The 71,900-nt window shown below is 50.4% G+C and overlaps 1 protein-coding gene and 2 pseudogenes across 3 annotated transcripts; 1 reads left to right on the top strand and 2 right to left on the bottom strand.

The window, feature by feature from the left end:
* Positions 1–55,150: 55,150 nt before the first annotated feature.
* LOC125538215 (cytosolic sulfotransferase 8 pseudogene) lies at positions 55,151–56,593 on the top strand (annotated as a pseudogene).
* A 1,486-nt stretch (positions 56,594–58,079) lies between these two features.
* Positions 58,080–62,039, bottom strand: LOC125538212 (G-type lectin S-receptor-like serine/threonine-protein kinase At2g19130 pseudogene; annotated as a pseudogene). Of its 2 annotated transcripts, XR_015616783.1 has the most exons (2): positions 61,858–61,998; positions 58,080–60,732 (listed from the first exon to the last, which is right to left on the bottom strand). The product of XR_015616783.1 is annotated as a G-type lectin S-receptor-like serine/threonine-protein kinase At2g19130 pseudogene, transcript variant X2 (transcript). The 2 variants fall into 2 exon arrangements; XR_015616782.1 differs by having other exon boundaries at positions 58,080–62,039.
* A 337-nt stretch (positions 62,040–62,376) lies between these two features.
* Positions 62,377–63,056, bottom strand: LOC125538216 (histone H3.2). The gene has a single exon (XM_048701493.2). The coding sequence runs from the start codon at positions 62,970–62,972 to the stop codon at positions 62,562–62,564; it is 411 nt and encodes a 136-aa protein (XP_048557450.1). The 5' UTR covers positions 62,973–63,056; the 3' UTR covers positions 62,377–62,561.
* Between the last annotated feature and the right edge of the window lie 8,844 nt (positions 63,057–71,900).

Genomic DNA, 71,900 nt, shown 5'->3' with positions numbered 1-71,900 from the left:
TCGCAAAATGTTTTTGACAAGTTCAAGGTGTTGACTACGATGAGATTTTCTCACTCGTATCGATGCTTCAAATTCTGTCCGAATCATGTTAGCAGTTGCCGCATTTTATGAAATCTGGCAAATGGATGTCAAAATTGTATTCCTTCATGGATTTCTTAAAAGAAGAGTTGTATATGATGCAACCAGAAGGTTTTGTCGATCCTAAAGGTGCTAACAAAGTGAGCAAGCTCCAGCGATGCATCTATGGACTGGTGCAAGCATCTCGGGGTTGGGATATATGCTTTGATAAAGTGATCAAAGCATATGGTTTTATACAGACTTGCGGTGAAGCCTGTTTTTACAAGAAAGTGAGTGGGAGCAGTACAGCATTTCTGATAAGTATATGTGAATGACATATTGTTGATCGGAAAGAATTTGCTGGAAAGCATAAAGGAGTATTTGAAAGGAGTTTTTTCAAAGAAAGACCTCGATGAAGCTGCTTACACATTGAGCATCAAGATCTATAGAGATAGATCAAGACGCTTGATAAGTTTTTTCAATGAGTACATACCTTGACAAGATTTTGAAGTAGTTCAAAATGGAACAGTCAAAGAAGGAGTTCTTGCCTGTGTTGCAAGGTGTGAAGTTGAGTAAAGACTCAAAACCCGACCACAGCAGAAAATGGAAAGAGAATGAAAAGTTATTCCCTATGCCTCAGTCATAGGTTCTATAAAGTATGCTATGTTGTTTACCAGTCCTATTGTATGCCTTAGCATGATTCTGGCAAGGGAGTACAATAGTGGTCTAGGAGTAGATCACTGGACAGCGGTCAAAATTATCCTTAGAGGACTAAGGAAATATTTCTCAGTTATGGAGGTGATAAAAGAGTTCTACGTAAAGAGTTACGTCGATGCAAGCTTTTTACATCGATCTAGATGACTCTAAGTCTCAATCTGGATACATATTGAGAGTGGGAGCAATTAGCTAGAGTAGCTCCGTGCAGAGCATTGTAGACAAAGAAATTTGTGAAATACATACGGATCTGAATGTTGCAGACCCGTAGACTAAACTTCTCTCACAAGCAAAACATGATCACTCTTTGGGTGTTAATCACATAGCGATGTGAACTAGATTATTGACTCTAGTAAATCCTTTGGGTATTAGTCACATGGAGATATGAACTAATCACATAAAGATGTGAACTAGATTATTGACTCTAGTGCAAGTGGGAGACTGAAGGAAATATGCCATAGAGGCAATAATAAAGTTGTTATTTATATTTCCTTATATCATGATAAATGTTTATTATTCATGCTAGAATTGTATTAACCGGAAACTTAGTACATGTGTGAATACATAGACAAAACAGAGTGTCCCTAGTATGCATCTACTTGACTAGCTCGTTAATCAAAGATGGTTATCTTTCTTGACCATAGACATGTGTTGTCATTTGATGAACGGGATCACATCATTATAGAATGATGTGATGGACAAGACCCATCCGTTAGCTTAGCATTATGATCATTGAGTTAATTTGCTATTGCTTTCTTCATGACTTATACATGTTCCTCTTACTATGAGATTATGCAACTCCCGAATACCGGAGGAACACCTTGTGTGCTATCAAACGTCACAACGTAACTGGGTGATTATAAAGATGCTTTGCAGGTGTCTCCGAGGGTGTTTGTTGGGTTGGCATAGATCGAGATTAGGATTTGTCACTCTGAGTATCGGAGAGGTATCTCTGGGCCCTCTCGGTAATGCACATCACTATAAGACTTGCAAGCATTGTGACTAATGAGTTAGTTGCGGGATGATGCATTATGAAACGAGTAAAGAGACTTGCCGGTAACGAGATTGAACTAGGTATGAGTATACCGACGATCGAATCTTGGGCAAGTAACATACGGATGACAAAGGGAACAACGTATGTTGTTATGCGGTTTGACCGATAAAGATCTTTGTAGAATATGTAGGAGCCAATATGAGCATCCAGGTTCTGATATTGGTTATTGACCCAAGACGAGTCTCAGTCATGTCTACATAGTTCTCGAACCCGTAGGGTCCGCACGCTTAACGTTCGGTGATGATCGATAATATGAGTTTAAGTGTTTTGATGTACCGATGGTAGTTCGGAGTCCCGGATGAGATCGGGGACAGGACGAGGAGTCTCTAAATGGTCGAGACGTAAAGATCAATATATTGGATGACTCTATTCGGACATCGGAAAGGTTCCGAGTGATTCGGGTATTTTTCGGAGTACCGAAGAGTTACGGGAATTCGCCGGGGAGTATATGGGCCTTATTGGGCTTTAGGGGAGAGGGAGAGGGGAGGCTGCGCCCCCCCCCCCCAAGGCTTAGTCCAAATTGGACTAGGCGGAGGGGCTGTGCCTGCTCCTTCCTTCTCTTCTCTTTTCCCTTTCCTTCTCTCCTACTCCTGCTACATGGAAGGGGGCAAATCCTAATCCCTGTGGGAGTAGGACTCCCCAGGGCGCGCCATAGTAGAGGGCCGGCCCTCCCCCTCCTCCACTCCTTTATATATGGGGGAGGGGCACCCTAGGACACACAAGTTGATTGTTCTAGGCCGTGTGCGGTGCCCCCCTCCACCATAATCCACCTCGATCATATCGTAGCGGTGCTTAGGCGAAGCCTTGCGTTGGTAGCCACATCATCACCGTCATCACGCCGTCGTGCTGCTGGAACTCTCCCGTGAAGCTCTGCTGGATCATTGTTCGTGGGACATCATCGAGCTGAACATGTGCTGAACTCGGAGGTGTCGTGCATTCGGTACTTGGATCGGTCGGATCGTGAAGACGTTCGACTACATCAACCGCGTTCTCATAACGCTTCCGCTTATGGTCTATGAGGGTACGTGGATGATACTCTTCCCTCTCATTGTTATGCATCACCATGATCTTGCATGTGCGTAGGGAAATTTTTGAAATTACTACGTTCCCCAACACACGCATCCAACGCGGGTCGTGGGGAAGCGCAACGAGCGAGGGAGTTATTGCAGTAAAAACTCCGCCGCGTGCGCGCCCGCGCACCATTCTGTGCCTGGCCCAATAACGCACTGCGCTTATATGTGGCCCAGGACCGGGGGCTCCTGTCGGTGTACAAAAGTAGGGGTCCCTTTTTGTACCCCTTTACTTGTGCGCGGGTAGTCGCAGCCCCACGCCCGTGGCCACACTTGGCGGGGCAGAAGAAGCCAAGGTTACCAGAGCCATGATCAAGACCAGAAGCATGAAGAACTGACAGGCGAGGTGAAACTCCCCCGGCAAGGTCCTTGCCGAGCGCGGCCTTCACGACCCCGGCAAGAACCTTGCTGGGGAAACTTGCCCAATGCCAGCAAGGCCGCCACCCTTGAGCCTAAGAGTTCCGACACCCTCAACCACATTAGAACCAAGGCTCGGGAGGCGCCTCCATGGTGGCATGCAGACCTTTGTGAAGGCCAAGAACATACAAGACTAGATGAGAATCAGAAGATGAAGATCCTCGGCAAGATCCTTGCCGAAGATACCCACGATACCCCCCGGCAAGACCCTTGCCGGGGACGCCCACGACGCCGTGGCAAGACCCTTGACGGGGACCCGGCAAGACCCTTGCCGAAGACATCCGCGGGGCCGCAGCCAGGCCCACACCTGCCAAGACTCCACCGCCGTTCCCACACAGCTGCCAGCCCACCAACTAGGCGAGCACCTGCGTGGCGACGTGCAGCCTCCAGGCCAACTCAGCAAGCACCTGCATGGTGGCATGCAGATCTTCATGAAGACTCTGCCACCGCACCAACTCAGCAGCCAGCCAGCGTGGCACTACACGCTCGTCAGTTCGGACGCGCGTCAAAGCCAAGTGAGGCGGCGACAGCTAGGACGAGCTTCCTTGTCGTCCCCGATAAAGCAAGAAGGGCACGTCGGCAGCGCATTAAATGTGTTTGTCCTACGGTGCCACGAGATAGACTCGACTACTATATAACTTTCCACCTCCTGTGTGCCACTGTGGCAGCCCCTTTTGACTATAAAAGAAGGCCCGCAGCATACTGAGAGGGGATTCGGACTTTTTGGACCCTACATGCTTTGTCGCTAGTCCAAGAACACCAGATAAACATAAACTAGCAGGAGTAGGGTATTATGCATCACTTGCGTCCCGAACCTGGATAATCCCCCCGTGTTGATCCCTCAACCCCACTCTTTCCACAGCCCCGCGCCCGCCAACCATAGCAAAAGGGATTCTTCGTGATCCCGTAGGTGTCTTTTCCCCCGACAATGTGGGAGCCAATATGAGCATCCAGGTTCCGCTATTGGTTATTGAGCGGAGAGGTGTCTCGGTAATGTCTCCATAGTTCTCGGACCCGTAGGGTCCGCATGCTTAACGTTCGATAACGATATGTATTATATGAGTTATGTGATTTGGTGACCGAATGTTGTTTGGAGTCCCGGATGTGATCACGGACATGAAGAGGAGTCTCGAAATGGTCGAGAGGTGAAGATTCATATAAAGGACGATAGTATTTTGACACCGGAAGTGTTTCGGGGGTACCGAGTACGTATAGGGTCACCGGAAGGGGTTCCGGGCTACCCCCGGCAAACTATATGGGCCTATTGGGCCAAGAGGGCAAACACAGCAGCCAGCATGGGATGCTGCGCCCCCCTTTCTAGCTGAATAGGAAGGGGAAGAGAGAAGGAAGGGGAGGCAATTCGGCCTCCCCCCTTCCTTCCCTCCTCTCTCACCTTTCCTTCCCTCTCTAGAAAAGATGGTAAGGGGGCGAATTGGACAAGGCCCTCAAGTAGGATTCCTCCTACTTGTGGCGCCCCATGGCTGTCCTCCTCCCCCTCCCACCTATATATATGTGGGGAGGGGGCGCCTAGAACACACAACAAACATTGTTAGTCGTGTGCGGCGCCCCCCTCCTTAGTTTATGCCTCCATTCATATTCACGTAGTGCTTAGGCGAAGCCCTACGCGGATGACTTCACCATCACCGTCACCATGCCGTCGTGCTGACGGAACTCTCCCTCGACGATTTGCTGGATCAAGAGTTTGAGGGAAGTCATCAAGCTGAATGTGTGCAGAACTTGGAGGTGTCGTACGTTTGGTGCTTGATCGGTCGGAACGAGAAGAAGTTCGACTACATCAACCGCGTTGTCAAACGCCTCCGCGTTCGGTCTACGAGGGTACGTAGACACACTCTCCCCCTCTCTTTCATGTGCATATCCTAGATAGATCTTGCGTGAGCGTAGGATTTTTTTTGAAATTGCATGTTACGTTTCCCAATAGTGGCATCTGAGCCAGGTCTATGCGTAGATGTTATGCACGAGTAGAACACAAAGAGTTGTGGGCGGTGATAGTCATACTGCTTACCACCGACGTCTTATTTTGATTCGGTGGTATTGTTGGATGAAGCGGCTCGGACCAACCTTACATGACCATGTTCATGAGACCGGTTCCACCGACAGACATGCAACTAGTTTTGCACAAAGGTGGCTGGCTGGTGTCTGTTTCTTCAACTTTTTTTGAATCGAATTTGACTATGTCCGGTCCTTGTTGAAGTTTAAAACAACAAACTTGACAAAACACCGTTGTGGTTTTGATGCGTAGGTAAGAACGGTTCTGACTAGAAGCCCGTAGCAGCCACGTAAAACTTGCAACAACAAAGTAGAGGACGTCTAACTTGTTTTTGCAGGGCATGTTGTGATGTGATATATATATGTGGTCAAGACATGATGTGATATATGTTGTTGTATGAGATGATCATGTTTTTGTAAAAGTTATGGGCAACTAAAAGGAGGCTTATGGTTGTCGTTGTATTGTATGAAACGCAATTGCCATGTAATTGCTTTAATTTATCACTATGCGGTTGCGATAGTTGTAGAAGCAATAGTTGGCGAGACGACAATGACGCTACGATAGAGATCAAGGTGTCAAGCCGGTGACGATGGAAATCATGATGGTGCTTTGGAGATGGAGATAAAAGGCACAAGATGATGATGGCCTTATCATGTCACATATTTTGATTGCATGTGATGTTTATCTTTTATGCATCTTATTTTGCTTAGTATGGCGGTAGCATTATAAGAGGATCCCTCACTAAAATTTCAAGGTATAAGTGTTCTCCCTAAGTATGCACCATTGCGACAGTTCGTCGTGCTGAGACACCACGTGATGATCGGGTGTGATAAGCTCTACATTCACATACAACGGGTGCAAGACAGTTTTGCACATGCGGAATACTCAGGTTAAACTTGACGAGCCTAGCATGTAGTGACATGGCTCGAAACACTGGAGACCGAAAGGTTGAACGTGAATCATATAGTAGATATGATCAACATAGAGATGGATATGATCAACATAGAGATGTTCACCATTGAAAACTACTCCATCACAGTGATGATCGGACATGGTTTAGTTGATATGGATCACGTGATCATTTAGATGACTCGAGGGATGTCTATCTAAGTGTGTCGGCGTTCTGGGAAAGGGGGTCCCCAGACTTTCCTGCCTGCGGCCTGCGGCGTGGCTCAAGTGGGGGCCCAGCGCAGCCCATCTTCATCAGCTCAAGCTCAAGACCCTCGCGAGGGGCCAAGCCTCGCGGGGCGGACGACCGGAAGCTTCCTCAGAGGCAGCCTCATCAGGCAGGCTCGCGAGGAGGCGGAGAGATCAAGGCAGGGGTACCTCGCGAGGAGCCCATGATGCAAGCCATGACGATCGAGACCAGACGGGTGTCGGCCTGCGCAGTGTCCTTGTTTCCCCTTTGGTGCAAAGGGGGCAAGCACAGGCCAAGGCATCGGGCAAAGGTTACCATTCCAGTGCAACGAGACCAAGACCAACAGAGCGGCAGGACGGAGGTCACCGTGGACCCCAAGACGGCGTCATCACCAGTGCTTTTGGCAGCCGAAGACCACCTTTGGTCAGGATAACTTGTACTAGATGTTCCCCTTCAAAATGGCCAATTGTTGGCGCCCTTCCCGCTCATTATTTGGGGAGAGGCCCAGGGCCTCTATAAATAGAGCTAGCCACCACAGAGTAGAGGGACATCCAGACAATGATCGAGAGAGAGACAGCTAGAGATCTGGTAGAACCCCAGCAGAGAGAGAGAGAGAGGCGACTGAACTCACCCAAGCAGTTCATCGCACCAGCTCAAGAACACCTCTCGCGAGGCTGTTCTTCCCTTGTACTGTTCATCATCAGCCCCTGAGGCAATCCACCACACCACACACTGGAGTAGGGTATTACACCACAACGGTGGCCCGAACCAGTATAAACCTCGTGGCCCTTGTGTTGTTCGTTGTTTCTAGCTTAGATCACGCAAGGAGATTGGACGTAGATCGGTAGGGGAGAGATCTCCGCGCGCACCCCAGTGTTCGAACCTCAAGGGTCTGCCGGAACCCGAAATCCAACATTTGGCGCGCCAGATAGGGGTGCACCGGAATCTTTCTTCCGCTGTTCGCGTGCGATCTTCCGTTGAGTCCATGGCTGACGCTCGTCGGGCTCGCGCCGAGCGCCGGGCTGCTCTCGCCACCTGCGTCGCCCAGATGGCGCCCGTCGGCGGACGCCCTCGTCGTTCCCCGTCACCTGCCGCCAACGCCGCCACCAGCCCGGCGGGGAATGAGCAGCAGGCCTCATCCCAGCATCCTTCGGTGTGGCGGGAGGGCCGCACCGCCACACCGTCGCTGACTCCAGCCGCTTCGTCGTCCCACGCCCGTCGTGCCCCCATGGACGCGCACGCTGCGCTGCTCCTGGCAAGAGAGCTCTTGCACTACCGCCCCGTCGACGACCTCTACGAGGACTGGCTCGTCTGCATCACCGAGCTCGTCAGTGCCGCAGGGGGCTCCCCCTTGCCGTCCCTCTCACTACCTCGCCCACCATTCCGAGCAAGAGGCGGGGATCGGGAGCTGCCTCCACCACCTCCTCCCCAAGAAGGCGCCCTGGCTCCAAGGCGCGCAGCCCCAGAGCGAGACCCTCCATGTCCGGCGCCTGCGCAGCAAGAAAGGAGCTGCCAAGAGATCCCTCGTCCCCAAGAAGGTGCTCGCGCGCTCCCAGCGTTGGCGCGCCAAGATCGCGTCCCTGCACCTCCATGCCAAGACCCCGCGCTGCTCCAAGCGGTGGCGCGCGGTAATCCCCAGGAGCAAGCCCAGTACCAGCAAAAGGCACCGGTGGCCACAGCAGGCTGCCGTTCCCTCACCCCCGAGCTACGTGGCGTCGCATGTCCAGGCAAGTTCAAGCCTGACCTACCCCCTCGCTACGATGCCACGGCAGACCCCGCGGAGTTCCTGCAGCTCTACGAGCTATGCATCGAAGCCGCCAACGGAGATGAAAGGGTCATGGCGAACTGGTTCCCCATGGCGCTCAAGGACGGGTCCCGCACCTGGCTCCTGAACCTGGCTCCTGGCACAATCTCCTCCTGGGACGAGATGCGCACTCACTTCATCGCCAACTTCCAGGGCACCCGCGACCGGCCCCCGGCCGTGAGCGATCTGCGCCGCATCAAGCAGCAGCAAGGGGAAACCCTGCAGAAATACATCTAGCGCTTCAACAATGCTCGCCTCAAGATCCCCAAGGTGACTGAAGAAGCCATCATCTCGGCCTTCTCTGATGGCGTACGGGACATCAAGATGAAGGAGGAGCTAGCAATCCATGAAGACCTATGCACATCCCTGGAGCTGTTCAACTTGGCGACCAAGTGCACCAGGGCAGAGGAAGGGCGCCTTTCCCTCCTCGAACTCCCGGCTGCCGACCCAGAAGAGAAGAAGCCCAAGGCCAAGGACGTGAAGCGCAAGGGGGCTGCCGTGCTTGCAGCGGAGCCAGACACCAAGTGAGGCAGGGATCAGCCTGAGTCATCCAAGGGCAGTTGGTACTGCGTGTACCACGACCTCCACACCCACAACACCAACGAATGTCAAGAGCTCAGGGCCATGAGAGATGGACGTGTCGGCCGACGCCCCGAGCGCAATGACAGGGGCTATGGCCGAGGAGGAGGAAGAGGTGGCGGACAATGGGAAGACCGTGGCCCTCGCCAAGGGTGGCGTGACCAACCTCGCGAGGATCGCTGGCAGGACCAGCCTCGCAAGGGAGGCTGGAGAGATCAGCCTCGTGAGGATCACCCGCACGGCAACGCCGGCCTTCCTCCTCTGCCGCCACCGCCAAGGAGGAACGAAGGCCAACATCAAGACGAGGGGCTGGGGGCTTTTAGGATCCGCGCGCAATCGCTTGCAACTTGGGTGGCGCGCAGGCCCCAGCCTCATAGCGCATCTTCAAGCAGTTTGCTCGCGAGGTGAATGCAGTCCTCCCCAAGCTTGAGGCCACACGCCCTCTCAGGTGGTCTGCATGCACTATCACGTTCAGCTCAGCGGATCAGCTCAAGTGCGCAGCAATGGTCGGAGTCCTCCCGATGCTTTTCTCCCCGGTCATCAGCAACGTGCAGGTCACAAGGACCCTCTTTGACGGCGGAGCAGGACTCAACGTCCTATCCGGCGAGACATTTGAAAATCTCCAAGTGACGTACGGTCAGCTTCAGCCAACCAAGCCCTTCTCAGGAGTCACTGATGGTTCCACTATTCCAATAGGGCAGGTTCGCCTTCCAGTCACCTTCGGGCAGCGCAACAACTACCGCACCGAGCTCATCGACTTCGACATCGACCATATCCATCTGCCATACAACGCCATCCTCAGGTACCCAGCCCTGGCCAAGTTCATGGCAGTGACTCATCATGGATACAATGTCCTCAAGACGCCAGGAAGCGGTGGAGTCATCACCGTACCCTGTGAAGAAAGGGACGCAGTGTGTTCACTTGAGCGCACGTTCCAAGCCACAGCAATCGAAGACCCGGACCACAGGAACGGAAGACTTCCCGAGGCGACCCTTAAGAAGAAGAAGGTCTCGCCTGGCCCAAGCCATAAGGAGGCAGGCGCCTCCGGAGGTGTTGCGTCAGGATCTGCGCCCAATCAGGGAGCGCCACCCTCTCTCGCATAGGAAGGCGCGCCCGGCGCCCTCCTCAGGCAGGGCTCAGGGGCTCTTGCTTGGAGAGCCACCGACTTTGCCAAGGTCGCGAGGGAGGCGCTCGGGCACTACTTGGAGGGGTGCTTCCAGGCACGTTTCCCTCAGGAAGGTACAAGGCAAGGAAGACCAAACCCTCAAGAATTCATCGCAAGAAACACCCAGGAGCTACAGGAGTCGAGAGTCATGCGCGGCAGCCGCCGCTTGCCCACCGTAGCCCCACATCCAGGCGAGGATGGTGGGCTGCGCGTCTGCATTGACGTACCAGGGCTCAACCGAGCCACGTCTCAGGAGTGCCTCTGGCCTTCGCGTGTGGGGCGTTGCAAGGGTCCACCTCACAGCTACGTTCGCATGCCTTTCGGCCTGCCGAACACGGTCGCCGCTCATCAGCTCCTGCTAAGGAGCATTCTGGAGGCTCAGGAGGTCAGGCATTGTGCGGTCTTGGCGGAGATGGAGATGGCCCTTGGAGACCCGCCTGTGCCCCCGGAGCCTCCCGAGGCTCCTGGGCCTGGGGGTTTGTGAGGGTCGATGTCATCATCGCACATCGCCCACTTCTTCAACATCACTTCATCTTCAACGGCACCAGGTGACATCTTTCTAAGTTCCATTTTTAGCTGGGAGCGCCCATAGGGCCGCATCATTCCCAGGTCGCGTGGGCCCGTCCCTGCGGCATGTATCCGTTTTGCTTATACTCCTTACTTACCTTGTTGGGGCGCCCCTCGGGCTGCATCATCCTCAAGCTGCTCGGGCCTGGCCCAGCGGCGTTTGCTTTTCCCATGTCTACTTAAAATGAATTTCCTCCTACGTGCTTAACGTACCCGACCTAATCGCCTGCTCGATTGACGCATACCTATGGAGCCGCTCGCTCTGGCACGGCATTTGCACACGGGTCTGTCCCTGCAACGCCGGTAAATCTGAGTGGTCGAGCTCTGGCTGCAGCAGCCCCGCAAGGCACCACCTCACCAGGCCCTCAGTGCCCCAATCACTTCCCCGGAGCGACCAAAGGTTGGCTGGAAACCGTAAAGACAGGTCTTGTTTCTCTTCATGATTGGTGTGTAGGACCCACTCCAGGAGCAACGCTGGGGACGTCGCGAGCTGTATCTCCTTCTCTCCGGCACGGACCGCTTGCATGTTAAAAGGGGGGCGCCTGAGCATCGCGACTCATGGGCTCCTACTGGCTCTCCAGCCCTCACCCCCTGGCCTTGACCCACGGCATCGTGACCTGTCATACCAGCGGCGGCTGAGCTCGCTCGAGGGCCGGGACCTAAGGACGTAGAGCATTAAGGAAAGTGCGGGGGAGTGGGAATAAGCTCGCGAGGACCTAACCCAACAGCGCCTCAGCTGCCACCACTCGGGCCAGGCGCTTCATCGAGGAACTACACCAGACTCAAGAGATAAGTCACGCCCTTACAGGAGTTGGACCAACACAGCGCAAAACCCTCGCCCAGTGCGGCTCTGTCACGGCGACGTTGCCTTCCTTTCTCGCCCAACGAGGGCTGCTTGAGCGCTAAAGGGGACCTCCCGAGCATCGCGACTCGGGGGCTCTTACCGAACCTCGGGCCGCTCACCTCCTGGCCTTGACCACGGCAACGCGACCTGGCATACCAGCGACGGTTGAAGCCTGCCTGGGGACTGGGACCTGTCATCGTAGAGCGCCAAGTCCTCGTGAGGATAGAAAGGGGGAGCCGAGCTGAGACAGGACAAGCACCTCGCATTGATTCATATTAAGACATAATGTTCGCAAAAGACATGGCAGGCGCCTTACATACCCCCACGGGGTGTTGCTTCGATTCCTCGCAGGGAACAAAAGTACTAATTCTAAGGAACACTAATCGCCCGCACCTCCGCAAGGGACGCCATCATCAACAGTGGGCTGCCCAACGTCGGCGCCAACCCCATCCAGATCAGTGGCGTCGGCGGCTGGACGCAGCTGCCCCGCTCCGAGCACGGCGCAAGCTCGGGGGCTCGTAGCTGTCGTCGCTCGTCTCCGGAGTTGCGAGGAGCTCTGGGGAGCCGCTGGATTCCCCAGCTCCTCCGCTGCTGACTGAAGAGCTACTGGAGGACCGATGGGCGGGCCAAGTCCTCGCCAGTTCATTACATCTGCCGCTCTCCCTGGGGCAGCACTCCAGTCGGCGTCCTTCAGCATCGAAGACCTTGAAGAACATCAGGGAGGCGCCGTCGTATTCAAGATGAATCACGAGGGCACCTACCGTCCGGCAGACCCGGGAGATTTCGCCCCAGCCCTGGGTCATGAAGACCTTGCCCGGAGCGACGACCGCGACCTCCACTCCGGTCGCAAGGGTACTGCAGTCAGCGTGCTGCAGCCAGAGGTCCAGAGCCCCGCTCGGCGGCATCCCGAATGCGAAGGAAGGAGGAAGGCGAATCCAAGAGCTTGGAGGCATGGCGGCGTGGAGCACGAGCTCGCGAGAGGAGCGCTCGGCGTGGACTCCAGGAGGAACGACGCGCACCACTGTGACTCGCCAGCGTCGACGGCGGCACCGTCGATGTCGCTCGACGCCCTCTCCCCCAGGACCCACGACGCGGGCATACAAGGGTAGCGAAACCCAGGCGGCGGCCGCTCGTACCAGGGCCTCGATGCCTCCTGCTGAGCACCCTCATCTCGGTGGCAGAGGACCAGCCGCTTCTTCGGCGGAAGTGGGTCAGGACCCTCTCGGGGGGCCTTTCCCTTCTCTTCTGCAGAAAACCGGCGGATTGGTGCCATTGGCGTAAGGAGGAGCAAGAACAAGGAAGAAGAAGGAAAGGAGCAGCAGGAAGGGATGGACTGAAGGGGGCTCGTGCATCCCCGTACTTATAGCCGGAGGAGGCCAACCGCCGAGCACCACAATTGCAGGTAATCATGACTGGTTTCTCTACATGCAGGGACTTGTCAAGTCGTGCGGTCGCTGAGGCATCGTGGGGAAGCGCATATGCCCACGTCCAATCAATCGCCACACGGCGTCCAAGGCCGCAGGCTGTTGGGGCCCGCGGCACTTCGTGCTCGCCCCTTCTCTTCCCTGCTAGGCCAAGCCCGGGCATGCCTTGGACCCGGGGGCTACTATCGGCGTTCTGGGAATGGGGGCCCCCGGACTTGCCTGCCTGCGGCCTGTGGCGTGGCTCAAGTGGGGTCCCAGCGTGGCCCATCTTCATTAGCTCAAGCTCAAGACCCTCGCGAGGGGCCAAGCCTCGCGGGGCGGACGACCGGAAGCTTCCTCGAAGGCAGCCTCATCAGGCAGGCTCGCGAGGCGGCGGAGAGATCAAGGCAGGGGTACCTCGCGAGGAGCCCGTGACGCAAGCCATGATGATCGAGACCAGGCAGGCGCCGGCCTGCGCAGTGTCCTTGTTTCCCCTTTGGTGCAAAGGGGGCAAGCACAGGCCAAGGCATCAGGCAAAGGTTACCATTCCAGTGCAACGAGACCAAGACCAACAGAGCGGCAGGACGGAGGTCACCGTGGACCCCAAGACGGCGTCATCACCAGTGCTTTTGGCAGCCGAAGACCACCTTTGGTCAGGATAACTTGTACTAGATGTTCCCCTTCAAAATGGCCAATTGTTGGCGCCCTTCCCGCTCATTATTTGGGGAGAGGCCCAGGGCCTCTATAAATAGAGCTAGCCACCACAGAGTAGAGGGACATCCAGACAATGATCGAGAGAGAGACAGCTAGAGATCTGGTAGAACCCCAGCAGAGAGAGAGAGAGAGAGGCGACTGAACTCACCCAAGCAGTTCATCGCACCAGCTCAAGAACACCTCTCGCGAGGCTGTTCTTCCCTTGTACTGTTCATCATCAGCCCCTGAGGCAATCCACCACACCACACACTGGAGTAGGGTATTACACCACAACGGTGGCCCGAACCAGTATAAACCTCGTGTCCCTTGTGTTGTTCGTTGTTTCTAGCTTAGATCACGCGAGGAGATTGGACGTAGATCGGTAGGGAGAGATCTCCACGCGCACCCCAGTGTTCGAACCTCAAGGGTCTACCGGAACCCGAAATCCATACGGGCCCCGCTTGTAGAGCCACACCGTGGGCTGCAGGCAGGCAAGTCTGGGGACCCCCGTTCCCAGAATGCCGACAGTAGCCCCCGGGCCCAAGGCGCGCTCTAGCTTAGCTTTGAGGCGAAGCCAAGGGGCAAGTGCGGAGCGCCGCGGGCCCCAATAGCCTACGGCCTTGGTCGATGCATGGCGATTGATTGGACGTGGGCGTCTCCGCTGCCCCATGTTGCCTCAGCAACTACCCGACTTGACGAGTCCCTGCTGCATGCAAGGAAAAAACCATCATTACCTTAGATCGTGGAGGCCGGCGGTTGGCCTCCCCTTGGCTATAAATGGGAGGTGGGGGCGGAGCCCCCATCGCTCGTCTCTCCTCTGCCTCTACTGCTTCTTCTCCTTCCTTGCTCCACTCCTTGCTGGTGCAGTCATGGCACCGATTCGGAGGTTCTCGGCTGCGGAGAAGGGCAAGGCTCCCCTCAATGAGCCCGAGCTGCTCCCGCCAAAGAAGAGGAGGCCCCATCGTCGCGAGATGGCCGTGAGGCCGGTGGTGTCGCGGCCGTGGTACGAAAGGCCGCCTCCTGGGTACCCGTTGCCCTTGTATGCTCACGCCGATAAGTCCGGAGGGAGGAGTGATGAGCGCCGCCGCCCGTGCCAGGGCCGTGGCTGCCGTGCCATGGAGGCGCACGCTGTCGCCCCAGGGGTCCACGCTACGGACTCCTCGCGTGAGTTCATGTTGTGGGCGGCGATGCCCCCGAGCACTTGGATTTGCCTTCCGCAGTTCTTCACCGCCGAGATGCCGCCGAGAGGCCTGAGGGAGTCCTGGATTAGGGGGTCTCCGGACAACCGGACTATATCCTTTGGCCGGACTGTTAGACTATGAAGATACAAGATTGAAGACTTCGTCTCGTGTCCGAATGGGACTCTACTTGGCGTGGAAGGCAAGCTAGGCAATACGGATATGTATATCTCCTCCTTTGTAACCGACCTTGTGTAACCCTAGCCCTTTCCGGTGTCTATATAAACCGAAGGGTTTTAGTCCGTAGGACAACATACAATCATACCATAGGCTAGCTTCTAGGGTTTAGCCTCTCCGATCTCGTGGTAGATCAACTCTTGTAATACTCATATCATCAAGAATAAATCAAGCAGGACGTAGGGTTTTACCTCCATCAAGAGGGCCCGAACCTGGGTAAAACATTGTGTCCCCTGCCTCCTGTTACCATCCGCCTTAGACGCACAGTTCGGGACCCCCTACCCGAGATCCGCCGGTTTTGACACCGACATTGGTGCTTTCATTGAGAGTTCCTCTGTGTCATCGCCGTTAGGCTTGATGGCTCCTACGATCATCGATAGCGATGCAATCCAGGGTGAAAATTTTCTCCCCAGACAGATCTTTGTGTTCGGCGGCTTCGCACTGCGGGCCAACTCGCTTGGCCATCTAGAGCAGATCGAAAGTTACGCCCCTGGCCACCAGGTCAGGTTTGGAAGCTTAAACTACACGGCCGATATCCGTGGAGACTTGATCTTCGACGGATTCAAGCCTCTGCCTTGTGCGTCATGTGGTCACGATGAGTACGATTTAGCTCTACCATCAGACAGTGTTCAGGAAATCGCACCAGCAGCCGCTCCGACCCTCAATTCGGAGCCAGTTGCGCCGTCCATGGACGGGTGGATGGACCCCGCCAGGGAGGCCTTACCCTCAGCGGCGATCGAGCCGAACATCGACCTTACCCTGTACGAGAGCCGTGTTGTCAGACTGTCGGATCCTTCTCCGGCCACGGACTCCGAACCGCCTGCGCCCGTTCCTAGCGAATCCGATTGGGCGCCGATCATGGAGTTTACCTCCGCGGATATTTTTCAGCACTCGCCCTTTAGCGACATAGTGAACTCATTAAGGTCTCTCTCCTTGTCAGGAGGATCCTGGCCGAACTATGTCTGGCAGGATTGGGATGCGGATGACGAAGAAATTCGCTGCCCACCCACCACCCACTTAGTAGCCACTGTCGATGACTTAACCGACATGCTCGACTTCGACTCCGAAGACATCGACGGTATGGACGACGATGCGGGAGACGAAGAGGAACCACTGCCCATAGGGCACTGGACAGCCACCTCATCATACGATATATACATGGTGGACACACCCAAAGAACACAATGGCGACGAGACAGCAGAGGATGACCCCTCCAAGAAGCAACCCAAGCGCCGACGTCAGCGGCGCCACTCTAAGTCCCGCCAAAGCAAAAGTGGTGATACTGGCACACGAGATAATAACACTGCGGATAGTGCCGAAGATGGCAACAATCCCCTCCAGCATGATCTAGGACAGGAGGATGGAGAGGCCAGCCCTCCAGAGAGAGTGGCAGATGGAGAGGCGGAGGATGATAATTACATGCCCCCCTCCGAAGACGAGGCAAGCCTCGACGATGACGAATTCGTCGTGCCAGAGGATCCCGTCGAACAAGAGCGCTTCAAGCGCCGGCTTATAGCCACGGCAAATAGCCTTAAGAAAAAGCAGCAGCTTCAAGCTGATCAAGATCTGCTAGCTGACAGATGGACTGAAGTCCTTGCGGCCGAGGAATATAAACTCGAACGCCCCTCCAAGAGTTACCCAAAATGCAGGTTGCTACCCCGACTGGAGGAAGAAGCATATGACGTGGCTGATCGGCCACCTCGTGGCCGCGATAGAGGCATTCCAGCCAAAAGCTCAGCCTGCACCCCGACGCCATTCAAATAAAAAGGCATGGGGAAATATGCCAGACCTGCGAGAAGTATTGGAGGACAAAGCAAAACATGCAAGATCGATCTATGGATCACGAGGACGCGCCACTATGCGAGACGATAAACGTCACGCCGGATACAGTAAAAGTAAATCCGGCCGGGCCGAACATAGCGGGCAAGACTCATTGGAGCTGCATCGGGATATAGCCCAGTACAGAGGTGCCGCACACCCCTTATGCTTCACAGATGAAGTAATGGATCATCAAATCCCAGAGGGTTTCAAACCCGTAAACATAGAATCATACGACGGCACGATAGATCCTGCGGTATGGATCGAGGATTTCCTCCTGCACATCCACATGGCCCGCGGTGATGACCTACACGCAATCAAATACCTCCCACTCAAACTTAAAAGGACTAGCTCGGCATTGGCTCAACAGCTTGCCAGCAGATTCCATTGGCTGTTGGGAAGATTTGGAAGCTGCATTCCTCGACAATTTTCAAGGCACTTATGTGCGACCACCAGACGCCGATGACCTGAGCCATATAATTCAACAGCGAGAGGAATCGGCCAGGCAATTCTGGACACGGTTCCTAACTAAGAAAAATCAAATCGTCGACTGTCCGGATGCAGAGGCCCTAGCAGCTTTCAAGCATAACATCCGCGACGAGTGGCTTGCCCAGCACCTTGGACAGGAAAAGCCGAAATCTATGGCAGCCCTCACAACACTCATGACCCGCTTTTGCGCAGGAGAAGGCAGCTGGCTAGCTCGTAGCAATAACATGTCAAAGAGCCCTGGTAACTCGGATACCAAGGACAGCAATGGCAGGTCACGTCGCAACAAGCACAAGTGCCGCATTAACAGTGACAATACCGAGGATACGGCAGTCAATGCCAGATTCAAAGGCTCTAAACCCGGTCAGCGGAAAAAGCCATTTCAAAGAAGCACTCCGGGCCCGTCCAGTTTGGACCTCATACTCGATCGCTCGTGTCAAATACACGGCACCCCCGACAAGCAAGCCAACCACACCAATAGGGATTGTTGGGTATTCAAGCAGGCTGGCAAGTTAAATGCCGGAAACAAAGATAAGGGGCCACATAGCGATGACGAGGAAGAGCCCCGGCAGCCGAACACCGGAGGACAGAAGAGGTCCCCCCCACAAGTGCGGATGGTGAACATGATATACGCAACCCACATCCCCAAGAGGGAGCGGAAGCATGCGCTTAGGGACGTATATGCATTGGAGCCAGTCGCCCCAAAGTTCAACCCATGGTCCTCCTGTCCGAGCACCTTCGATCGTAGGGACCACCCCACTAGTATCCGTCATTGCGGATTTGCCGCACTGGTCCTAGACCCAATCATTGACGGATTTCACCTCACTCAAGTCCTTATGGATGGCGGCAGCAGCCTGAACCTGCTTTACCAGGACACAGAGCGCGAAATGGGTATAGACCCCTCAAGGATCAAACCCACAAAAACGACCTTTAAAGGCGTCATACCAGGTGTAGAGGCCCATTGCACGGGCTTAGTCACACTGGAAGTGGTCTTCGGATCCCCAGATAACTTCCGAAGCGAAGAGTTAATCTTCGATATAGTCCCATTCCGAAGTGGTTATCATGCACTGCTCGGGCGAACCGCATTTGCGATCTTCAATGCGGTACTGCATTATGCATACCTCAAGCTCAAGATGCCAGGACCTCAGGGGGTCATTACAGTTAACGAAAACACAGAGCGCTCTCTCTGAACGGAGGAGCACACTGCGGCCCTCGCAGCGGAAGCGCAAAGCAGCCTCTTAAGGCAATCCACTAGTTCGGCGTTTAAGGACCCAAACACCTTCAAGCGCGGCCAGAGTAATCAGCAACAGGACCTCCTGGCACGTTCCGAGCTCGCATAGCAATGCGGCCCCCACCCCGGCCCAAGCCAAACGGCTAAATTCGTGCCACGCATACATAATTACGCATTAAAAATACCATGGGCACAGGCGGGGAGGGGGCATGACTACGGCACGCCCCAAGACGCGGCTTAAACCGCACTAGGGGCTTCCCGTTTTGTTATTTTATTTTCAGGACTTTAATCTCTGGAAACCCGGTCCGGCAGCATGATTGCCGAACATATGATGTAGCAACCAAGAAGGCAGAAAGCTACGTCACACCACGGAACTCCCAGGTGGATTACGATAACGAGTGTAATACTTGCCTTAATACTATTCTTCAGCTCGCCCTTGGAGGGGACATAGTCCTACTTTTTGCTTATTGCACTGCACGTATCATTCTGCTTTAACGCACCTTTTTGAATAAACAATGCATAGCATTAAAACTATTATTGCATTCTTCTTTATATATATATATATATGTTCATTCATGACATCTAGCACCCGTACACTCTGGTACGGCCAATACGCTAGGGGCTTAAGCATACCCCACAATACGGCGTGAGAAGTCCGGACACTTTCAACAGTGCGGCACCCCGAACTTATAGCATTATATGCATCAGCTCTGAATCATGTCTTGGGTCAATAGTTGGGTTTGCCCGGCTCCCATGTTTTGGTACCTTACGTTCCTCTATATCGGCTAAGGTAGCACTGGGAGAACTACTGCGATTGTGCCTCGGTTCTGCTGGGCTAAGCACCTCAGTAGAGAAAGCTAAAACTGACTGCCATGATAAGGTGAGAGACTGGTCGCTGTTCGAGAGGTTTTCGAGTCCTTAAAGACTTATGCCGCTTAGAGCGAGGAGTCGGCCCTGTCCGGCTTAAGGCGTGTATCGCGCCCCAAGTTCGGCCTTCCGAACACTAGGGGCTTCGCCGAAATTTAAAATTATAGAATTCTATGGCTAAGTGAGAGTGATAACGCATTATAGTCCGATTGCCTTGTTCGTTGTGCTGAGCACCTCCCTCGAAGGACCCAAAAATGGGAACAAGAGTGCTCAGGTTTATCCCGAACACCCCAGCACTCGTGGCATGGGGGTAGAAGCCGACGACTAGCCATCTCTCAAATTTGATAAACAGCCGAACAGAAGGTAATATTTTAAATTCAAACAAGTGTTGCATAGCGCATATGAACAAGTTTTCATGAATACAGGATTACACGAGCGGGTTTACTCAAATATTGTATCTTTGGTACACTCGTCCGCTACCAGACGGGCACCCTTCAAGACACCCTCATAGTACATCTCGGGGTGGCGATGCTCCTTGCCCTCCAGTGGCCTTTCCTTGATCAGCTTCACGGCGTCTAGCTTGGCCCATTGCACCTTCACACGGGCGAAAGCCCGGCGTTCGATGCAGACGGACCGCTTGACGACTTCCAGCCATGGGCAGGCATCCACAAGCCGCCTCACCAGGCCGAAGTAGCTGTTCGGAAGGGCGTCGCCAGGCCACAGTCGGACTATAAAGCCCTTCATGGCCTGTTCGGCCGCCTTGTGTAGCTCGACCAGCTACTTTAGCTGGTCGCTCATAGGCACCGGGTGTTCGGTCCCAGTATATTGGGCCCAGAACAACTTCTCCGTTGAGCTTCCCTCCTCGGCCTGGTAAAATGTTGCGGCATCCGACACGCTGCGGGGAAAATCTGCGAATGCTCCTGGAGAGCTCCGGATTCGGGTAAGTAACAAGTAATTTACTTTCACATGCTTGCTTTGCATATAGAATGCCTTACCCGCCGCTATCTTCTTCATCGCATCAATCTCCTGGAGGGCCTTTTGGGCTTTGGCCTTGGCATTCTTTGCGCTCTCGAGGGCCGCGGCAAGCTCGGACTCTCGCGTCTTCAAGTCAAGCTCCAACGCCTCGTGCTTTGTCACGAGAGCGTGGAGCTCTTGCTGCACCTCGCCCACCCGAGCCCCCTGCCTTTCCCGCTCGGTGCACTCCTTGGCCGGTTTGTTTTCGGCCTCTAATAGCGCTTGCTTCAGGGTCGCCACCTCAGTCGTGGCCCCTGGCAAATTTACGATGATCCTGTCATTTTGCAATCGCATTCTTTTTATACATATCCATATACTAGGTACTACTTACCTTTGTTCTCCTCGAGCTTCCTCTTAGCAAGGCCGAGATCGTCCTTGGACCCTTTAAGGTCCTGCTTCAGTGCGGCGACCTCCGCAGTCAGTGCGGCAGAGGCCAGCAGCGAAGCCTGCATACGCATATTGACATACTTATATCAGACTCCTGCGATATTGTTTGATCCTCTGTTCGGCTTTTCTTTTTGAACACCAAACAGAGCATCAGGGGCTACTGTCTATGCAGTAATATTTTTCCTATATTTCAAAAACTTACCTCAAAGCCTGTTAGAAGGCTGGCACAGGCTTCAGTCAATCCGCTCTTGGTGGACTGAACCTTCTGGACCACCGCACTCATAATAGTGCGGTGCTCTTCGTCGATGGAAGCGCTACGAAGCGCTCCCAGCAGATTGTCCGGTGCCTCTGGTTGGACAGAGGTCACCGGCACAGGCATCTTGCCCCTTTTGGAAGGAGGCCGCCTACCTGAGTCTAGAACCATTGGAGGTTCCGGCGCGGTGTTCGGCTTATGGCCGAACTCGGAGCCCTCGGGAGCCTTGCTCCCTCTGCTCCCAGAGTCCGGAAGGTCGCCTTGAGGCGCCTCCGGGACTGTCTCCCCTCGACCCGGTGCCTCTTGAGACAATACCTCGGCGTTGTCTGTAGGGCAAGGGGAGGTGGCGGTCGGCAGTGGATCGTTATCCATATCCGACGAGCCCAAGGAGCCGTCCGACGATACGTCGATACGGGCTCGTGGCGGTCTGCATAATCATAATTCAGCGTTAGGAGAAGCGGTGCGACAAAGGTATGCTATGAACTACTCTGGCATCCGGATACTTACGACTTCGCCAGGGGCTTGGCCCTGAGCAGCCACTCGTCTTCGCCTTCGGCGGTGGTGGTGGAGTAGTCCGGAAGGAGGGTCCTTCCCTTCTTGGACCCTTCAGCCCCCCCGGTTGGGGCGGCCTTCCTTTTCTTGTCTCCCCCAACTGAAGGGGAGCATCTTCTTCTTCCTCCTCGTCTTCGGGGAAGGAGTGTGTTGCAGAGTTATCAGACGATGAGTCCGATAAAACCTGGCGTCGAGAACTCTTTCGGGTTCCCTTGTCCTTCTTGGTCTTCTCCGGCACCTTATAAGGGGCCGGAGTCAGCATCTCCGTAAGGAGAGCGTCCGCAGTATCTTCGGGCAGAGGGGCATCTTGCCCACCATGGCTCCGCCGCATTCTGCTTGTTGGCCGCCCACCACCTTCGGCTTGATATTGAAGGTCTTTAACCACAGGCCGAAGTGGGGCCGGATGCGGAGGAAAGCCTCACACACGATGATGAACACCGAAATGTTGAGGACGAAGTTCGGGGCCAGATCATGGAAGTCCAGCCTGTAGTAGAACATGAGACCACGGAGGAATGGATGGAGGGGAAACCCCAGTCCGCGGAGGAAGTGGTGGAGGAAGACTACCCTCTCGTGAGGTTCAGGGGTAGGAACGATCTGCCCCGCAGCGGGCAGCCGATGCGTGATATTCGCGGCCAAGTATCCGGCTCCGCGCAGCTTCTTGATGTGTCCCTCCGTAACGGAGGAAGCCATCCATTTGCCTCCAGCTCCGGACATGATTGGAGAAGGTTGAGGGGGAGGATGTAGGCTTGGGCGTTGGAGCTCGAGTCCGCAAGAGAGGATGATCAAGGAGGAAGAAGGCGTGGGTAGAAAAAGGTTAAACCTTGTTCCTTTATAAGGGCGGCCGAAACTATGCGCCCCCACTAGCCTGGTAAAACTCGCTTATTCCCCAAGCGCCGTAATCGATGGCGCGGTTGGGTTACCCACGCCCGTATTGAGGAGAATCCCGTAATAAGGGGGACACGATCTCTGCTTTGACAAGACGTGTCAAAAAACTGCCTCGTGTTATGTGCGGGGCTAGTTAAAGGAAACGGTTCGAATAATCACCGAGCCATGGCTTAATGTCATGTTGCCAAAACAAGTCAGCAGATTAGATTTGTGGAAATATTATTCTCTCTGCGGTGGTATGTGGAACTTATTTTGCAGGGTCGGACACTATCCTTGTATTCAAATTCTTCCGTGGTGTATTCGGAGGAGGAACCCGCCTTGCAATGCCGAAGACAATACTGCACACCGGACTCATCGTCATTGAAGCCTGGTTCAGGGGCTACTGAGGGAGTCCTGGATTAGGGGGTCTTCGGACAGCCGGACTGTTAGACTATGAAGATACAAGATTGAAGACTTCGTCTCGTGTTCGGATGGGACTCTACTTGGCGTGGAAGGCAAGCTAGGCAATACGGATATGTATATCTCCTCCTTTGTAATCGACCTTGTGTAACCCTAGCCCTTTCTGGTGTCTATATAAACCGGAGGGTTTTAGTCCGTAGGACAACATACAATCATACCATAGGCTAGCTTCTAGGGTTTAGCCTCTCCGATCTCGTGGTAGATCAACTCTTGTAATACTCATATCATCAAGAATAAATCAAGCAGGACGTAGGGTTTTACCTCCATCAAGAGGGCCCGAACCTGGGTAAAACATCGTGTCCCCTGCCTCCTGTTACCATCCGCCTTAGACGCACAGGTCGGGACCCCCTACCCGAGATCCGCCGGTTTTGACACCGACAAGGCCCTCTCGAGCTTTGGCTGCAGCACACCGACTGCAGTGCCCTGGCGGCTAGAGCGGAAGTTGAGGCCGTCGCCTCCGGGAGGATCTTCATAACTTGAGGCTGGGGCGAGATCGCCCGATCCTGCCATGCGAACGGCGCCCTCGCCATCCACTTTGAGTATGAAGGCGCTTCCACACTGTTCTTCAAGGTCTTCGACGAGGAAGGTCGTCGCTTGGAGTGCTGCCCTGAAGGAGGTCGCCAGGACGGCGCAGCGGCGGGCGTCGGGCCTGCCGCAGGCCTCGCCTGCAGCGCCTCCAGCGACAGTGGTGACTCCTAGTGGTCCAGCGACTCTCCTGAGCTCGTGGAGTCCTCAGAGACGAGCGACGACAGCTACGTGCCGCCGAGCTCTCGTCTGGCCCGGAGCAAGATCCCCGTGTCTGGCCGCCGCCTCCGTTGATCTGGATGGGGTTGGCGCCAGCCTTCCGCGGCCCACTGTTGATGATGGCGTCGGCGATGTCCGGCACGTGTAGATAGAGCTCATAGGAATCCCCTTCTTTTTGTTCCCTGTGAGGAATCGAAACAGACCCCGCGGGGGTGTGTAGAGCGTCTGTAAGGCCTTTTGTTAATACTATCCTTATTGTGAAAACTTGCGAGCACATGTCCTACTCAGGCTCTGTCTCCCCCTTTCCAATCCCGCAGCAGCTTGGTGCTCTACACTGACAGGTCCCGGTCCCCAGGCAGGCTGCAGTCGTCGCTGGTATGCCAGGTCACGATGCCGTGGTCAAGGCTAGGAGGTGAGCGGCCCAAGGTCCAGTAAGAGCTCCTGAGGCGCGATGCTCAAGAGGTCCCCTTTAGCGCGTAACCAGCTAGCTGAGGATGCAAAACGGAGGCGATGTTGCCACAGCAGGGCAGCGAAAAGTCAAGAATCTTATGTCGTAGTGCTAGGTTGGTTCACGTACGAGACTTATCTTGGCGTTCCGTAATCGGCTTCAGGTGCCACACCGGACTTGGGTGTTGGCCGCTGCTGGGTAGCTAGGTTAGGCCCGTGCGGGCCTCCCCCTCTTCTCCATGTTCTTCCAGGTGCTCTACGTCCTTAGGTCCCGGCCCCCGAGCGAGCTCAGCCGCCGCTGGTATGCCAGGTCACGATGCCGTGGTCAAGGCCAGGGGGTGAGGGCTGGAGAGCCAGTAAGAGCTCCTGAGTCACTATGCTCGGAGCCCCCTTTTAACGCGCAAGCTAATCGCATGGGAGAAGAGAGAGAGAGTCAGTGCTACCGCCTGCTGTAGTCCTCAGGGAGTTCCTGCAGGTTAGCGCGAGGAGGGGAACAAATCGCCGCGGTGATCGTCCGTTCGTTGCCAGCTTGTGGGAGGGGACTCCCTACTATAGAGAGCCCCCGGGGCGTGTACAGCCCCGCCCTGACACGTCGCTTGCACGGCAGGGCTGGAGGAGGTGTATCTGGGCACTCGTGAGCCAGTGCGGGACTCATGAGGCCCTACCTCAAGGCGGTTGCGCCTGGTCTTGATTCTTGTTTGCTGTAGTAGTCTTGCGAGGTGATTAGACAACATGCACTGGATGAATCTCCTAAGGTTATCGCGTGAGAAGGCCAAGCACCAACGGCCCCAGGAGGTGACGTGAATGGGACCGGCCCGCCAGATAGAGCTCATCCATTGGATTTATCGACGCTGTAGGGATGGGCCCGAGCATAGATGTCGTGCCTAACCTTCTCACGTGAAGGGTCCTGAAGAAAGACAGTCGGCGCGTGGCTCCCGTGGTAGGTGACAATCAAGCAGGTGATAACCATAGATAGATTATGCATGGAAAGCGAATGTGCCGGTCAGGCCCGAGCGGCTTGGGGATGATGCAGCCCGAGGGGCGCCCCCAGCAACGTAAGCTAAAGGCATAAACAAGAAGGGATACATGCCACAGGGACGGACCCATGTTGCCTGGGAATGATGCAGCCTTGAGGGCGCTCCCAGCTAAATAAACTTGGAAAATGTCACCTAATTTTGTTGATGAAGGGGTGTTGAGGCAGCTGAAGGTACGCGGCGAAGGGGTTGATCCTCACGAGCCACCGGGGCCCTAAGCCTTGGGAGGCTTTGGGGGTCCAGGCGGTTCCTTGAGGACCGTCGCCATCTCTGACAGGACTGCGTGATGCCTGGCCTCCTGAGCCGCTAGGACGCGCCGCAAGTTGCGTTGGTAGGCGGACGCCACGCTCGGCAGGCCGAATGGCATGCGAACGTAGTTGTGCGGTGGGCCCTCGCAGCGTCCCACGCGCGAAGGCCAGAAGAGCTCCTGAGACGCTGCCCTATTGAGCCCTGGGATATCGTTGCAGACGCGCAGCTCACCACCCTCACCTGGGTGGGGAGCAACGCCAGGTGGGCGGCGGTCGCCGCGAATCGCTCTTGCTTCCTGAAGCTCCTGAGTGGTCTTGGTGATGAACTCCTGAGCGCTGGGCGCTCCTCGCCCTGTGTCCTCCTGAGGCAAACGTGCCATGAAGAACGCCTCCAAATGGTGCTCGAGTGCCTCCCTCGTAATGTTGGCGAAGTCTGAGGCCCTCCAGAAGAGACCCCCGAGCCCTACCCGAGGAGGGCGCCGGGCGCGCCTTCCTATGCGACAGAGGGAGGCGCCCCAGGTGCGGGCGCTGATCCTGACGTGGCGCCACTTGTGGCACCACTCTCCTGAGGCCCAGTACGGAGTAGCTGCTTCTTCTTCTTGGGGATGGCCTCAGGAGGGTACTCGCCCTTGCTGCCGGGGTCGTCGATTGCTGCAGCTTGGAAGGCACGCTCGAGGGAGCACACCGCGTCTCTTTCTTCGCAGGGGACTGTAATGATTCCACCACTTCCTGGCATCTGGAGGACGTTGTAGCCGTGGTGGGTCACCGCCATGAACTTAGCCAGGGCTGGATACCCGAGGATGGCATTGTACGGCAGACGAATGTGGGTGACGTCGAAGTCGATGAGCTCGGTGCGGTAGTTGTCGCGCTGTCTGAAGGTGACTAGGAGGCGGACCTGACCTATCGGCTGGTGGAGTCGTCGATCACTCCTGAGAAAGGCTTGGTAGGCTGAAGCTGATCATAGGGCACTTGAAGGTTGTCAAACATCTCGACGGACAGGACGTTAAGCCCTGCGCTGCCGTCGATGAGAGTCTTGGTGACTTGCACGTTGTTGATGACGGGTGAACAGAGCATCGGGAGAGCGCCAGCGGTGGCCGCGCACTTGAGTTGGTCTGCTGAGCTGAAGGTAATAGCGCACTTGGACCACCTGAGCGGGTGTGTGGCCTCGAGCTTGGGAAGGGATGCATTCACCTCGCGAGCAAACTGCTTGAAGATACGATGTGAGGCTGGGGCTTGAGCTCCACCCAAGATGCAGGCCATAGCACGCGGCTCCTGGAAGCCCCCAGCCCCCTCGTCTTGGTGGTGGTCTTCGTTCCTTATTGGTGGTGGCGGCAGTGGAGGAAGCCCAGCATTGCCCTGAGGACGGTCCTCACGAGGCTCATCCCTCCAGGCACCTTCACGAGGCTGATCCTGCCAGCGGTCCTCACGAGGCCGGTCGCGCCACTCCTGGCGTGGGCCTCGGTCATCCCAGCGTCCTCCGCCACGTCCTCCTCCTTGGCCGTAGCCTCGGTCGTTGCGCTATGGGCGTCGACCGAAGAGTCCATCGCGAATGGCCATGAGCTCTTGACAATCGTTGGTGTTGTGGCTGTGCATGTTGTGGAAGGCGCAGAACGGTCGGCTGCTCTTGGATGACTCAGGCGGGTCCCTGCCACACTTCGTGTCCGGCTTTGCCGCGAGTATGGCCGCTCCCTTGCGCTTCACGTCCTTGGCCTTGGCTTTCTTCTCTTCCAGGTCGGCAGCTGGGAGCTCGAGAAGGGAAAGGCGCCCTTCCTTAGCCCTTGCACACTTGGTCGCCAGGTTGAACAGCTCCAGGGATGTGCACAGCTCCTCGTGGATGGCGAGCTCCTCCTTCATCTTAACATCACGGACGCCATCGGAGAACGTAGAGATGATGGCCTCGTCTGTCACCTTGGGGATCTTGAGATGAACATTGTTTAAGCGTTGGATGTAATTCTGGAGGGTTTCCCCTGGTTGTTGCTTGACGCGGCGCAGGTCACCCTGCGGCCGGTGGGCGGTCGCGAGTGCCCTGGGAGTTTGCGACGAAACTGTCGCGCATCTCGTTCCAGGAAGAGATGGAGCCTGGAGGCAGGTTCAGGAGCCACGAGCATGCGCCATCCTTGAGAGCCATGGGGAAATAGTTCGCCGTGACTTTCTCGTCGCCGTTGGCCGCCTCGATGCTCAGCTCGTAGAGCTGCAGGAACTCCACGGGGTCAGGGGTGCCATCGTAGTGCGGAGGCAGGATTGGCTTGAACTTGCGTGGCTAGGCGATGCTACGCAGCTCAGGGGTGAAAGCGCAGTGGCCACCGGGACCCTTTGCTGATGCGGAGCCTGACCTTGACGCCTTTGCGCCGCCATCACGGGCGGCGCACGGTCTTGTCGTAGTGGCGCCGGGAGCGCATGAGCGTTTTGTTGCGGACGAGGGACTTCTTGGCAGCTTCCTTCTTCGCGTACAGGCGCCCGACGTGGTGTGTCATGCCGGGGGGCTGCATGCCTTGGCACCAGGGCACCGTCTTGGGGCAGAGGTGGTGGAGGCGCTCCATGAGCCACATCGCCTGCAGCTGGCGGAGGGCGAGGCAGCGAGAGGGACGGCACGGGACGCGGAGCGACGGAAGGAAAGCTTCGGTGCACCCCTACCTGGCGCGCCAAATGTCGGATCACGGGTTCCGGTGAAACCCTCAAGGTTCGAACACTGGGGTGCGCGTGAAGATCTCCTCCTACCAACTCACGCCCTCAGCCTCGCCACGATCTCAAAGGCAAGCTCGACGAACTCGCAACACAAGGGACACAAGATTTATACCGGTTCGGGCCACCATTGTGGTGTAATACCCTACTCCAGTGTGGTGTGGTGGATTGCCTCTCGGGCTGAGGATGAACAATACAAGGGGAAGAACAGCCTCCCGAGGCGAGGTGTTCTTGTGCTTGGTGGGTGCGTGGATGGGATGGATCTAGTCCAAGATGAGATGGCTCAGGCTCCCTTGTTCGCCCTCATTTTTTTGTTGGTTCTTACTGTGATGGCTAATCCTATTTATAGAGGCTCTGGTCCTCTCCCCAAATATTGAGCAGGAAGGGAGCCAACAATGGCCAATTTGAAAGGGGAAAGCTAGTACAAGTTATCCTGACAAAAGCAGTCTTCGCCTGCCAAAGGCTCTGGTGGTGACGACGCTGTGGGTTCCATGGTGACCTCCGTCTTGCCGTCCTGCTGGTCTTGGTCTCGTTGCACCGATATGAAAACCTTTGCTTGACGCATCGGTACTCTTCGCCTGCACTTGCCTCCTTAGCACCAAAGAGGAAACAAGGACATTGTGCGCGCTGGCACCCGCCTAGTCTCGATCGTCATGGCTCACATCTTTGGAACCTCACGAGGTTTGCCTTGCCTTGATCTCTCCGCCCCTCGCGAGCCAGCCTGGTGAGGCCGCTCCCGAGGAGGTCTTGTGACGTCCGCCTCACGAGGGTCTTGTATGCTTGTTGGTGAAGATGGGCCGTACGGGTCCGCTTGCAGAGCCATGCCGTGGGCCACAGGCAGGCAAGTCTGGGGACCCCCGTTCCCAGAACACCGACATAACCCAAATCGGAGAAGTCCGTCTTCATATGATACCCAAAAGAAACTTTTGGTTACACCTTCTATCACAGATCCGAAGGCAAGATCTTCGTTGCTAAGAATGGATCCTTTCTAGAGAAGGAGTTTCTCTCGAAAGAAATGAGTGGGAGGAAAGTAGAACTTGATGAGGTAATTGTACCTTCTCTCGAATTGGAAAGTAGATCATCACAAAAAACTGTTCCCGTGATGCCTACACCAACTAGTGAGGAAGCTGATGATGATGATCATGAAACTTCGGATCAAGTTACTACCAAACCTCGTAGGTCAACCAGAGCATGTTCCACACCAGAGTGGTACTATAATCCTGTTCTGGAAGTCATGTTGCTAGACCATACGAATCTACGAACTATGAGGAAGCGATGATGACCCCAGATTCCGCGAAATAGCTTGAGGCCATGAAATTTGAGATGGGATCCATGTATGAAAACAAAGTATAGACTTTGGTTGACTTGCCTGATGATCGGCAAGCCATAGAGAATAAATGGATCTTCAAGAAGAAGACTGACGTTGATGGTAATGTTACTGTCTATAAAGCTCGACTTGTTGTGAAAGGTTTTGGAAAAGTTCAAGGAGTTGACTATGATGAGACCTTCTCACCCGTAGTGATGCTTATGTCTGTCCGAATCATGTTAGCAATTGCTGCATTTTATGATTAGAAATCTGGTAAATGGACGTCAAAACTGCATTCCTTAATGGATTTCTTAAAGAAGAGTTGTATATGATGCAAACAAAAGGTTTTGTCGATCCTAAAGGTGCTAACAAAGTGTGCAAGCTCCAGCGATCCATTTATGGACTGGTGCAAGCATCTCGGAGTTGGAATATACGCTTTGATGAGGTAATCAAAGCATATGGTTTTATACAGACTTTTGGAGAAGCATGTATTTACAAGAAAGTGAGTGGGAGGTCTGTAGCATTTCTAATATTATATGTGGATGACATATTGTTGATTTGAAATGATATAGAATTTCTGGGTAGCATAAAAGGATACTTGAATAAGAGTTTTTCAATGAAAGACCTCGGTGAAGCTGCTTATATATTGGGCATCAAGATCTATAGAGATAGATCAAGACGCTTAATTGGATTTTCACAAAGCACATACCTTGATAAAGTTTTGAAGAAGTTCAAAATGGATCGGCCAAAGAAATGGTTCTTGCTTGTGTTACAAGGTATGAAGTTGAGACAGAATCAATGCCCGACCACTGCAAAAGATAGAGAGAAAAGGAAAGTCATCTCGTATGCCTCAGCCATAGGTTCTATCATGTACGCAATGATGTGTACCAGACCTGATGTGTGCCTTGCTATAAGTCTAGCAGGGAGGTACCAAAGTAATCCAGGAGTGGATCACTGACAGCAGTCAAGAACATCCTGAAGTACCTGAAAAGGACTAAGGATATGTTTCTCGTTTATGGAGGTGACAAAGAGCTCGTCGTAAATGGTTACGTCGATGCTAGTTTTGACACTGATCCATATAACTCTAAGTCACAAACTGGATACGTATTTATATTGAATGGTGGAGCTGTCAGTTGGTGCAGTTCCAAGCAAAGCGACTTGGCGGGATCTATGTGTGAAGCGGAGTACATAGCTGCTTCGGAAGCAATAAATGAAGGAGTCTGGATGAAGGAGTTCATCTCCGATCTAGGTGTAATACCTAGTGCATCGGGTCCAATGAAAATCCTTTGTGACAATACTGGAGCAATTTCCTTGGCGAAGGAATCCAGATTTCACAAAAGAACCAAACACATCAAGAGACGCTTCAACTCCATCCGTGATCAAGTCAAGGAGGGATACATAGAGATTTGCAAAATACATACGAATCTGTATGTGGTAGACCCATTAACTAAGCCTCTTCCACGAGCAAAACATGATCAGCACCAAGACTCCATGGGTGTTAGAATCATTACAATGTAATCTAGATTATTGACTCTAGTGCAAGTGGGAGACTGCTACCTCTTGAGCATGCGTTGGTTTTCCCTTGAAGAGGAAAGGGTGATGCAGCAAAGTAGCGTAAGTATTTCCCTCAATTTTTGAGAACCAAGGTATCAATCCAGTAGGAGGTAACACGCAAGTCCCTAGTACCCGCACAAACAAACAAGAACCTCACAACCAACGCGATAAAAGGGGTTGTCAATCCCTTCACGGTAACTTACGAAAGTCAGATCTGATAGAGATAATAAGATAAATATTTTTGGTATTTTTATTGTATAGATTGGAAAATAAAGATTGCAAAACAAACAACGATAGAAATAGAAAGTAGATAGGAAAATAATATAATGGAAAATAGACCCAGGGGCCATAGGTTTCACTAGTGGCTTCTCTCAAGATAGCAAATTCTATGGTGGGTGAACAAATTACTATCGAGCAATTGATAGAAAAGCGCATAGTTATGAGAATACCTAGGCATGATCATGTATATAGGCATCACGTCCGCGACAAGTAGACCAAAACGATTCTGCATCTACTATTATTACTCCACACATCGACCTCTATCCAGCATGCATCTAGAGTATTAAGTTCATAAGAACAGAGTAACGCATTAGGCAAGATGACATGATGTAGAGGGATAAACTCAAGCAATATGATATAAACCCCATCTTTTTATCCTCGATGGCAACAATACAATACGTGCCTTGCCCCTGATGTCATTGGGAAAGGACGCCGCAAGATTGAACCCAAAGCTAAGCACTTCTCCCAATGAAAGAAAGATCAATCTAGTAGGCCAAACCAAACTGATAATTCGAAGAGACTTGCAAATATATTAAATCATACATAAAAGAATTCAGAGAAGAATCAAATATTGTTCATAGATAATCTTGATCATAAACCCACAATTCATCGGATCTCGACAAACACACCGCAAAAAGAATTACATCGAATAGATCTCCAAGAGAATCGAGGAGAACTTTGTATTGAGATCCAAAGAGAGGCCATCTAGCTAATAACTATGGACCTGAAGGTCTGTGGTAATCTACTCACACATCATCGGAGAGGCTATGGTGTTGATGTAGAAGCCCTCCGTGATCGATTCCCCCTCCAGCGGAGCGCCGGAAAAGGCCCCAAGATGGGATCTCACGGGTACAGAAGGTTGTGACGGTGGAAATAGGGTTTCGTGATGCTCTCAGATGTTTTCGGGGTATATGAGTATATATAGGCGAAAGAAGTAGGTCGGTGGAGCCGCGAGGGGCCCACAAGGGTGGGGGCGCCTACCCCCCTGGGCGCGCCCTCCTACCTCGTGGCCGCCTCGTTTCTTCCTTGACGTCCACTCCAAGTCTCCTGGATTACGTTTGTTCCAAAAAAATAACTCTCCCGAAGGTTTCATTCTGATTGGATTCCGTTTGATATTCCTTTTCTGCGAAACACTGAAATAGGCCAAAAAAACAGCAATTTGCACTGGGCCTTTGGTTAGTAGGTTAGTCCCAAAAATAATATAAAAAGGTATATTAAAGCCCACTAAACATCCAAAACAGATAATATAATAGCATGGAACAATCAAAAATTATAGATACGTTGGAGACATATCTGAGACTGAAGGAAATATGCCCTAGAGGCAATAATAAAATTGTTATTTATATTTCCTTATATCATGATAAATATTTACTATTCATGCTAGAATTGTATTAACTGGAAACTTGATACATGTTTGGATACATAGAGAAAACATTGTATCCCTAGTAAGCCTCTACTAGACTAGCTCGTTGATCCAAGATGGTTAAGTTTCCTAACCATAGAGATGTGTTGTCATTTGACTAACAGGATCACATCATTAGGAGAATGATGTGATGGACAAGACCCATCCGTTAGCTTAGCATAATGATCGTTAAGTTTTATTTCTATTGCTTTCTTCATGACTTATACATATTCCTTTGACTATGGGATTATGCAACTCCCGGATACCGGAGGAATACCTTGTGTGCTATCAAACATCACAACATAACAGGGTAATTATAAAGATGCTCTACAAGTATCTCCAAAGGTGTTTCTTGGGTTAGCATAGATCGAGATTAGGATTTGTCACTCCGAGTATCGGAGAGGTATCTCTGGGCCCTCTCGGTAATGCACATCATAATAAGCCTTGCAAGCAATGTGACTAATGAGTTAGTTGCGGGATGATGCATTACGGAATGAGTAAAGAGACTTGCCAGTAACGAGATTGAACTAGGTATGGAGATACCGACGTTCGAATCTTGGGCAAGTAACATACCGAAGACAAAGGGAATAACGTATGTTGTCATAACGGTTTGACCGATAAAGCTCTTCGTAGAACATGTGGGAGCCAATATGAGCATCCAGGTTCCGCTATTGGTTATTGACTGGAGAGGTGTCTCGGTCATGTCTGCATAGTTCTCGAACTCGTAGGGTCTGCACGCTTAACGTTCGATGATGATTTGTATTATATGAGTTATGTGATTTGGTGACCGAATGTTGTTCAGAGTCTTGGATGAGATCACGACCATGATGAGGAGTCTCGCAATGGTCAAGAGGTAAAGATTCATATATAGGACGATAGTATTTGGACACCAGAAGTGTTCCGGGGGTACCGGGTACGTATCGGGTCACCGGAAGGGGTTCCGGGCTACCCCCGGCAAACTATATGGGCCTATTGGGCCAAGAGGGGAAACACAGCAGCCTACATGGGCTGCTGTGCCCCCCTTGCTGGACGAATAGGAAGGGGAAGGGAAAAGGGGAAGAGAGAAGTAAGGGAAGGCAATTCGGTCTCCCCCTTCCTTCCCTCTCCGGAAAAGATGGTAAGGGGGGCAAATTGGACAAGGCCCCCAAGTAGGATTCCTCCTACTTGGGGCGCCCCATGGCTGTCCCCTCCCCCTCCCACCTATATATATGTGGGGAGGGGGCACCTAGAACACACAACAAACATTGTTAGCCGAGTGCGGCGCCCCCCTCCACAGTTTATGCCTACGGTCATATTCACGTAGTGCTTAGGCGAAGCCCTGCGCGGATCACTTCACCGTCACCGTCACCACACTGTTGTGCTGGTGGAACTCTCCCTCGACACTTTGCTGGATCAAGAGTTCGAGGGATGTCATCGAGATGGACGTGTGCAGAACTCGGAGGTGTCGTACATTGGGTGTCTGATCGGTCGGAACGAGAAGAAGTTCGACTACATCAACCGCGTTGTCAAACGCTTCCGCTTTCGATCTACGAGGGTATGTAGACACACTCTCCCCCTCTCATTTCTATGCATCTCCTAGATAGATCTTGCGTGAGCGCAGGAATTTTTTTGAAATTGCATGCTACGTTTCCCAACAAACATCATACTTAGCAAGCATTTTACGAAAAGCACCATGAATAAAATATGAACCACCATCAGTCATTAAATATCTAGGGACTCCAAACCTTGGAAAAATAACTTCTTTAAGCATCTTAATAGAAGTGTTATGATCAATACTACTAGTTGGAATAGCTTCTACCCACTTAGTAACGTAATCAACAGCAACTAAAATATGTGTATACCCATTAGAGGAAGGAAAAGGTCCCATATAATCAACGCCCCAAACATCAAATGGTTCAATAACAAGTGAATAATTCATAGGAATTTCCTGACGTCTACTAATATTGCCAATTCTTTGGCATTCATCACAAGACAAGACAAACTTACGAGCATCCTTGAAGAGAGTAGGCCAATAAAGACTAGATTGCAATACCTTCTGTGCAGTTCTATCTCCAGCATGGTGTCCTCCATAGGCCTCGGAGTGGCACTTGCATAGGATCTGTTCCTGTTCATGCTCAGGTACACAACGTCTAATAACACCAACTACTCCTTCTTTATAAAGATGTGGGTCATCCCAAAAGTAATGTCTTAAATCATAGAAAAACTTTTTCTTTTGCTGGTATGTGAAACTAGGTGGTATAAATTTAGCAACAATGTAATTAGCATAATTAGCATACCATGGAGTATTACAAGAAGCATTTATGACACCTAATTGTTCATCAGGAAAGCTAACATCAATAGGCAGTGGGTCATCAAGAACATTTTCTAATCTAAACAAGTTGTCAGCAACGGGGTTCTTAGCTCCCTTTCTATCAATAATATGCAAATCAAATTCTTGTAGCAAGAGAACCCATCTAATAAGTCTAGGTCTAACATCTTTCTTTTCCATAAGATATTTAATAGCAGCATGATCGGTGTGAATAGTTACTTTGGAATCAACAATATAAGATTTGAACTTATCACAAGCAAATACAACTGCTAAAAATTCCTTTTTAGTAGTAGCATAATTTCTCTGAGCATTGTCTAGAGTTTTGCTAGCATAATGAATAGCATTCAATTTCTTATCAACTCTTTGTCCTAGAACAACACCAATAGCATAATCACTAGCATCACACATAATTTCAAAGGGTAAATTCCAATCAGGCGGCTGAACAATAGGTGCAGAAATCAAGGCTTTCTTAAGTATTTCAAATGCTTCTACACAATCATCATCAAAAACAAAAGGAACATCTTTTTGTAAGAGATTAGTGAGAGGCCTAGAAATTTTAGAGAATTCTTTAACAAACCTCCTATAGAAACCAGCATGACCAAGGAAACTTCTTATACCTTTGATATCTTTAGGACACGACATCTTTTCATAGCATCTACTTTAGCTTTATCAACTTCAATACCTCTTTCAGAAATTTTATGCCCCAAGACAATACCTTCATTAACCATAAAGTGGCACTTCTCCCAATTCAAGACAAGATTATTTTCTTCACATCTCTGCAAAACTCGATCAAGGTTTCTTAAGCAATCATCAAAAGAAGTTCCATAAATGGAGAAATCATCCATGAAAACCTCGACAATCTTTTCACCAAAATCAGAGAATATAGCACTCGTACATCTTTGAAAGGTAGCAGGTGCATTGCATAAACCAAAATGCATACGTCTATAAGCAAAAGTACCGAAAGGGCGAGTAAAAGTGGTCTTTTCATGATCATCTTTTGACATGGGTATTTGAGAAACCAGAATAACCATCTAAAAAGCGAAAATGTGTATGTTTGGATAATCTTTCTAGCATTTGATCAATAAAAAGTATAGGGTAATGATCTTTCTTAGTAGTTTTATTCAGTTTGCGAAAATCAATTACCGTTCTATAACCTGTAACAATTCTTTGTGGGGTCAATTCATTCTTATCATTAGGAACAACAGTAACATCTCCCTTCTTAGGGACACAGTGAACAGGACTTACCCATTTACTATCAGCAGTAGGATAAATTATACTTGCCTCCAAAAGCTTTAGTATTTCATTTCTTACCACTTCTTTCATCTTAGGATTTAAGCGTCGTTGGTGATCAACCACTGGTTTAGCATCATGTTCCAATTAATTTTGTGCTGACATAGAGTGGGACTAATGCCCTTAAGATCATCAAGAGTATATCCAATAGCGGCACGCTGCTTATTTAGAGTTTTCAATAATTTCTTTTCTTCATGCTCTGAAAGGTTGGCACTAATAATAACAGGATATATCTTCTTTTCATCGATATACACATATTTCAAAGTATCGGGTAATTGTTTAAGCTCAAACACGGGGTCACCCTTGGGTGGAGGAGGATCCCCAAGGATTTCAACAGGCAAATTATGTTTCAAAATAGGCCCATGATTAAAGAATGTTTCATTTATTTCCCTTCTTTCATTCATAAACATATCATTTTCATGGTCTAGCAAATATTGTTCTAAAGGATCAGTAGGAGGCACAGCAATAGAAGCAAGACCAATAATTTCATCCTTACTAGGCAATTCTTAATCATGGGGTTTTCTATGAAATTTAGAGAAATTAAAATCATGAGACATATCCCCTAAACCAACAATAACAATATCTTTCTCGTAGTCTATCTTAGCATTAACAGTATTCAAGAAAGGTCTACCAAATATAATGGGAGAAAAATCATCTTGTGGAGAACCAAGAACAAGAAAATCAGTAGGGTATTTAATGTTCCCACACAAGACTTCAACATCTCAAACAATCCCAATTGGTGATATAGTATCTCTATTGGCAATTGTCGGTGTCAAAACCGGCGGATCTCGGGTAGGGGGTCCCGAACTGTGTGTCTAGGCCGGATGGTAACAGGAGGCAGGGGACACGATGTTTTACCAAGGTTCGGGCCCTCTTGATGGAGGTAAAACCCTACGTCATGCTTGATTGATATTGATAATATGGGTAGTACAAGAGTAGATCTACCACGAGATTAGAGAGGCTAAACCCTAGAAGCTAGCCTATGGTATGATTGTTGTTCATCCTACGGACTAAAACCCTCCGGTTTATATAGACACCGGAGAGGGTTAGGGTTACACAAAGTCGGTTACAATGGTAGGAGATATACATATCCGTATCGCCAAGCTTGCCTTCCACGCCAAGGAAAGTCCCTTCCGGACACGGGACGGAGTCTTCAATCTTGTATCTTCATAGTCCAGGAGTCCTGCCGAAGGTATAGTCCGGCTATCCGGACACCCCCTAATCCAGGACTCCCTCAGTAGCCCCTGAACCAGGCTTCAATGACGACGAGTCCGGTGTGCAGATTGTCTTCGGCATTGCAAGGCGGGTTCCTCCTCCAAGTACTTCATAGAAGATTTTGAACACAAAGGTAGTGTCCGGCTCTGCAAAATAAGTTTCCACATATTGCCATAGAGAGAATAATATTTACACAAATCTAATCTGCTGACGTATTCCATAGCGTGACATCACACCACGGCCAAGTCTTTATTCGAATCATTTTACCATCCCACCTCAGCGCGTTTAGCGAGACGGTTTCCTTGCCACGTCTTGTTAAAGCAGAGATTGTGTCCCCTTATTCCAGGATTCTCATCAATACGGGAGTGGGTAACCCAACCGTACCCGTTGGTATATTTTCTCGATCAAAGGCGAGTCCCAAACGGTCACGGGGAAGGCCCTTGGTATTCAACCTCTTATAAAGAGACCAAGGCCTTACTCCTTTCTTTCAATCTCAAACGAGTTCGCCCTTCGCCTCGAGTTCCAACACCCAAGGCTCCAGATTTCAGGCGCTTCGGACCTTCGACAATGTCCGGTTCCGACCTTCGAGGCCGATGGATGCCCTCCTCCGTCACGGAGGAGGACGTGCTGAAGTTGAGAGAGGCCAGGTTCTTGACCGACGAAATCTCGCATAGGCTGCCTGCTCAAGGGCAGGTCAATCCCACTCCCAAGCCCGGTGAGAGTGTGGTGTTTATGTCTCACTTCCTTCGGGGGCTATGATTCCCGACTGATCCCTTCGTGAGGGGGCTCATGTTTTATTATGGGCTGGAATTTCACGACTTAGCTCCGGAGTCCATCCTCCATATTTCCTCGTTCATCGTCGTGTGTGAAGCCTTCCTCCGTATTACTCCTCACTTCGGACTATGGCTCAAGACCTTCAAAGTAGAGCCGAAGATGATCGAGGGACGGCACGCGGAGTGCGGAGGTGCTTTTATAAGCAAGAATGTTGGTGCTCCATAGCCCGAGGGCTCTTTTCCAGGGGAGTCCAGCTTATGGCAACGAGAGTGGTTTTATATCACAGCTCCCAGGAGCACCAAGTGGGTGGCGCTGACTGCTTTCCGCTCGGGTCCCCCGCCACGACTGGCGTCATGGGTCAATACAGGGCTGGATTGGGGGCTGGCAAAGGACATGCCCCTATTGCAGGGCCGCATCCAAGATCTCCTAGAAAGAGACATCAGTCTGGTCGTGGTGAAGCAGGTTATGTTAATTTGCCGAGTTCTGCCATGCAAACGTCGCCCCCTCCGCCTGTGGGAGTTCAACCCAGAGGGACCACGAGTTCTCCAACATTTTCTTGGCATGACGCCCGTGGAGATGTACAAATTGTTCTTCGGACCACAAGTAGTGTGTCCGGATTCTACGGAGGACGCAGGTCTGAGCTGCAATCGTCCAGATACTCAAGTAAGTAGCCTTGTGCCCGGACTCGCTATCCGTATATTTATCATAAAATTGCCCCTAAAAGAGTTGTCCTTTAAACAGGAGTGGATAGCGAAAGCAAAGCTAATTAGGTGTCCGGCCCCCCTCCCCGAGATCACATCGGCTCCCGTGCTAGTCAGGATGTTGGAGGTTGTGCCTTCAAAGGGAAGCGAGGGAGGGGACAAGGAAGCTACAGCCTCCTCAAAGGAGGTTGTCCGGAAGGGAGGAATCGAACATTCCTCTCCTCAGGGGAAGAAGAGGACCGCCTCTGAAGACCCGGAGACCATGGCCTTAAAGCGGGGGAAGAAATCTTCGCCAGAGGGTCCTGTGCTGGGGGATACTTCGGCCGAATTATGCCCTCAAGGGGATCAGCCCTCCACCGAGCCGTAAGTAGAGAGGAGTTTTCTTTTTAAGAAACGAGAGAAATCCCTGCTTTATATCTGAGAAAAGTAATCAAAAATTTACCTTGTAGCTCGGACCTTAGCCCTTCTCAGCAGAGCTCGTCTTCGGGGGATCTTCTTCCAGAGATGATGGAGAGCGGAACGCCTCCCCCTGTCGTACCGCCTTGCGAGGCGGGCGACCCTAAGGTATCATCGCGGAGGGTTTCTCTGAATCAGGCGGGGCCGGAAGGTAGTCATATGGCCCCCCAAAGCCCTCCGCGTTCGGCCTTCGAAAAGGGCCATCGGACGAGTCTGACGCCGTCTGGTGCGCGGTCGGAGGAGCTGAAGGATCTGCTAGGGCGAGCATCTATCTCAGAGGAGTACCGTGCCTTGATGGGTACAGTGATTGAGAGGATTTCATCCGCGGAGAGCGGATTGCACGAGGCTGTCAGGAGTTTACTGACAGGTTTTGAGGTACGCGAAATAATGTACCCTTTTTGGACAGTTGCGCGTAAATAAGATGCGCCCTGTGTAGATAGTAGCCCTTGAGAATCTGTGCGTTGTTAAAAGTGACGGCGCGCAGAGGATCATAATCCCAGGTCTAACATGCCGCCTTCATACGTAGGTGGCGAAGTGTCCGGTGGCCAGCCGGACTGATGAATTTGCCGAGCTAAAGCGGCAACTTGACGTGGTAGATGCCGACATCGTGCTTGTCAACAAGCGGCTTGACGAGGCACAAGGTATGTAATTCCTCCGGTGGCACCTGGTAAGAGGAGCTTTATGCCAGTATCTTACAATGTGTGCGCTTGATGCAGATGGTGCTTCTGCCATGGAGAATCTTTGGGCGGAGCTTGCCCGAGCCAAGGAGCAAGCCAGGAAAACTGATGCGGCTGCCAGAAAGGCAATTGAAGAGCTGAAAGCCGAACAAGCTGCTCACTGCCGAAGCAAGAAGGAAATGGCTGAGATGGCCGTGAAGCTGAAGAACGCTGCTGACCGTTGCAAGCTTCTTGAAAAAGAAGATCGGGCGGAACAGACGGACCTGAAGAAGGCTGTTGCCGATGCCAAGGATGCTCGCTCTGTGATGAGAGCTATGAAGGAGGAGCTGCGTCAGGCCGGAGAGATCGCGGCTGGAAAGCCCTTTATGCTGCGGAGGAAGTTCTGTGATCCTAAACATGCTCCGTTAGACCAGATGTGGAGTACGGCGGACACATATCTGGATTTGGCAGCGAGTGCCGCAGATGCGGCCGAACACTTCCGAGATCAAGAAGATCGCGAAGTGGAAAAGCTCTTCTGGTCGCAGTTCCACAATCCAGAGCGTCCACTGTCATTAGCCGATCGTTTGGCCGAATGGGCCGAGCTAAATAGGTTGTCCGGACTCGCCATGAAGTATGTCATGAGTCATCTGTGGCCAGAGAGGCCAGAGCCGAAAAGTTATTTCAACTTGGTGCAGCAGTTCCTTGGTGCGGCGCCGCATATCAATGCGATGAAGAGGTCAGCGTGCATAGAGGGTGTGGATGGCTCTTGCCCGTGTCAAGACATACTGGGCGGAAATGGAAGCCACCGTTGTTGCATCCCCAGACTCGGATGGAAGCCGAGTACCTGCCGAGCACTATTTTCAGGAAGTTCTGCAAGGCGCTCGTTTGATAGAGACGCAGTGCTCGAAGGATGCTATATTCGAATAGCATATATTATTGTAAAACAATATTTTGATAAATTGTAGAAGCTTTTTATACTTGTGCCTGCAAGTATTATGATACCTCCTGTGCGGCCGTTTAACATATATGTATATATAATCTGAAAGATGGCGGTCATCGGCTTCAGCCCCCACGCACATAATGCGGGGGTGTTCGCAGAAGGCGCATTTTCACACTTGATCCAACGTCTTGGTCCTATAAAGGAGGTGATAGCACAGCGAACTAGGCAATCGGACTATGATGCTTTATCACTTTCACTTAGCCATAGGAGTTTGACAGTGAGGCTACTTATATAGCCCCGGGTGGCGTCTGCGCTCGCCCTAACTCGGGGCGCGTATGTGCCTGGCCGGGAAACGGCCCTTCGTTAATGCGGAGGAATCCTAAAGATTCCGGTAAGTCATCGAGTGGTTGACCAGTCTCACGCTATATCATGACAGTCAGTTTTTGGCTTTCTCTACTGAGGTGCTCGCCTGGCCGAACCGGGGCACAATCGCAGTAGTTCTCCTGGTGCCGCCTTAGCCGATAGAGCGGAACGTAAGGCAGCAAAACACAGGAGCCGGGCAAACCCAACATTTGACCAAAGACATGATTCGGAGCTGATGCATATAAGGCCAAACTCGCGACGCCGAACACTCCCTAAGGTATTCGGTCTTTATGAGGGCGGGCGGGATAACGCCCTTAGTAATAAGCCCCTAGTGTCTAGGTACGCGCAAAACTCTGACGTGGCCACATGCCAAAATGCCAGCCTCCTCCTTGGTTATACCAAGAAACCAGGGGATGTGTATCAACAAGAGACAGTAAAAAAGGTTTACGCAGGGTCTTAATCTGAAAAGAATCCTTGGAACGGGTCCCTGCTGCACGTCTGCGCCTGTGTCTCCGTTGTGCCGTATCCTGGACGGGCGTAGCACAGTGTTCATCTATAAAAAGAGAGGAACTTAGTTGAAGAAAAATCGTGCCGAACATAAGTTATACTAAATAAACAAAGTATAAATCGAAATGGGTAACATTGAGCTTTATTGTCTCTTGTTTTAAATGCACGGAGCCCCTAGTACAAGGGTATACGGCTATTAAGCCTTTATCAATTGTATGTTTATGCCGGACTCGTCTAGCCGTGTCCGTGGTCTTGACGACCTGTTTAGGTGCTTTGGCTGGTGAAGCCGCTTTATTGTGGGGTTGTCAAGGCAGCCGCACTGTCTTCCGCGCGAGAGGAACACTCAATGTTTTCCCTTTAATGAGATGATGCCTCATGGACCAGGCATCTTAAGCGTAAGAGATGCATAATGCGGTATTGCGTTAAAGCGGGCGAAAGCTTCGCGTCCCAGCAGTGCTTGATAGCTACTTGAGAATGGGGCGATGTGGAAAGTTAGCTATTCGCGACGGAAGTTATCGGGGGAGCCGAACATAACTTCTAGTCGGAGAGGACCCATACAGCGGGCATCCGGTCCTGGCGTTACCCCTTGAAAGGAGGTTTTGCTATGGCAAATTTTTGTTGGGTCTATCCCCATGTTGCGGATTGTGTCCTGGTATAACAGGTTTAGACCACAGTCGCCGTCCATCAGGACATTTGTAAAGTGGAGTCCGCCGATTATTGGATCTAATACCAAGGTAGTCCAGCCTGCGTTCCGGATACTTCTAGAGTAATCCTGATGGTCGAAGGTGATCGGTTTTAACAACCATCGGCGAGACTCCTTTGGGATAGGTCGTATGGCGCGTATCTCTGGTGGCGCCGTTCTGTTCATCACGTGAAGTAAGTTTACTGTTTTGACTTCTTGTGGGAAATCCTTTTGTTTCCTGGTGCTCTGCTTGTGGGGTTCGTCGTCGTCCTCACTTGGTGTGTCGAGCCCCTTGTGTTCGGCGTTGAGTTTGCCGGCTTGCTTGAAAACCCAACAATCTCTGTGGGTATGGTTCGCAGGCTTCCCGGGAGTACTGTGTATTTGACATATCTTGTCCAAGATTTTGTTTAAGTTCGATAGCTCGTCCCTGTTATCCTTGAGGGGCGGCTTTCTCTGATTCTGCCGCGAGCTTTTGAATTCGGCGTTGACTGTCGTGCTCTTTGGGTTGCTTCCCTTATTCCGGCGCTGGTCCTTGCTGCGTCGGGGTTTTCCGTTTCCATCCCTAACTTCAGATGTACTTGGGTTGTTGGTGCTACATCTGGCCAACCAGCTGTCCTCTCCTGCGCAAAAGCGGGTCATGAGGCTTGTTAATGCGGCCATTGTTCTTGGCTTTTCTTGGCCGAGGTGTCTGGTGAGCCATTCGTCTCGAACGTTATGCTTAAAAGCTGCTAGGGCTTCGGCGTCCGGACAGTCGACTATCTGATTCTTTTTAGTAAGAAATCTGTTCCAAAATTTCCAAGATGACTCTCCGGGCTGTTGAGTTATGTGACTGAGACCGTCTGCATCCGGAGGGTGGACATAGGTCCCTTGAAAATTTTCCCGGAAAGCATCCTCAAGCTCTTCCCAACTTCCAATGGTGTTTTCGGGAAGGCTTTTGAGCCAATGCCGGGCTGGCCCTTTAAGCTTGAGGGGTAAGTATTTTATGGCGTGGAGGTCATCTCCTCTGGCCATGTGTATGTGGAGGATATAATCCTCGATCCAGACCCCAGGGTCTGTTGTTCCGTCGTATGCCTCTATGTTTACGGGCTTGAATCCCGCTGGAAATTCATGGTCCAGCACCTCATCGGTGAAACATAGGGGGTGTGCGGCACCCCTGTATTTGGGTGTGCCATGATGTTCGGATATTTGTTGTGTTGCATTGCTTACTAGAGCTTGCTTTCTTGGCCCGTATATAGATCTGGCTGGGCCGTCTTTTTGATGCGGCACCTTTAGGAAGCTACTTGCACGCTAAGGGGGACCTCTTAAGCATCACGCCTCAGGAGCTCTTACCGGACCTCGGGCCGCTCACCTCCTGGCCTTGACCACTGCATCGCGACCTGGCATACCAGCAACGGCTGAAGCCTGCCTGGGGACTGGGACGTGTCGGCGTAGAGCACTAAGCTACCGCAAGGATGAAAAGGGGGACAGTGCCAAAGCGAGACATGCAATCACGGATTCCGCAGTGAAGATAATATTGATGCAAAGCATTACAGATTCTTTACACGCCCCCACAGGGTTCATCTTGATTCCTCGCAGGGAACAAAAGAAGGAAGTTCCTAGGAGCCCTATCTACCAGTATAGCCGCCCGCGCCATCATCAACAGTGGGCCACGAGGGACCGGCGCCAACCCCATCTAGATCAGCGGTGGCGACGGGCGGACGACACCGCCGCGCTCCGGGCACGGCGTGAGCTTGGGGGCACGTAGCTTTCGTTGCTCGTCTCCAGAGTCTCGTCAGGCTCGGGAGAGTCGCTGGACTCCCAGGCACCATCGCTGCTGCTGGAGGAGGAGTCGGCAGGACCATGGGCGGGCCTAGCGCCTGCCCCTGCGATGTCCTGGCTAGGGGTGGAAACGGATCGGATGCGGATCGGATAGTGCTCTTACCACTTCCATTTTCATATTTTCAAAACGAATACGAATCCGAATACGGATGTTCTCGGATACGGATGCGGCTCGGATATTATTCGAATACGGATACGTATCGGATATTTTCTTGATTCGGAACGGATACGAATTATATCAACATGTTGCTTAAGTAAATTAGTCAATAGCTATGTAACCTAACATAATCAACTTGTGACATACAATAAGTCAATGATAAATAGGTTTATGAATAAATATTATTGTAATGCATAATAATTTATAAGTTTAATCATATAAAGAGTAAAATTTGACCACTTATTTGGCTTTTATTTTGGATAATTGGAATATTGGGCCTAGAATTTTAAAAAATACCTCACATAATCTTATTCCGATACGGATATATCCACTTCCATATCCATATTTGTGTCAAAATCTCCTAGCATATTTTATTTTGTATCTGTTTAATAAATTCGGATACGGACAATTTCCATTTCCATTTTGGTTCGGATGCGGATGTTTCAGATACGAATAGGCATTTTCTCGAATACGAGTATCGGATATTTCGGATTATCCTCTACCACTTTCCACCCCTAGTCCTGGCGATCCCCTTCAGGACATCACTCCAGGCGGCGGCCTTCCTCGTCGAAGACTTTGAAGAACATGGTGGAGGCGCGGTCGTACTCGAAATGGATCACGAGGGCCCCCTCTGCGTGGCAGACGCGGGCGACCTCGCCCCATCCGCGGGTCATGAAGATCTTGCCCTAGGAGACGGCCTCAACCTCTTCTCCCGTCGCCGGGGTACCGCACTCGTCGTGCTGCAGCCACAACTCGAGCGGCCCCCTTGGTGGCATCACTTCGGCAAAGAACGATGGGAATCGAATCTACATGTGCAGTGGCATCGCCGCCCGCACCACGAGTTCTCACGAGGAGCCCTCGGCGTGTGTTCGCGGGGCGGCGGCGCACGCCACCACTGCACGGCCATCGCAGCCATGGCGCGAGAGGCGTCGGTCGCTGCCTCCTCCTCCGGAGCCTTCTGCCTGAGCGTACAAGGGCAGCGGGTAGCCCGGGGAAGGCCGCTCGCACCAAGGCCTCGTCACCTCCGGACTCACGAAGATGTCGTGGGAGCGGACCGGCCTCTTCTTCGGTGGGAGTGGCCCAAGTTCTTCATGATGGGTTTTTCCCTTCTCGGCGGCGAAGAATCTCCGAATCGGCGCCATGGATGTCGCAGCAAGGAGGAAGAAGAAGAAGCAAGCGAAACAGAGGAAGAAATGAGCAACAGGGGCTCCCCCCCCTTCCGCATTTATAGCCAGGAGAGGCCAACCGTCGGCCTCCACGATCTAAGGTAATGATGATTTTCTTCTGCATGCAGCAGGGTCTCGTCAAGTCAGGCAGTTGTCGAGGCAATGTGGGGAAGCGGAGACGCCCACGACCTATCAATCGCCACGCGTCAATTGAGGCCACAGGCTATTGGGGCCCGCGGCGCTCCGCACTTGACCTTTGGCTTCGCCTTGAAGCCAAGTCCGAGCGCGCCTTCGGCCCGGGGGCTACTGTCGGTGTCCTGGGAATGGGGGTACCCAGACTTGCCTGCCTGTGGCCCAGGGCATGGCTCATCCAACGGCCTGGTACAGCCCATCTTCATCAACAACCACTCAAGACCCTCGCGAGGGGCCGAGCCTCGCGAGACGAACGACGCCAAGACCTCCTGGGGGCAGCCTCCCTAGGCTGGCTCCCGAGGAGTGGAGATATCTATGCAGGGGGCACCTCACGAGGTTCACGTGACATGAGCCATGACGACCAAGGCCAGGCGGGCGCCAGCGGGCACAGAGTACTTGTTTCCTCTTTGGTGCTAAAGGGGCAAGCGCAGGCGACGTGTCTCGAGGCATCAGGCAAAGGTTTCCATATCGGTGCAACAAGACCAAGACCAGCTGGACGGCAGGACGGAGGTCACCATGGAGCCCATAGCGGCGTCACCACCAGAGCCTTTGGCAGGCGAAGACCACCTTTTGTCAGGATAACTTGTACTGGTTGTCCCCCTTCGAAATTGGTCGTTGTGGTATCCCTTCCCGCCTAAACATTTGGGAAGAGGACCCGGGCCTCTATAAATAGGACTAGCCACCACCTTAGCAAGGGACAGATCATTGAGACCATCCTCACACACACAAGCTCACTGAGCTCAAGAACACCTCTCCTCAGGAGCCCACGAGGCAATCCACCACACCACACTAGAGTAGGGTATTACACCACAACGGTGGCCCGAACTAGTATAAACTCTTGTGTCACTTGTTCCTTGGGTTCGGCGAGCTAGGCCTATAGATCATCGCGAGAATGAGCGTGAGAGAGAGAGAGAGAGATCTTCGTGCGCACCCCAGTGTTCGAACCTCAAGGGTTTGCCGGAACCCACGGTCCGACATATACCATGTCAATGCATTTCCCTTCAAATATAAAGGGAAGACCTTCTTCTTGACAAGATGTTTGGGCATACCTACAAGCTTAAATAATCCACAAACTTCATCCACATAGATTAGGTGCATATCAGGATGTAATGTTCCATCTCCTGCGTAAGGATTAGCTAGATGTTTCTCTATCATACCCGAAGGAATTTCATAATAAATATTTTCAGTAGGTGCAATAGGTTGAGGGGCAACTCTTTGATCTTCCGTTCGAGGTGAATATACCCCAAACAAGCCCCTCAAAGGATTATTTTCCATAGTAACAAGTGACAGTAAATTTCAGCATACTATATAAATGTTTCCTTACCAAAGGCACTTCACTCCCCGGCAACGGCGCCAGAAAAGAGTCTTGATGACCCACAAGTATAGGGGGTCTATCATAGTTCTTTCAATAAGTAAGAGTGTCGAACCCAACGAGGGGCAGAAGGAAATGACAAGCGGTTTTCAGCAAGGTATTCTCTGCACGCACTGAAATTATCGGTAACAGATAGTTTTGGGATAAGATAATTTGTAACGAGTAACAAGTAACAAAAGTAAATAAGGTGCAGTAAGGTGGCCCAATCCTTTTTGTAGCAAAGGACATGCCTGGACGAACTCTTATATAAAGCAAAGCACTCCCGAGGACACATGGGAATTATAGTCAAGTTAGTTTTCATCATGCTCATATGATCCGCGTTCGTTACTTTGATAATTTGATGTGTGGGTGGACCGGTGCTTGGGTGCTTACCTTCCTTGGACAAGCCTCCCACTTATGATTAACCCCTCTCGCAAGCATCCGTAACTATGAAAGAAGAATTAAGGTAAACCTAACCATAGCATGAAACATATGGATCCAAATCAGCCCCTTACGAAGCAACGCATAAACTAGGGTTTAAGCTTCTGTCACTCTAGCAACCCATCATCTACTTATTACTTCCCAATGCCTTTCCCTAGGCCCAAATAATGGTGAAGTGTCGTGTAGTTGACGTTCACATAACACCACTAGAGGAAAGACAACATACATCTCATCAAAATATCAAACGAATACCAAATTCACATGATTACTTATAACAAGACTTCTCCCATGCCCTCAGGAACAAATGTAGCTAGTCACAAAGCATATTCATGTTCATAATCAGAGGAGTATTAATTATCATTAAGGATCTGAACATATGATCTTCCATCGAATAAACCAACTTGCATCAACTACAATGAGTAATCAACACTAGTAGCAACCCACAGGTACCAATCCGAGGTTTTGAGACAAAGATCGGATATAAGAGATGAACTAGGGTTTGAGAGGAGATTGGTGCTGGTGAAGATGTTGATGGAGATTGACCTCCTCTCAATGAGAGGATCGTTGGTGATGACGATGGCTTCGATTTCCCCCTTCCGGAGGGAAGTTTCCCTGGCAGAACAACTCCGTCGGAGCCCTAGATTGGTTCTGCCCAAGTTCCGCCTCGAGACGGCGGCGCTTCGTCCCGAAAGCTTCCTTCTGATTTTTTCCAGGTCAAAACACACCATATAGCAGAAGATGGGCATCGGGGACAAGACAGGTGGCCCACAAGGACGAGGGGCGCGCCCAGGGGGTAGGGCGCGCCCCCCACCCTTGTGGATGGCAGGTGGCCCCCCTCTGGTACTTTCTTCGCCCAATATTTTTTATATATTCCAAAATTATTCTCCGTGAAGTTTCAGGACTTTTGGAGTTGTGCGGAATAGGCTCTAATATTTGCTCCTTTTCCAGTCCAGAATTCCAGCTGTCGGCATTCTCCCTCTTCATGTAAACCTTATAAAATAAGAGAGAGAAAAAGGCATGAGTATTGTGATATAATGTGTAATAACAACCCATAATGCAATAAATATCAATATAAAAGCATGATGCAAAATGGACGTATCACAAGGGATGACGAAAACGATTCCCGAGCTCTTCGCAGTGCTGAAATCGGCAGAGGTAGAAACCAAGAAGGAGCATCAAGTGTTGATGGTTAACAATACCACTAGTTTCGAAGAAAAGGCAAGGGAAAGAAAGGGAACTTCAAGAAGAATGGCAAGCAAGTTGCCGCTCCCATGAAAGAAACCCAAGGCTGGACCCCAAGCCTGAAACTAAGTGCTTCTACTACAAAGGGAATGGTCACTACAAGCGGAACTGCCCCAAATACTTGGCGGATAAGAAGGATGGCAAAGTGAACAAAGGTATATATGATATACATGTTATTGATGTGTACCTTACTAATACTCGTAGTAGCGCCTGGGTATTTGATACTGGTTCGATTGCTCATATTTGTAACTCAAAACAGGAGCTGCGAAATAAACGAAGATTGGCTAAGGACAAGGTGACGATGCGTGTCGGGAATGGTTCCAAGGTCGATATGATCGTCATCGGCACACTACCTCTACATCTACCTTCAGGAATAGTTTTAGACCTCTATAATTGTTATTTGGTGCCAGCGTTGAGCATGAACATTATATCTGGATCTTCTTTATTACGAGACAGTTATTCATTTAAGTCAGAGAATAATGGTTGTGCTATTTATATGAGTAATATCTTTTATGGTCGTCAACCTTTGATGAATGGTCTATTCTTGTTGACTCTTGATCGTAGTGATACACATATTCACAATATTGAATTATTGATGCCAAAAGATGCAAAGTTGATGATGATAGTGCAACATACTTGTGGCACTACCGTTTAGGTCATATTGGTGTAAAGTGCATGAAGAAACTCCATGCGGATGTACTTTTGGAATCACTTGATTATGAATCATTTGATACTTGTGAACCATGCCTCATGGGCAAGATGACTAAAACTCCGTTCTCCGGAACAATGGAGCGGCCTAATGACTTATAGGAAATTATACATATCGATGTATGCGGTCCGTTGATTGTTGAGGCATGCGGCGGGTATAGTTATTTTCTGACCTTCACAAATGATTTGAGTAGGTATGATGGTTATATCTACTTGATGAAACACAAGTCTGAAATATTTGAAAAGTTCAAATAATTTCGGAGTGAAGTGGAGAATCATCGTAACAAGAAAATAAAGTTTCTACGATCTGATCGCGGAGGCGAATATTTGAGTTATGAGTTTGGCCTTCATTTAGAACAATGTGGAATTTTTTCACAACTCACGCCACCTGGAACACCATAGTGTAATGGTGTGTCTGAATGTCGTAATCGTACTTTATTAGATATGGTGCATTTTATGATGTCTCTTGCCGATTTTCCTTTATCATTTTGGGGTTATGCATTAGAGACAGTCGCATTCACGTTAAATAGGGCACCGTCTAAATCCGTTGAGACGACACCGTATGAACTATGGTTCAGCAAGAAACCTAAGCTGTCGTTTCTTAAAGTTTGGGGATGCGACACTTATGTTAAAAGACTACAACCTAATAAGCTCGAACCCAAATCGGAGAAGTGTGTCTTCACAGGATACCCTAAGGAAACTATTGGGTACACATTCTACCACAGATCCAAAGGCAAGACCTTCGTCGCCAAGAATGGGTCCTTTCTAGAGGAGTTTCTCTCGAAAGAAGTGAGTGGGAGGAAAGTAGAACTTGATGAGGTAATTGTACCTTCTCTCAAATTGGAAAGTAGCACATCAAAGAAAATTGTTCCCGTGATGCCTACACCAACTAGAGAGGAAGCTAATGATGATGATCATGGAACTTCGGCTCAAGTTACTACTGAACTTCGTAGGTCGACCAGAACACGTTCCGCACCAGAGTGGTACGGTAATCCTGTCCTGGAAGTCATGTTGTTAGACAACTGCGAACCCACGAACTATGAAGGAGCTATGATGAGCCCAGATTCCGACAAATGGCTTGAGGCCATGAAATGTGAGATAAGATCCATGTATGAGAACAAAGTGTGGACTTTGGTGGACTTGCCCGAGATCGGCAGGCCATTGAAAATAAATGGATCTTCAGGAGGAAGACGGGCGTTGATAGTAATATCACTGTCTATAAAGCTCGACTTATCGTGAAAGGTTTTCGACAAGTTCAAGGGGTTGACAACGATGAGACTTTCTCACCCGTAGCGATGCTTAAGTCTGTACGAATCATGTTAGCAATTGCCGCATTTTATGATTATGAAATATGTCAAATGATCGTCAAAAATGCATTCCTTAACATATTTCTTAAAGAAGAGTTGTATATGATGCAACCAGAAGGTTTTGACGATCCTAAAGGTGCTAACAAAGTGTGCAAGCTCTAGCGATCCATCTATGGACTAGTGCAAGCATCTCGGAGTTGGAATATACGTTTTGATGACGTGATCAAAGCATATGGTTTTATGCAGACTTACGGAGAAGCATGTATTTACAAGAAAGTGAGTGGGAGCTCTGTAGCATTTCTGATATTATATGTGGATGACATATTACTGATTGGAAATGATATAGAATTTCTGGATACCATAAAAGGATACTTGAATTAGAATTTTTCAATGAAAGACCTCGGTGAAGCTACTTATATATATTGAGCATCAAGATCTATAGGGATATATCGAGGCGCTTAATAGGACTTTCACAAAGCACATACCTTGACAAAAAAATTGAAGGAGTTCAAAATGGATCAGTCAAAGAAAGGGTTCTTGCCTGTGTTGCAAGGTGTGGAGTTGAATAAGACTCAAAACCCTACCAAGGCAAAAGATAGAGAGAGAATGGAAGTCATTCCCTATGCCTCAGCCATAGGTTCCATAAAATATGCCATACTGTGTACCAGAACTGTTGTGTGCCTTGCCATGAGTATTGCAAGGGATTACAATAGTGATCCAGTGGATCACTAAACAGTGGTCAAAATTATCCTTAGTTACCTAGGAGGACTAAGGAAATATTTCTTGGTTATGGAGGTGATAAAGAGTTCGTTGTAAAGGATTACGTCGATGCAAGCTTTGACACCGATTCATATGACTCTGAGTCTCAATCTGGATATGGATTGAAAGTGGGAGCAATTAGCTAGAGTAGCTCCATGCAGAGCATTGTAGACATAGAAATTTGCAAAATACATACGGATCTGAATATGGCAGGCCCGTTGACTAAACCTCTCTCACTAGCAAAACATGATCACACCTTAGTACTCTTTGGGTATTAATCACATGGCGATGTGAACTAGATTATTGACTCTAGTAAACTCCTTGGGTGTTAGTCACATGGCGATGTGAATTATCGGTGTTAATCACATGGCGATGTGAACTAGATTATTGATTCTAGTGCAAGTGGGAGATTGATGGAAATATGCCCTAGAGGCAATAATAAAGTTGTTATTATTATATTTCTTTATTCATGATAAAGGTTTATTATTCATGCTAGAATTGTATTGACTGGAAACTTAAATACATGTGTGAATATATAAACAAATACCGTGTCCCTAGTGAGCCTCTACTAGACTAGCTCATTGATCAAAGATGGTTAAGGTTTGCTAACCATAGACATGAGTTGTCATTTGATAATGGGATCACATCATTGGAAGAATGATGTGATGGACAAGACCCAACCCTTAGCATAGCATATGATCGTTCAGTTTATTGCTACTGCTTTCTTAATGTCAAATACATGTTTCTTCGACCATGAGATCATGCAATTCGCGGATACCGGAGGAATACCTTGTGTGCTATCAAGCGTCACAACGTAACTGGGTGATCATAAAAATGCTCTACAGGTATCTCCGAAGGTGTCTGTTGAGTTGGCGTGAATCAAATTGGGATTTGTCACTCTGTATATCGAAGAGGTATCTATGGGCCCTCTCGGTAATACAACATCACAAGAAGCTTGCAAGAAAAGTGACTAAGGAGTTAGTTACGAGATGATGTATTATCCAATGAGTAAAGAGACTTGCTGATAACGAGATTGAACTAGGTATAGAGATACCGACGATCGAATCTCGGGCAAGTAACATACCGACAGACAAAGGGAATTACATATGTTGTCATAAAGGTTCGACCAATAAATATCTTCGTAGAATATGTAGGAACCAATATGGGCATCCAGGTCCCGCTATTGGTTATTGACCGGAGAAGTGTCTCGGTCATGTCTACATCATTCTCGAACCCGTAGGGTCTGCACGCTTAACATTCGTTGATGATATAGTATTATATGAGTTATGTGAATTGGTGACCGAATGTTGTTCGGAGTCCCGGATGAGATCACAGACATGACGAGGAGCTCCGGAATGGTCCGGAGGTAAAGATTGATATATAGGTTGATAGTATTTGGTCTCCGAAAAGGTTTCGAAATGCACCAGGTATTATCAGATCACCAGAAGGGGTTTCGGGAGGCCACGGGAGCATATTGGACCAAACGGGCTAACGAGGGAGAGCACACCAGCCCACATAGGGTTGGCGCACCCCCACCTCATGGAGGGCGGCCCTAGGGAAGGAAGGGAGAGGGCTAGCCCCCTCTTTCCTTCTCTTCCACATGCAGTGAAAGGAAAAAGGGGGGCGCCTCCCCTCCTGCCTTCCCCCCCAAGCGCCAGGAAGGAAAGGGGAGGACGCGGTCAGGGCAGGCGCTAAGGCTGGCCGCCGGCCCCCTTGGGGCGCCCTAGGGCTGCCTTCCCTCCCCCACCTATGTATATGTGAGGAGGGAGAAGGGCAACAGACACCACGATCCCCAAGCCATGTGCGGCGCCCCTCTCCCTCTAGTTCACCCTCAGTCATATTTTCATAGTGCTCGGTGAAGCCCTTGGGAGATAGTTGCATCACCACCGTCACCACGCCGTCGTGCTGTCGGAACTCATCTACTACTTCGGCCGTCTTGCTAGATCAAGAAGGCAAGGGCGTTATCGAGCTGAACGTGTGCTGAACGCGGAGGTGTCGTACGTTCGGTACTTGATCGGGCGGATCATGAAGGTGTACGAATACATCAACCGCATTGATAAACACTTCCGCTTAACGGTCTACGAGGGTACGTAGGCACTCTCCCCTCTCGTCGCTATGCATCTCCATGGAAAGATCTTGCGTGTGCGTAGAAAAAAATTGTTTTACATGCAACGTTCCCCAATAGTTGCAGGCGAGGAAGAAGGGAGAAAGAGTAAATGGATCCGGTAGGTTGAGGGGGTAGATTTGATGCATTTTAAGATGGGGTGGGGCTATCGGGTTCGATGTGGTGGACGCGCCCGGACACACGCAGGCGCCCTCATATCCGCCCCATATTTAGGCTGGATATGAGGGGTGTCGGTCAGCCTAGGCGTTTGATGCCCGTTTAAAGCGCCCGTCTAGGTTGCATTTTTGTGACTTGGCCGTCTGGCCGGGCGTTTGAGGTGGGTTTGGGGCGCCCTGTTGTAGATGCTCTTAGATGTCCTAGGGTGTAGTGTGTTGTTGTGTTCAGTTCTTCCTGTATTTTCTTTTGATTTTGTTGTCAGTTATCTGGCTTTGTAAGAGGGTCACCTCACCACCTTGTATCGTTCGGCCATATACTTGTTCGGTTGTGGCTACATTCATAAAGCGGGGAGAAAGCCTGTTTTGAGAGAGAGTGTTTGTCTTCAAAATAGAAAGGTGGGCATGGTTCCAGGCACCCACGTGAACAGTAAAATTGAGAAAAATACTAGAAAATTTAAGAGAAAAACTGAAATTTTAGGGTATTGACGTTGTCGACCACTCTATTCGCGTGTGAAGTTTTATGAAGAAATTGGTGAAGAAAATGCAATCGGGATCTTACTGTTCACTCAAACAATGCTTTTTATACCATCTTTTTCTCTATTTTTACCTAGAATACTACAGATGTCATTTCTTCATGAAATTTCATACGCAAGTATACCGATTGACTATGTATGTTACAGAAATAACATAATTTACTTTGTTTTCCTAATGATTTTTTCGAATTTACTATTCATAAGGGGTTCACGTGAAACCATGTTCCAAAAGTCTGTGGCCGCGTTTGTCCCCGTTTTACTTTGCAGTTTGATCATTTGATCTATCTTATCTCAATGAAAGACGACCATGGACCGCGCATGGAAGTTTTGGTGGCAGGAAAAGAGATACTCCAACTACTCCCTCTGCACTAATATAAGAGTGTTTAGATCATTAGTTTTAATAATCTAAACATTCTTATATTAGTTTACCGAGGGAGTACTAATTAATTTTTTAGAGATGAGATAATCCAGTTAAATCCTTGGACTTGTGTGGCTTACAACAGCTTGAAGTGAGAAAAGTCCTGGATCTTACTGGCTAGGCCATGAGGTGGTGAGCTAGCCAGCCAGCTCACTTCTACAGTACCCTACAGTTTCTCCTAGTAGGACAAGTCGTTACACCCATGACCCACAGTACCATCGAAGCACCACCGAAGTTGCCTTTGTTTGATTGACTGATTTTATTTTTATTTTTTTGCGGGAATGTTTGATTGACTGATTGTCGACCCGTCTCTTATACTGAATCCACAGAGAGCCGCGCGGAAATGTCACGCGCCACGCACGATATGGACGGCAACGCCGCCCCTGACGCCTACGCCAGGTACGAGGCGATCGCTTCCTCCCTCCCGACGTCGGCGTGCCAGGGCCTGGGGGCCGCCGCGTACAAGAACCACCGCGGCTTCTGGTACCCGGCGCACCAAATGTCGCCGACGCTCGCCGCGCGGGACACCTTCGTCGCCCGCCCCACCGACATCCTCGTCGCCACCCTGCCCAAGTCCGGCACCACGTGGCTCAAGGCGCTCGTGTTCGCCGTCGCGTACCGCCGCACGCACACGCCAGCACTGGAGGACGGCGCGGGGCAGCGCCGCCATCCGCTCCTGGGCTCCAGCCCCCACGACCTCGTCCCATTCCCGCACTACGTCTACGAGAAGCACCGGTCGGCCGCGGCGCCGCTCCTGGAGGCGATGCCGGCGCCGCGCGTGCTGGCCGTGCACGCGCCGCTCTCGGCGCTGCCGGCGTCCGTGGCCGGCTCCGGCTGCCGCGCCGTCTACATGTGCCGGGACCCCAAGGACGCGCTCGTCTCGCTCTGGCACTACCTCCGCAAAGCCAACCGTCCGGGCGCCACCGCGGCGTCGCTCGAGGAGCTGCTCGCGGCGTTCTGCGACGGCGTCTCGCCGTTCGGGCCGGCGTGGGAGCACGTGGCCGAGTACTGGAGGGAGAGCCTGGCGCGGCCGGAGCAGGTCATGTTCCTCCGGTACGAGCACGTCAAGGAGGACACGGTGGGGAGCGTGAAGCGGCTCGCCGAGTTCCTCGGCTGCCCGTTCACGGCCGAGGAGGCGGCCGGGGGCGTCCCCGAGGCCGTGGCAGCGCTGTGCGGCATAGAGCGGATGAGGAGCGTGGAGGCGAACCGCACCGGCGAGTACGGGGTTCACTGGAAGTTCAGCAACTCGGCGTTCTTCAGGAATGGGGAGGTTGGGGACTGGAAGCAGCACATGACGGCCGAGATGGCGCAGAGAATCGATGGCATCATGGATGGTAAGTTGCGGGGCATTGGCCTCTCGCTTATCACTGAACCAAAGCAACTTCTGAATGAAAATTAAATTATGATGACTGAACGTCATGAAAAATGCAGCACTTCTTCCTTATTTTTCTTTGGCCCAATCGATCCAAAAACCCTCGAGTAAATTGCAAAAAACCACCACAATTCAGGACCCTAATTCAGAAAACCGCCATCATTCAAGTTTTTTTCAAAAAACCACCAACATTGTGATGACAGTTTTCAGAAAACACTAATAACATGATAAGCAACGTTTGATACAGAATCTGACGGATGGGTCCCATGTGTAAGTGATGACATGGACAAAAAATTGAGGCCCTTTTGCCTGGACCGTTAAGTTGGTATATGGCCCACCTGTCAGTATCTCCACTCCTCACTCTCTCGTGCATTTTATCAAGCACCCTATGCGCATAGCCACGCCCACGCCATGGCCGTCACTACCTCGCCGGCGCGACTCCTCCAGCGCCGGCAGCCAGCGCCGCCACCTTTAGCTCCCCTGCGCGCTTCCCCTCCTCCTCCTCCTCCTCCCGTCACCAGCTCCACCCCGCGCTCGCCGCCAGCAGCAGAACGAGCAGCGCGCGCCGGACAACCGGCTGCTGACCAAGCCGCGCGTGCCCGACTGCATCCTCGGCAAGGGAACAAGCACGCCGGCCAGCCGGCTGCGGACCGAACCGTGCGCCGCCACCTCCAGCTCCTCCCCGCGCGCTTGCCCTCTCCTCCCATTTCTTGCCCCACGCCATGCTCGCCGCCCGCCGCGGACCGGCAAGCTGCAGCAGCAGATACTCCCGACCACGCCGGGCACGCATCCCCCTCTGGTCTAGCCCTGGCCCCACGCTCGCTTCCCTTTGCTCTGTGGCGGCCGCAAGTTCTGGGCGCATCTGAAGCTGGTCGGTGGCTGCCTGCGGGAGGCGAGTCGGGCATGGCGAAGGCGGAGCTCGCCGGGACGCGGCGCTGCGAGGTAGGCCTGCCGGCGGCCAACTAGCGTGCGAGGCGACGGGCGGCAGTGCTTCGAGGCAGGCCTGCCGGCGGCCGACTAGGGCGCTGGGGGCGGCCGGTCCGGGCGCGGGCTCGCTGGGCACGGCGATGGACTTTTTTTAAGAACGATGGATGCGAACTGGTCAAACCTAACAAAGTTAGCGCCGTTAGTACATGCGTGACGGGCGGCGTCTTCACCCTCACCACGTGGCACATTATACTGGGACCCATCCGTCAGATTTTGCATCAAGCTGCTATAATCAGTCAATTAGCGTTTTTTGAAAACTGTCACCGCAATATTGGTGGTTTTTTGAAAAAAAACTGAATGATGGTGGTTTTCTAAATTAGGGTCCCCAATTGTGGTGGTTTTTTGCAATTTACTCGAAAACCCTCAGAAGCACCTTGTGAAGTGAAACATAAACCCTCGGCGTCGACTCAGACGGCAATGGAGGCCTTGTTGGTGTGCAATGTGTATCTGAAGTTGTATGTAAGATTTAAATACTGTAGTAGAGACAGAGATACAAGAATCTTGACACTCCGATGTGCATAATTCAGCTGCAAGCCAGCGATTGCTTGCCACGAAATTTTTCATGTTACAAGCACACAGTGCTCAAAATAAGACATCGGTAATTTCTGTGCTGGGCAATGGTCAAAGAACAGAAGAGAAAGGCCTACACCACCAACACTGCATCCCGTCCAAATTCAAAATGACCATCAGAATATGAAGCTACTACCACGAATCCTGAGGAACTACCGCCCTCAAATTAACTTCAGAACTTATCATACCCAGACTAAAATCCCGTATTAAACAGGGCAAGGCAACAAATGATAAAACATATACAGTATATTCCAGTGAAGAAGTGAACGACACCACCACGAAGCAAAATCAATCCTGCAAGAGATTGCACTGAGCTTTTGACGAATTTTATTTCAGACTGTAGATTAGAACGATTGGACAGATATTTTACACACCTGGTACAGACTACAGAGTAAAGCTTAAATTACACAGATATATGGTGTCATTCTTCTTGCTCCCTCAGACTTTCATACTATGTTTCGTATATATTAGTACTCCCTCCGGTTCATATTAACCTTGTACTAAGTCTGAGTCAATTAATTTGGACCGGAGGGAATAGATGTTTTTCTGATGTACGCCATGTTGCATCTTCATTATTCTGATTCATTAGAGAGGTAGGTGGAAGGGGGGTGAGAGCTCCTCCTTGTAATGGCCTGAAGTAGTCTTGGAATGGGAGGCGTATCAAGATCAGATAGGCCCTCTAGAATACGAACAACTTCGCCCATCGTCGGCCGATCAAACTCATCATCCTGAATGCACCAACAAGCAACCTTGCATAGCCGTTCAGCCTCCTCTAGATTTACATCACCCGATAATTTTTCATCCACCAAGCTTGCCACATCTCCCTCGAGAAGCATTTGCGCAGCATGCACAGGGAAGAAAACAGCACAGTCACCACCTACACTGTATTGTTCAAATGAATTCTGTCTTCCTGATATTATTTCCATTAGCACCATCCCATAACCATAAACATCGACTTTTGCCGTGATAGCAACCCCGCTTATCCATTCGGGTGCAAGGTATCCTGCAGTTCCTCTTGTTGTAGTCAGAACCCGGCTAAAATCCCTCCCTATTAACTTGGCCATACCAAAGTCAGCAATTTTAGCAACAAACGACGTGTCAAGAAGTATATTTTGTGGCTTGATATCACAGTGTATGATCAAGTCTTGGCAGCTCTCATGCAGGTAAGCCAGCCCTCTAGCAACTCCCAGAGCTATTTTATACCTGGTTCCCCAGTTTAAAACTGTGTTGTTGTCCTGAAATAGATGGATGTCAAGAGAACGATTTGGCATGTGCTCATATGCAAGTAACCTCCGTTCACCCTCGCAACAGAAACCGATCAGTCTAACTAAATTGATATGTTGTATAACTCCAACTGAAGTCACCTCAGCCCTGAATTGTTTTTCTCCTTGACAAGCACCATCAAGCCTTTTCACTGCCATTGTAGCTGAGTCGGTCAGATATGCCTTGAACACAGAACCAAAGCCGCCGGCACCTAGCTTCTCGGAGAAATTTCTTGTTGCCCTCTGCAAATCAATGTATCTAAATGCAATAATTCCACCACCGTCTTGAGGATTTTTCAGTGTACCACCAGACCAATCCCTATTGTTCCTCCGAATCATCAGTAGAAGAACTAGCAATATGAGTGCCAGCAACCCCAGTGCGGTGACAATGGCAGCTGACAAAATCCGAGTGGCCACTCTTCTGTCAGGTTTCTGAGTTTGCATCTCTTTTGCAGCAAGGCGAAGATAAAGAACTGCGCCATCATTTGTATCGGTAGTGTCAGCATGCTGCTGTTTTACATTGAGGAGTTCCTCATGCCAAATGGAGCATTGACTGTCAGTGCAAGAATACGCAGTGCAAGAGCAATTTCTCAGGCAAACTTCTGCGCATTCTCTAGCAGTGATAGCAGCGCCTATGTTGTCAGCATTCTGAGGCAATTTCACATTGGACAAGGAGTAGAATTCATCAGTCATTCCTGCAGTACTCCTGTTACTGCCACAATTTAAAGGAGTATTTCTCACGCATCCACCGCTTCTATCATTTTGCTCCCAATCCTCTGGGGATCTTATGGAGAAGCCCTTCATACAGCTACAATATGGAGCTGAGTTATCATCGCACACAGTGAATGGTCCACAGAGAGCATAGACATCACACTGAGCTTTGGGGTTGGAGTAGGAACCTAACCAACCCTGCGAGACCTCATCCCAGATTAAAGTCTTCATTTGACCAGAAACATCAAGTAGATGATGCATGATCATCGTGTCATTCAGTAAGGTGAATGTGAAGTACTCTTCATTTGTGTTGTTGACAAACTTGAAGTCTATCAAGCTGCGGCTTAACATCTCTGGAATGGAGCTAAAATACTGTCCATTCCATTCCCCGCTAGACCAGTATGCTATCGATGAGTTCAAAAGTGTAAGGATCAACCTGTTAGGAACTAACTCATAACAGTAACGACCACGAGCTGGGTCAATCAAGTTCTTTCCGGAAACAAGACGGCGAGTCAAACCAGTGACCTTGTCTTGGCCGATCTTTGCACCAGGGAGAAAAGTATTTGTTGGGTGATCAAAACTCTGCCATAAAATGTCGGATGACTTTGAGGCATTTTGTAGGACAAGGTTTCCACTGTTCATGAGCATGGCCATGGTGGTGTTGGTTCTGATACTAACTCCGCTAGACCAGATCATGGAATTGGTGGCTTGATCCAAGATGACAAGATTGCCATCTTGGGAAATTGTGAACCTAACTAAAGCTGGCTGTGTGATTGGATCATCACGGTTTGCGACCCACACCGGAGTTATCTTGGGGACTTTATTAAACCAAATGCCTAGGTACCAATTCAAGGTGTTGCGGGACTTACTGCCTGGTTGGAAGAAGCCAAGCGCAAACTTGCCATCTAGGGAGACAAGCTTGTCACCGACACCGCAAACAAGTCCTTGGCCTGGTGCAATGGAGTCAATGGCAGCAGAGGATGCAGGAATCTGTAGGGTGGAAATAAGGCCAAGAAGTAATATGTGAAGCAGCATATTGAAGTTGAGCAAACTGCGAAACAAGCTGCCACTGATAAGAAGCACAGAATGGGTAGCGCTGCTTTAATATTAAGAAGCAACAAAAACATAGTACAACACAAGACAAGACTAGGCATGGTGGAGACTGGAGAACGCGACGGGTACCCTTGCCGTTGGGGCACGGCTGAAATGGTAACCACAAAAACTGTTGAGTGAAACATCCTGACAATGACCATAAAACCTCCTGAGTGGTTGCGCAGCATACAACCATAAAGTGGTTAGGTTCTATCAGCATCAGGGAAACAGAGATGCCTGAACAACAGCTAACCAACAGAAGACCTTGAGCGGTCACCTGCCATTACTCTCTGGAACCCTTGGAGATCTGCAATAAGTACTACGATTCCGCGGTCACATCAAATTACCTTCAGCCTTTGCTTGGGGTGACTAAGAAAGATCACTGGCCCTGTAACACTTGGTACTCGGGGAATTGCATCATCGGTGGAGCTTCAGATTTCGCAATGCCAGCTATCTTGACACTAAAATGCATTGCCCTCTCAAGGCAGGCAGCATGCATTTTGCTAACTAACGCCCTGTTCGGTATCCCTCCGCTCCACAACGCCACGAGCGGAGTTGGCGGAGCTGTTGTTCAAATCGAAGGAGTTGTGGTTTCCCCGCTCCACAGATTCTGGGAGCGGGTGATTACGAACAGGCCCTTCGTATTTTCTTCACGAAAGGGCATGACTCCTGACGTCCTTTGCAATTTCAAAAATTGCATTGATCACAGGCCATCTTAGCAGAACAATTCAAACAATTAGAATGGGTCATCCATATATTACATAAAGACCAGGGTCCGGGCTTCGCTCCCTTGCATTCAATCCTCAGGGAATCAATCTAAATCTAAAACTAGTAACAACAGGTTGGCTAGGTTATCATCAAAATAAGTGGGCTTGAATCTTCAGAGAAGACATCGGCAGTACTACTTCCGTTTTAGAACTGCCCTACCAAATACAGTATTCTTGAACAAGAACCCTCGAGGCTTGAGACTATCTACCAGAACTAGAGACTAGTAAGGCTAATCTGGGTATAGAATTCCTTTACCGATCGATAGGCTGCGGCCTGCGATGCGGGGAACGAGCTCGATCCACCCAGGGCTCCCGCCGACTCGCCGTGCGGAGCACTGGGCGAACAGAGACATCCCCGGAATGCTCGCCATCTGCTGTTTGGGGGTCGAGTCGTGGGTGAGCAAGGGGCCTAGGCCTGGCTTATTGTTTGGCTGTCACTGAAAAGGCCCAACGCCGAGAACTAACCAACAGAAATAGGCCCATAGAAGAGATGGCTCTTGAAGCTAAAAAGGAAAAAATTGTCTCAAAAAAAAGAGAGATGGCTCGCTCGCGGAATGGTCAACTGCTGAACTGCAGCTTCTCGATGCAAAGATTCAACATGACATTCAGACTTGCATTCGTTCTGAAACTTATTTCTGCTGCTCGTGCGGACAACTGAAGATGCTCCACTCGATTACACACAAACACCATTGTGACAACCACATCACAGTGCTTTCATCAGAGAACAAAATTCAGATGATCCCATATGCGTAAAGAAATGCAATGAACACAAGCATTCGCAAAGCAATGAAGCAGCGGTAACATTCCATTGAACGACATTCCAGAGGCGAACCATCGCTACAAGATACTAGTAATGGTAAGCAGCAGGCGACAACCCAACATTTTCTAAATCCTAACACACGACGACGACACCAAGAACATCAACGGCGGCAGAGAACAGAGACAGAGAGAATTCGTTCATCAGGCCCTCTCGCCCCTGATACGGCGCGCGAGCTGGATGTCCTTGGGCATGATGGTGACCCTCTTGGCGTGGATGGCGCAGAGGTTGGTGTCCTCGAACAGCCCGACGAGGTACGCCTCCGCGGCCTCCTGCAGCGCCGACACGGCGGACGACTGGAACCGGAGGTCCGTCTTGAAGTCCTGCGCGATCTCCCGCACCAGCCGCTGGAACGGCAGCTTTCGGATCAGCAGCTCCGTGCTCTTCTGGTACTTGCGGATCTCGCGCAGGGCGACGGTTCCGGGGCGGAACCTGTGCGGCTTCTTCACGCCGCCGGTGGCCGGCGCCGACTTGCGCGCCGCCTTCGTCGCCAGCTGCTTCCGCGGCGCCTTCCCGCCGGTGGACTTGCGCGCAGTCTGCTTGGTGCGGGCCATCGGATCGGAGGGACTCGGTGGAAGCGAGGGGAGGCCGGGAGGAGCTTGGAAGGTTCGAGAGTGGAGATGTGGGATTGCGGTGTGGGTTCCCGATTTGGGGGGGACTGTATTTGTAGCAGCTGCGGAGGCGGGCGGGCTCGCGAAAATTTTCGCGCGGTGAGGCGGGTTGGCCTTTGGGTGATTCTGGAGCGACGGATGCGATCCAACGGCAGGGAGGGCGCCTGTGCGAGTGGCGATCCGCGAGACGGGCAATGGCGTGACCTTATTGGCTGCGATGGTGTTATGGAGGATCGACGGGCCCATAGAGGATACTGGATTGTTTTTCTTTCTATATTCTTTCCAGGGCCCCGCTTCTTTCATTTTTTCCAGGGCCCATCATACGAATACGGCCCAACGGCGCTCTACGTGGTCACCTATGCCGGGCACTGTTTTCTTCTAAAGAAACAGTTCGTCAAGCTGTGAAAAATCTGAACCAACAGAGAGACCTAGTATTGTCTTTGGTGTTTCAGAAAAGTGATAAAGTTTCATGAATGAGGAAGCTTAGCAACAATGATCGCCACAACAAACTTGTTGGGAGCACACACATTTTCAAAACAGAGGTGTTGACACCTGATTTTGGTAAGATACAGATTGCAATGAAGATGGTCTCGAGTGAATGGGTTTTCAGCATGAAAAGATTCACGTCGCCGAATGGAATCACTTTGATGTTTCGATTATATTCATTCGACTTTATCTTACGGACCGAAACTATACTCCGAGTGGCATAATTCAATGTTCCGAGTGGTTTTTGGCCAATCATGTCTTCAAGATAACCTCGGGTGAAGGAGCACTCTTAAGGAATTGTCTTCGTCTCGTCGAGGCAATCGATTTTGATATATAAATCATCTCAATCCGAATTCATATGCAAAAGTTAGAGGCAATACACTGCAGACCGAATCTCAACGGAAATATGGCGCGAGGTGCCAGACACTTGTCTGATAGGTTGCGCGAGTAATTCGGCCATCAAGACGGCCTTGAATCGAAAAACCTTCAACACGGAAAAGTTTCGTCTCGTCGAGCCGATCGATTTTCATATATATTTCGTCTCAATCCGAGGTCGTATGAGGCCTGGAGAGACAAATCAAGATCGGGCTATGTTTTCAGTCGGAAATCCGAGTGAAAAGTTTACCATCCGAGTGAAAGTTTACGGTCGAGTGAAAATTTACCGGTCGAGTGAAAGTTTGCTGACCGGATGAACTTATTATTATCCAAGTGAAAATATAGTCATCCGAGTGGAAATATGATCATCCGAGTGAAATTGTCGTCCAGGTGAAAATATTTCGAGTGAAAAGATTACCATCGGAACGAAAACTTGCCGATTGAATAAGATAGTGCCTTCCGAGTGGAAATATAGTCATCCGAGTGGAAATATAGTCATCCGAGTGGAAATATAGTCATCTGAGTGAAAGATTGTCTTCCGAGTGAAAAAGTCCAATCGGACGATCCGAGTGAAAGTATCTAATATCCGAGTGGATGAGCTCAAGTCCGAGTGAAATTGAACATGTGCTCGAAAGTTTATCAAAATGACCTTGGATGAAGAAGTGTTCAATACAGAAGTTGTGCGTATCATCAAGACGGTAAACTTTGATTTTGGAGTCATCATCATAAGAGATAATATATAGCCTACAAATTTACTACGAGACTCGGATAATCCAGTCTACTGCAAGACCGAGTCCGACTGGAAGATAAAGATAACCTCGAAAAAAGATGACCTCGAAAAGTATTCAAGATGGCCTTATTTGAAAAAGTGATCAACATGAGAGTTGTTTGTATCGTCGAGGCGCACAAGTTTGATATTTGGGCCGTCTCGATCGGAGATCATATGCAAGCCCGGCGGCCCGCGCAAGAAGGAAGACAGAGTTTGGGCCAGATTCAGATTGAATCCGAGTTGGAATAGAATTAGGACTCTAGGACGTGAATTGATGTAATTTTTCTTGTAAGGAAAGCCTAGATGAATCCTTTACTTGTACGGGAAGTCCAGCCGCCTCTTATATATGTTGGGGGTGACGGCCGATTGAATAACACACAATCGAACAAATCAATATACTACTTTTTCATCTACGTTTTATCTCTTCACCGTTTTTCTATCTCGTTCTTCGTTGTTCTTCGTGTTTGAGAGCTGCGAATCCCGAGGCTCTAGGGGTGAGCGAATCGACCTAGGGCAGCCCATAGCCGCCGCACTCCCTGACGGGGTCCCTCTCGGGGGTGTGGGGTTTTCGGGTCTGCAAAAGCGCCTGTCGACTGTCTTGCGTATCGCGCTGTCGGTCGGGTCTCCTTCGATGTGAGCTGCGGTGCATCACCCCCGGCGTCGAGGGTACACGTGACGTGTTCGTGTGTCAACACACTTTTTGGCGACTCCGCTGGGGATCGAAGATCAATCATCATCATCCACCATGTCCGATCTTCCCAAGCCATCTGAGGTAGACGCCGATAACATCATTAAGCCCGGTCGATCATCGCCAAGTCTATGAGGAGTACAAGAAGGCGCGCGAGAAGAAGGACCTGCAGGAGTTCCTTGCAAAATTCAAGAAAGATCGCCAAGGCAACATCACTCCGATTGAAGAAATCAAGTTCCCTCCTCTTCAAACTGAACAGGTTAAACCCTCTGTAAGTACTGCCTTTTCTCCTGAGCAGTGGGCTGAGATTGAAAGTCGTATTGCTGATGGTAACAATCTAGTTTATCAAACTTTTATAGAAAATACTAATGCTCAGAAGAATATATCTCAATCGTCTAGTGGTAATAATGGTGTAGCTGCTAGTGTGCAAAACCCTAATTTGGCTTTACCTATTGCATCGGCGCCTCCCGTGCCGATGACTTATTATCCTACCCAAACAAATCAGATTGTGGCTACACCCATTAATCCTATTATGAGCATGACAGGTTCGGTGGCAACGCCGAACCAAACTCTACCTACAGCTACAACCACTCGACCACTACCAAATTATGGGTCGACATGCATGCCACAATTCCTACCTACAGCTAGTAACCATACTCTTCCTATGTCACTGCCACAAGCTTCATTGTCCACTATGGATGATGGTCTAGCTAATCTTAGAGAGGAGATGGCTAAGATGCTTAGAGAGAATTTTGGAGTTGAGTTACCTCGGAATCGGATTTACCAAAAGCCGTACCCCGAGTACTTTGATGCCATCCAGTGCCCTTCGGGATATAAGATTCCAGATTTTATTAAGTTCAATGGAGAGGGCACAAAAACCACATGGGAGCATGTTAGTCAATACTTAGCACAACTAGGTGAAGCAGGCTCACTAAATGAGTTCAAAGTGCGTTTGTTTCCTTTATCTTTAACTGGTACTGCATTTTCATGGTTTTCTTCTTTATCACATGGTTCCATTCGGGTTTGGTCGCAGCTAGAGCAGAAATTTCATGATCACTTTTATAGCGGCGACAATGAACTCAAGTTATCACATCTAACATCGGTTAAACAGAAGCATGATGAATCGGTCTCCGATTACGTCAAGAGATTCAGAGAAACAAAAAACTGGTGTTTTAGTTTGGTGATAATCGAGAGAGACTTGGCAGACCTAGTGCTAAGTGGTTTGAGAACTCCCATTAGATAAAAGATAGAAGGTTATGAGTTCTTAAATATCAACCAAGTCTTACAAAGGACTTTGGCTCAGGAAAGCCGAAGCAAATATCTCAAAGAAGTGCATAGATACAAAGCCGATCTGTAACACCCTGGATGTAACTTTCCCTATTTGTACTCCAACTCTTGCCGTTTCCGGCGTTAAGTTATATTTATTTCTCGGGTTCGGGTCTTTGTCTCCGTGTGTTGTTTTCTTTTTCATGCATCTCATATCATGTCATCATGTGCATTGCATTTGCATACGTGTTCATCTCATGCATCCGAGCTTTTTCCCCGTTGTCCGTTTTGCATTCCGGCGCTTCATTCTCCTCCGGTGGTCATTTCTAGCTTTCTTTCGTGTTTGGGGATTAAACATTTCCGGATTGGACCGAGACTTGCCAAGCGGCCTTGGTTTACTACCGGTAGACCGCCTGTCAAGTTTCGTATCATTTGGACTTCGTTTGATACTCCAACAGTTAACCGAGGGACCGAAAAGGCCTCGTGTGTGTTGCAGCCCAACACCCCTCCATTTTGGCCCAAAACCCACCAAACTATGCTCCATGTCCTAGAGCGTTCGATCACGATCGCATGGCCGAAAACCGCACCTCATTTGGACTCTCCTAGCTCCCTCTATGCCTATATATACACCCCTCCATTTTCGGATCTCTCCCTCTCCCCGAAACCCTAAAACTCTCTCCCGCCGCCGCCGGACGTGTCCGCGCCAGGCCGGACAACGTCCGGATCGCACCCGCCGCTGCCCGCAGCCACTCGCGGGGCGCCACGTGGCAGCCGGCCGCCGCCGCCGCCGTGGCCCGCCCGGCCCGCGTAGAGCCCCCGCGGCCCAGAGGAGGAGCGCCGCCCGCCGCCCTTCTCCTCCCCGAGCCGGACCACCGTCGCCGCCTCCCTCCTAGCCGGCTGCCGCCCCGGGTCGCCGTGGTGCCCGCCGCCCACGTCGCCGACTCCGGCGGCCGACACCGACGCCGCCGCGTCCGAGCCCGCCGGAACACCGCCGCCCGCCGCCTCCTCGTTGCTCCGGCGAGCCCCGCCTCCTCCCCGACGCCGGCGCCGTCCAGCCGGTCCAGCGACCTCGCCCCGCCATCCGTTTCTTCTCCGGCGACGGTCGTCATCGGGAATCGCGCCGCCGCTACAGTGTTCCGGCCCGGATCTCAGATCTGATTTTTTTCCTAACCCTAGGTCATTTTTTTCACTAAGTCCCAGATTTTTTAGCTCATATGCTCTTGTTCGAGGCCCCGTAACTTTTCTTCCGTGGCTCCGATTCATGCATATAGTATATCAAATTGTTCGTCTCGATGAGTACATCATTTCGTTCCATTGCATCATTTTCATTTGAGCTCATCTTGATGCCCAAAATGCTGTTAGAAGGAGGCTTCGTGAGTTAATTGTCAGATCTGCTAGTTCATCTTAGACTTTTGTCATTTTTGCCATGATTATTGTGTGCATGCTATGCCTATGAGTCCTTCATATGTTTTGTTAAGAATTTTGTCTTCTTTCCAGAGGTGCAACTCATGCATTTTTAGGATGTGTGTGGTGACTTGTGCAAGCTTGCAAAGTGAGGCACCCGGTAAATCTGTTTTCAGGGACTTAGCTGTTTTCACTAAGTCTGGGATATTTTAGTTCATGATGCCATATGTTCAGCTTGTTTCCTAGTGATCCGTGCCTCTTTTGAGGATGATCAGTAAAGGAGTTTTGTTAATCATGTTATTCTCTATCCATCCTTGTATTTGTTTGCAATTATGGAACACCCTAGCTTGAGTCAATCGAGCTCTACTTTTGCTTCGTTGTGAATCTGGGCAGATCGTCAACTCGTTTGCGATTTTGCCGATGCTATTGTAGTTGATACGTGCATGCCATGCCATTGATCTTACCATGTCTAGCTAGTATTTTGTGCCTTCTTAATGGATGTATGCTTGCCTTGCCATGACTTGCACCGTAGTGAGTACATCAAGCTCGTTTACATGCCTTCGTGAGTAATATTTCAGCATGGCTCAGTTTTCACTAAGTCTGGAAACTGATTGTGTTTTAGCCATGTTCGTGTGCCCGTTAGTATATTTTGTGATCCCTTTTGGCCTCAGGTCAGTTTGGGACTTTTGTTAAGCTTGTTGAGTAGCTCCATGCCATGTTCTTACTTGTCTTAATCAGGTCATGTATCATATTGTTTTGCTGCTCCGAAGAGGGCTTCATGATCTGAAATTTCAGACTAGTGTTAATTTCACAAAGTCTGGAATCTGTTTTGCAATTGCGTTTTTGCCATACTTGTTTGGACCTCATAATGGATGAGTTGGCCGTGGCTCAGTGCTAGTCTTTTGTTAAGCATCTTGTGGGCATCCCTGCCATGTATTTTGTTGTCATGTTTGGTGGCTGTAGCATGTTCATCTCATTGCATTTAGATGCCTACTTACTATAAATTGCAGACCGGTGTCATATCTTAAAACGCTTGCCATTTCCAAACCGTAACTCCGATTCCGGCGTTCTTTATATCGTTTTCAAGTGATTTCATCTCATATTTCCAGTGGCACCCTTGGAATTCCAATTTGAGGCCAGGTTCATGCATTTCTTGTCATATCTTGCATTTTGCATCCCTCATCGCATCCCGCATAGCATATCTTCATTTCATCATATTGCTTGGTCTTGCACGTGGTTGATTGTATCCTTGTTGTTTGTTTGTCTTGTTTGGGTAGAGCCGGGAGACGAGTTCGCTACCGAGGAGCCCGTTGAGTTTGCTTGTGAGGATCCAGTCAACTCTGACAACTGTGCAGGCAAGATGATCATACCCTCGAAATCACTACTATCTTTGCTATGCTAGTTTGCTCGCTCTTTTGCTATGCCAATGCTACGATGCCTACCTTTTGCTTGTCAGCCTCCCAATTGCCATGTTGAACCTCTAACCCACCTTGTCCTAGCAAACCGTTGATTGGCTATGTTACCGCTTTGCTCAGCCCCTCTTATAGCGTTGCTAGTTGCAGGTGAAGATTGGAGGCTGTTCCTTGTTGGAACATCTTTTATTTACTTGTTGGGATATCATTATATTGACATGTTATCTTAATGCATCTATATACTTGGTAAAGGGTGGAAGGCTCGGCCTCTCGCCTAGTGTTTTGTTCCACTCTTGCCGCCCTAGTTTCCGTCATATCGGTGTTATGTTCTCGGATTTTGCGTTCCTTACGCGGTTGGGTTATAATGGGAACCCCTTGATATTTCGCCTTGATTAAAGCTTGTCCAGCAATGCCCAACATTGGTTTTACCATTTGCCACCTAGCCCTTTTCTTTCCCTTGGGTTCTGCAGACTCAAGGGTCATCTTATTTACACCCCCGGGCCAGTGCTCCTCTGAGTGTTGGTCCACCTGTCAGCTGCCGGTGGCCACCAGGGGCAACTCTGGGCTGGCCTACCCGTACCTAAGACAATCTGAGTGTGCCCTGAGAAAGAGATATGTGCATCTCCTATCGGGATTTGTCGGCACATTCGGGCGGTGTTGCTGGTCTTATTTTAACCTGTCGAAGTGTCTTGAGTTACCGAGATGCCGAGTCTGATCGGAACGTCTTGGGAGGAGGTCTATTCCTTCGTTGACCGTGAGAGCTTGTCATGGGCTAAGTTGGGACTCCCCTGCAGGGATTGAACTTTCGAAAGCCGTGCCCGCGGTTATGGGCAGATGGAAATTTGTTAATGTCCGGTTGTAGATAACTTGAACCTTAATTAATTAAAATGAATCAACTGAGTGTGTTACCGTGATGGCCTCTTCTCGGCGGAGTCCGGGAAGTGGACACGGTGTTGGAGTTATGCTTGTGCAGGTTGTTCCTCTAGATTCTCGCTCGTGCTTTGCCTCCTCTTCTCGCTCTCTTTGGCGTATAAGTTAGCCACCATATATGCTAGTCGCTTGCTGCAGCTCCACATACTTTTGCCTTATCCTTCCTATAAGCTTAAATAGTCTTGATCGCGAGGGTGCGAGATTGCTGAGTCCCTGTGGCTCACAGATACTATAACTCCAGATGCAGGTCCAGGTGATTCCGCTCCAGGTGACGAGTACGAGCTCAAGTGGGAGTTCGACGAGGACTCTCAGTGTTACTACGTGTCTTTTCCTGATGATCAGTAGCGGTGCCTAGTTGGGGTTTGATTCAGGGCCTTGTCGCATGTTGGGTTCTTTTCCATTTTGGCGCCGTAGTCGGGCCATGAGTGTTTGTATGATGGATGTTATTTATGTACTTTGATGTGACGTGGCGAGTGTAAGCCAACTATGTTCTTCCCCCTTTTATTATATATTACATGGGATGTTGTAATGATTGCCTGACTTGCGACATTGCTTTCAATGCGGTTATGTCTCTAAGTCGTGCCTCGACACGTGGGAGCTATAGCCGCATCGAGGGCGTTATACGATCGTCCAAAGATGAATATGGTGGAATATGATAGTGATCACTCGGACGATGAGGGTGATGTTTTTGCTACTGAATTTGTTTGGCCATCTAAGGCCAAACCCTTTACTTGCAATGATCTGAAACCGATTCATAAGAATCGTGATGAAGAGATGAAGTTTACTTTTAACATTGCTAAGTGTGATAAAATATTTGATGCTTTGCTGCAGGCTAAGATTATTAGAATATCTCATACTTTACCGCCGTTTGAAGAGCTAAAACGGCATGCTTATTGCAAGTATCATAATTCTTTTTCTCATGCTACTAACGATTGCAATGTTTTTCGACGACAGATACAATCGGCCATTAATGACGGACGATTGAACTTTTCTGAGATGCAAGTTGATAAACAACCTTTTCCAATGAATACCATGGATTTGGAGGGGAAGAAGCTACTCATTCGGCCTGAGGTAGCCGAATCTGCTAATAAAGCTAATATCATTATTGGTGAGCCCAGGAAAGACAAGGAAGGCAGCACTGTCTTGGGGAGACATGTTGTGCTTGATAAGCAGCCCGATGGCAAGGAAGTAATCAAAATAACCATCAAAAATCCTACACTCGGGGGGCAACTACAAGTGCAAGAAAATGCTCGTGTGAGATTTGTCAAGCCCAAGAGTCCAGAAATTGGCAAGTGGAAAAGGAATGAAGTTAAAGTACAGCGCAAGCGGATCAAGCCAACTTTTGATATGTTGTTGTCCAAGTACACCAACTAGTCGGCCGGTTCTAGTTTTAATCGACCGACTCATCTGAAGCGACCAAGTCACCATCAGCTGATATGTTCAGTCAGTATATGAAACTGAGTGGACCAAGGGTGTCGTTTCCAGAAGAGCATACGCAATCTGTTTGGGATCGAGTTGGCTATTCATATAGAGGCCGACTG

The sequence above is a fragment of the Triticum urartu genome, chromosome 2A (genome assembly GCF_056163025.1).
Source record: "Triticum urartu cultivar PI428250 chromosome 2A, HENAU_Tu73, whole genome shotgun sequence".
NCBI lineage: Eukaryota > Viridiplantae > Streptophyta > Magnoliopsida > Poales > Poaceae > Triticum > Triticum urartu.
This window is presented reverse-complemented; position numbering and strand designations above follow the sequence as displayed.

Bases quoted from the DNA above. Each gene is read 5' to 3' on its own strand.
- LOC125538216 (XM_048701493.2), bottom strand. From the start codon at position 62,972: ATGGCCCGCACCAAGCAGACTGCGCGCAAGTCCACCGGCGGGAAGGCG.